General features: G+C 50.4%; 2 protein-coding genes and 1 long non-coding RNA gene across 4 annotated transcripts in view; 2 read left to right on the top strand and 1 right to left on the bottom strand.

Moving 5' to 3' along the window:
• Positions 1-13,223: 13,223 nt before the first annotated feature.
• Positions 13,224-20,725, top strand: LOC144144437 (uncharacterized). Its single transcript, XR_013317256.1, has 2 exons — positions 13,224-13,353; positions 20,434-20,725. It is a non-coding gene; the product is annotated as an uncharacterized LOC144144437 (long non-coding RNA).
• Positions 20,726-27,809: 7,084 nt separating this feature from the next.
• Positions 27,810-39,705, bottom strand: LOC144146317 (uncharacterized). Its single transcript, XM_077678274.1, has 2 exons — positions 39,407-39,705; positions 27,810-29,430 (listed from the first exon to the last, which is right to left on the bottom strand). Exons 1-2 carry the CDS (start codon positions 39,703-39,705, stop codon positions 27,810-27,812), a joined length of 1,920 nt encoding a protein of 639 aa, XP_077534400.1.
• A 20,324-nt stretch (positions 39,706-60,029) lies between these two features.
• Positions 60,030-70,012, top strand: part of Bcl7-like (chromatin remodeling complex subunit BCL7B-like protein) — a 12,915-nt gene continuing 2,932 nt past the window's right edge. Inside the window, exons 1-6 of one of the 2 annotated variants that reach the window (XM_077677597.1) lie at positions 60,030-60,261; positions 60,839-60,897; positions 63,119-63,138; positions 64,008-64,092; positions 64,280-64,333; positions 67,642-67,767. In XM_077677597.1, coding sequence (XP_077533723.1) covers positions 60,170-60,261; positions 60,839-60,897; positions 63,119-63,138; positions 64,008-64,092; positions 64,280-64,333; positions 67,642-67,767 — 436 coding nt within the window. In that variant the 5' untranslated portion in view covers positions 60,030-60,169. Of the gene's footprint in view, positions 60,262-60,838; positions 60,898-63,118; positions 63,139-64,007; positions 64,093-64,261; positions 64,334-67,641; positions 67,768-70,012 lie in introns of both variants that reach the window. The other variant, XM_077677596.1, reaches the window with a different exon arrangement.

The raw sequence follows: 70,012 nt of genomic DNA, 5'->3' as shown, positions 1-70,012 counted from the left end.
ACAACGAAATTCTCGCTACAACGAACTTTTTCGCGATCCCCGTGAATTTCGTTGTAGCGGAGTTTGACTGTGTATATATATATATATATATATATATATATATATATATATAAATAACTGGCATGCTGGCGATGGGGCCGAAGGTGTGGTGAACACAAAGTAAGAAACCTCGGTAACAGCAACAGCGGAGGGTTTATTTCGACGTTTCGACTTCGAGACAAGTCTTCTACGGGAATGATGGCTTCGGTCGCTTCGGAAAAGAGCATATATCGAGAGTGGAAAGCGGGTTTACGAATGGAAAACGATACCACACCCAAACATACGTGAATAACACAAACACGAAGCGGGAATCTTCCTTATTAGAAGAATGAACAAAAAATTAACAAAAAATGAAGAATGGAGAGAGACGCCAAAACAGTTGAAAAAAAAAGGAAGGAAGGGAGGCGAAAGAACACTGAACAGGAATTCGAGTGGTGGCGGAAACGCTAAAAGATCAACAGCGCCCGAAAGTGGGGTTGTAGAACAAAGGAGAGAAGGCAATATATCTTCCAGCGCTAGCCGTCACCATGAAAACGCCCAGACGCTCGGAGGGATCGCGTTTCCGTTGATTGAAAGCGAGTGTCCCGCCATATGTTCGGAAAGTGCGAACAAGGCATTTTACAGCCCGTTTATGGGCCCTTTCCCGGAGCTGAGACAATTAAAGGACGTTTTGTGGTCGTGCAGAAGGAAACGGTCTGCCACCATTCCACCGTTCCCTCGCCGGTAGGGTTGCCACCTGCCCGGTTTTGGACCGGCCGGACCGGTTTTTTATACAGCGGGCCGGTTGCCGGTCTATATCTGAAACCGGCCGTCATTGGCCGGTTTTTTTGGCCCTTGTGCCGTGATTATGTCCGTTTTGGCATTTTATAAGCGTCAATTCAACAACAAAGACGATGAATATGGGTCGACAAGCTGCGCAAAGACACGCGAGCAGAGCAAATACGCGGGCGAGGGCGCTGCCTGAGATGGAGGGGGACCTCCTAAGGGAGGAACAAAACAACGAAATGCTACCGCCGCGGCCAGCAATTGCGGTTACTTGCGGTTACTAATTGCGGTTACTAACGTTACGTTGATTTCTCTCTAAGAAAACACTACAATAAATGGCCCTGCATGTAAAAAACGTGGCGTCTTTTTGTCAACACAAATTAAACATTCTATATCCCCCCCCCCCCCCCCCCGAAGGGCCGTTTTTTTTTTTTCGGGGGAAGGTGGCAACCCTACTCGCCGGACGGACGCCTTCCGAGAACGGGGCGCTAGGCCGAGTTTTCAGTAAGAACTGCCACTTTGCAGCTCAGCGACAACCCGTGCGTCGTCGGTGTCTCCCCTCCGCTGAGTGGGAGATGCGGGGGGTGGACAGCCAAACCAGAACGCAAGCTGCTCAACGGGATGGAGGGGAAAACGGAGAAAATAAACCCCGATGGTTCGGTAGCCGGGCTTAGAAGATGTCTGTAGGTGCAAGGGGGGGGGGGGGGGGGAATAGATTTGCAAGCCGTCAAAAATGTAACCAGTCCGCGGGGGCGAATAGTCATAACAGCGGCAAAGATATGTGCGCTCGAGAGAATCCGTTGGCTTCCGATACAGCTTTGTCGTGAGTTCACCGTCTTCAATTTTCACGGTCACATCCAGGAAGTTTATGCTCTCTTGAGAGTAGGTGTGAGTAAAATTGATGTTCAGGTGTGCAGAATTGTAACAGTCGATGAAGTGGAGGAGCTCATTCTCGTTGTAGGTCCAAATAAAAAAGATATCGTCAATGTACCTTTTGTACAGGAGGGGTTTTAAGTGGGTTCAGACAGGAATGTGGCCTCTAACTTCCCCATAAACAGGTTGGCGTAGCTTGGTGCCATCTTGGTTCCAATGGCGGTTCCACTAACTTGCCGAAAGTACTCATTGTTGAATTCAAATGAATTTAGTTCTAAGACGAGGGCCGCTAACCTCGTAGTTGCGAGGTTAGCGGCCCTCGCGTAAGGTTACACCGCATACGCGCACACGCCGGCATGGTTATCGCCTCCTCCGCAGAAGCGGCCACGGCTGCAGCCGTGGCCGCCGAACCACGTGCACTTGTTTCGAAGAAGTCGCTTTCTTTACTAGTTGCCGACGACTGGGGCGTCCGCAGAACAGCCGGCCGGTCCCATTTTCCGCCTTTGCCGATGCCTACACTGCGTGGAGGCTGGAGCGTTGGGTTACTGCGGCTTCCCTGTGTCCCACTGGATTGAAGGCCGCAGGCTTCCCCACCGGCCGCCTCCTTTCCAGCTTCCTCACCGTTTCTACGAACCGTGGGTGTGCGTGCGCGCACGGCTGAGGACGCATTCCGACAACAGTGCACCGGCAGCTTCCGAGGCACCACGGGTGTGTGTTCGTTTGCCGTTTGGGTATCGGAGGGTCCTGTCAGCATGCGGCATTTCGGGACGTTCCGCGTGCGTCACGACGAACGGTTTTAGGCCATCGACTGATTTGTAGTGGGGGTGCGACCTTTGACGTCACGTTTATGCGCGGAGCGCGGGCTTGGGAACAAGTCAAAGATCCCCAGAGGTGCAATAAAGCCTCTTCGCCCCTAACTGATTTCGGAAAAGGGGACCGCTACACCTGAATGCTGCGGAGCATCGAATAATAACGACGAGTGCCCTCTTATTTCTTCTTTACTGTCTTTTTTTACAGTTTTTTCGGTATCGAAATTCGCACCCCCCCCCCCTAATAAAAAAAAAGAGAGAGAAAAAAAGACAGTCTCTGGGACCGCTTATGCACCCAGCCAGGGTTGTGTGGAAGACGTTCACGCTTTCATTGTTTTTCTGGGAAAACCAAGATGTCGCGAATTTAATTAAGCGCACAACGGGCGGAGAGCCGCACCTTTGCGGTCTTGCCAGCAGAAAGGCCGATAATGAGTATTGAAAGACGCGTTTTCCTGTGCGACTGCGTCGAAGGGGCCTGAGAGACGTCGATGTTTCTCTTGTAACGGCGGCGAAATGTCAGTTGTCAGGGGTAGTTGCCGCTTTAGAGCGTGCAAAGAGCGGGTGCGTACTGGTCGGTATAGTTACACTAGCTGCGAGGTCATTACAGGTTTCACCAACTATCAATAGAATGGCCCCGGCCGGCCGGACGGAGAGACTTCCACACGAACTTCCCCGGTGGGGGCGACGCCCCCACCGGGGAAGCTCGGTGGGGGCACGCGCCCCGTTGCCCCCACGTAGTTGACGCCTATGGGTTTGTGTAATTATGAGAACAGTAGTGCGATCTCTACGTCGCAGACTAGGGACACGCACGATTGGTGGCTAGAGACCATGGCGTTTTATTGTAGCGTGGCGACGACGCCAATCGCGGCGCGGGCTCTAGTGCCGCACAGGTGGTCGCCGAAAAGCGCGCGACATTGCGCAATGTCACTGTGAAAGACGCGGCGCGTGGCGGTGGAGAGTATAACGTTGGGCATTAACAATACTCCCTTCGTAGATGGCCGTGCGTCACTGCGACGGTATGCGGGAACGCCAGCCCACAAGGACCAAGCTTGCATCTATATTTTAACAGCGGGGCTGTTTGGGGTGGGGGCTCACAATGTCTGACGATGATGCCCGTCACGCCAGGCGAAGGTACCCGGCTGCGCCAAGAGATAGCGCCACCGCCTCGACGGCCGTCCAGTGCAAGACCACGGCAAGCGGCGCACGTCTACCTCCCTAATAAGCGCCGACGAACTACCACACCTCCGTTGGTGGGCTTCGAGTACACGCGGCGAGCGGCATTGCGGGCGGCCGTCAGCGTGCATAAGTCGCCAAGTACCACTGTCGTACAATCGGCAAAATGCTTGTCTGTAACGCTCGAACGGCGTGCTCCGGACCGCGCGGGAGACATCTAGTGATAACGCGCCTGGTTTGAGATAGGTAGAATGTGAGCATGCGCGGCCCGTATCAGCGCGATGGCTGTGTGACTCCTCGCTGTGCCCGTCGCCTTGGCTTCCACGCCTTCTTTGACCGTAATAAGCGCTGCATGCCTGCGCTGCCGGGCTGGGAAACAAAAAGCGTAGATTACCTGCCTTAACGTGCGCTGTGCGAGCTTTTCGTCTTCATTAGCTTAGGCGTACAGCTGTTCATTGCGTTATTGTTCTGCCAATATCTGCATAAGAACCGTGCGCACCGCTATCCGGTTTCTGCGCTCGGCTTTGCACGTCCCTGCTGTACAAGCGATCACGGACCGATATCTAGTCGCTCTAAAACGCCGGCAGCGATGCGTTTTCGGCGATTGTTGTTTGTTTTCTCGCATACCGAAAAAAAACTGTCTAAACTGCGTCGGGCGCCGCGAAAATTAACCGTTGCACGTGGTTGAACGCAGAAAACGCTGTACTACCAATCGCTAATCTCCACTATTGTTTCCCAGCCCGGCAGCACAGGCAGCGCTTCTCACGGCGAAAGAAGGTGCGGATCACGTACTGCGGAAGCTAAAGCGACGGGCACAGCGACAAGGGAAACAGCCATCGCGCTGATGCTGGTCGCGCACGCTCACATATTCTACCGGTCTCAAACCAGGCGTTATCACTAGACGACTCCCGCGCAGTCCGGAGCACGCCGCTCGCGCGTTATAGACAAGCGTTTTGCCGACTGTACTTAACCGTAAGGTTGCAGTGAAAGATCGTGAGGGGCCGTATTCCTTTGGCCGTACGTGCCCTGGCGCCCACCGCCGGCCCGCCGCCTTCGGCCCTTTCGCTCGGGCCCAGAAGTGCTCCTATACCACGGTCGTGCAGTGCACGTACGATCTCGGCAGACCTCCGTGGGTCAGCTTCGAGCATGGAGGAAAGAAAAACTGCGGTTGATTTCTCTGTCATGGGAATCGGCAAAACGCGGAAGTTACGAAATCTGCAGCTGAGCGTGATTTGCGTGTCGGCGGCTGTTTTGTGGATATGCTTGGCGAGCGACGTCCTGCTGGCGAGTCGCTTCGGCAAAGTTGTACCATGACGCCATTTCCGTGACGGATATGAAGTCAGTGAGATCTTAGTGTATCCCGGCATAAAACACTTTCGTGATGAAATATAAAACCTGAAAACGAACAACCCGAAGCATAACGTACCCTTTAGTACTAAAGGTTGCTTCCCCGCAAGAAGACCCTGTGTGCAGGGGCGCACCCTTTACAGGCCGCTTGCTTCGTTGTACTGGCGTCACTTCCGGTGACGGATATAACGTAAGTGAAATCTTCGTGAATCCCGGAATAAAAAAACTTTCGTGTTAAAATTGATTAGAGTGCGCACACACAGCGGCGAGTGGCATCATGAGCAACCCCGCCGCTGCAGGGAAGGCAGCTGGGCTGGGGCCCAATTCTCTAAAAAGGGGGCGTCGTTTTGAAACGGCGTGGTAGCGCCATGCAAATGCATGTGTTCTCGGGTTGTGGCGCCGCTTTGGGAGGTAAAGGAAAGAAGGAAAACCCCGGGAGGGGAGCACTACCACAATGGCGCAAAACGACAGGGGGAAAGTGCGTGTCGCTTTGCCAAACTTGGCCGAAACGGCTATCTTATCGGCTGCACTTTTCCCAAAATTGCACAGTCGGAGCTTGAGTCTCCTTCACATAGGAAGCCATCCAGTCACCGGAGTAGATGTCCATGGACGGGCCCGCAGCTGGGTTCCAGCACCCATTCACCAGGCCAGCCACGTACGAAAGTGAAGCTGCGCTCCCAGCACGGCTCCTGCAGCGCCTCGTGCACGGATCGTTTTTTTTTTTTTAAAGCCTCGTTCACCTCGTAAACCTCGTCTCGTTAGTAGTCAGCCGTGTTAACCCGACGAATGCAACATCACAGTTCTTGTTCTAGTAGTCCGGTCCCGATACAAGTCGCCGAGTTTACAGGGCTTAGCTGCGGCCGCCTTGTTGGTGCCATTGTGGTCGAGGCCTGCCACTCCCAAAGCCGAGGCCTGAGGCGTGCGCTCCATGCGCTTACGTTAGAAAAGAAAGGACATCATTCTTGACTTCGAAAGCGGCTCTTTGATGCAGAAGCTACATGCGAGTACGGATTGCCTTCGACGATGCCCTGCGCTACCTGACGATACTGGATTCGTGCACATGCTGGCACTGCGTCGCTCACGTTTTCATGTCATCAAGGCCAGCTACGTCGTTAGCCACGGCGCCACGCGCTGGAAATTACTGATCCACGCGTTTTATAATTGAGCCTCCAGAACCAAAACACAATGCTAGCGTGCAAGTATATAGCGAGGTGCAAGTAGACAACGAATGCAGGAGCGTATAAGGCCGATCGCACGCGAACTGTATAATATGAATCTTACAACATATTTGACGGCAACAAAACAGTTCTTGGACCACAGAAAGGGCGGGACGAAGCAACGTACAAAAAAGGATGCGGAAAGCGTATACGCGGTGCGATTTTCGTCAGCGATTTCGCAGCTGCCGCGCCGCCCGTGCGGCAAAACGAACTATTCTCGTTGCTGTGGCAAATTGCCACATGTCTGGAACAGTCGAACCTATCCCGTGAACGCCGCTTGGCATTTGTCAATTTGTCGCAGCAGTAAAAATAGGAAAATAGATCGTTTTGCCGCACGAGCGGCGCCGCAGCTGCGAAATCGCAAGCGAAATTCGTACCACGTAGAACGGGCTTTAGGCTTACGAAGGCGTGCAGCAGCAAGTTCACGAAAAAATACCCCATCTAAACAATTACAAGCAATCCTCCCAACAAGAAAAAAAATTAGTGCCCTTCCACTCTGTGAAGAAGGATGACCGGCAAAGCTGAACGCAGTCCACGGATTTTACGAAACAAAACACGTTTATCGTACTTTGCGATGGAGCATACTTTCTAGCCAATTATCTTAATGAACCTCTGAAGGATGCAAGTTTGTTCTTGCAGATAAACATGGAGCTGCCTGCGTTTCAACCGCGTCTTAAGCATCTCACTGTTTGTGTGAGGCCGAGCTCAGGTAGGGTTCAGACTGTTGTCGCAACTGTCGTAATATCTTTAAAAATTGACGTCATTTCACGTCCCAGCCAACCGAACTACGTGACATGCCATTTTTTTGCGTCCATAGATCACGATACGGCTTTTGCCTCGATAGTCTGAACATAACATCTGACTGTTGCCGCAACTGTCGTAATAACTTTTAGAAAGATGTCATTTCACGTCTCAGCCTACCTAACTGCGTGACATGCCGTTTTTTTACGTACAGAGATCACGATACGGCTTTTGCGTCCGTAGTCTGAACATAGGCTAACACACAAACCCAATCAGCTCTACCACTAAGGACTCCGGACAGGTCCCATTGGGCAGTATAACGTGCGCGTTTAAACCTCGCACCAGCACAACGAACATGCCATCCATCAGTACGGGCATGAAACCTATAGCCGCGCGTGCACGCCCCGCTCCTCCCTCCCACTATTCTCCACTACAAACCTGCGCAATAAACCGGCAACCGGTCATGTGCGCGTGCTTAGAAGTGACAGACGCGGTCGAAAATATCCCCTGAAAGCCAACTGATTGATAGGGTTTAACGCGCCGACGCAACGCAGGCGATGAGGCGCGCTGTAGTGGAAGGCTCCGGATTAGTTTTGGCCACCTGGGGATCTTTAACGTGCGCCGAAATCTCGTACACACGGGCATTTTTGCTTTTCGCCTCCATCAGAAAAGCGACCGCCGCGGCCGGGAATCGAACCCGCGACCTCGTGCTCAGCAGCGCAACGCCTTAGTGAAAGCCAACTGAAGAGGTGATATTGGCTCACGACCGCGTTCCAAGCGGGCAAGTTTCTGTTCATCCGGGAGGTATTCGCCGCTATTCGACGAGCTGAACTTGAGGCGGTAACGGCGGCGCCATCAGCTTTCCGTTGTTTTTGCGCCCATTCGCGTTCGTGGTGGTGGTGGCGGCGCCAGACGATATGGCTCATACCCACTGGAGGATTGGCCAGGAAAGGTGCGTTCAACGAGAGAAATTATATACTCAGTAATTAAAGAAATGCATTTAACGAATGAAATTAAAATGGGCGTTATGTTCGGGCCAACGCTTCAATTCCTAATTCTCTGCTCCTTCCAATCGAATGACATTGTAGTGCGGGTCATACTCCGACGATCCTCCGCACGCGGCTGCCGTGTAGACGGCGCCGGCGTGAGAGGCAGGCAAGAGACAAAGGCAACCGACGCCAACCTCCAAGGGGGGTTTATTCCCAAAACCTCCGTTAGCTGGCTCCGTCTTCTCGGATCCCGCGTTGCTCGAGCGGCGGGAGTCGTTCGACTCCGCCGCTACCGGTGGACGATGGTCGGTCCAGGCTCGAAGGGAAAGGCGCCAGGTCGCTCCGCCGCCGCCTTCTCGTCGTCTCGTCCTCGCTCGGAGCGGCCGCCCGCCGCCGCCGAGCTGGCCGAGCGCCGCAGTCCAAGTCCTCGCTCTCCGCAGCCGCCTCTCCGCCGAAGCCACTCCGAGCTTCCCGCTCCCAAGCTAAGGTCCCTTATCCCAAGCGCGCTGGCGGCGCCATCTCGCGACGCGCAAGCGAACCCCTCTATTCTTGCCGTATGGTTGCGCAATCCCTCAGACCGCTGCCGCGTACCGAGTCGGGATCGCGGGCAGCCACAATTCCCACAACATGCATCCATCCCATAACGATTTAAAAGCTGGAAGCCTTTGAGCTCTATTCTCGCGTATAAACATGTGGCTGTCCGTTTTCCTTCCCCCTCGTATGCATCTTACTGTGTGTGTAAGATGTCTGTGCAACACATCAACCTACACCCGAAGCACTCGATTAAGAACAGCCGACTAACCGCGTTGAGCCATGCAATTTCGACATTTAAATCTCCCACCAGCACAACCGGCTTTTCATCGGTAGCGGGATAAAGCCCAGCTGTGCGTGCACGCCCCCCTTTTTCTACCCGCAAACCGTGCATGCATAAACAGGCAACCGGTGATGGCGCATATTTAGGCGTGAAAGACACTGGCGAAATGTCGCTTGAAGGCCTTGCAAGCTGAAAAAAAAATATGTGCTCAAGCCGGTGTTCCAACTGGGGAAGTTTCTCTTCTACTGGGATGGATTTGCAGCTACTTGGCGAAGTAGAATTTCAGCAGTAATGGCGACGAAGGGTTTCGGTCGTTTTATGGGGCAGCCATTTGGCAGCCGTTACCTGGGCTTCGCGGGAGCAGCGTCTGTCTATGTCCGCGTAACTTTTTTTTAATTGCGACAGTATGCCCTTTGGCATAAGTTCCTACAGGTACAAGTTGGCACCCATTTCCCGGAGGAAGTCCAGAAGACAGCGGTGGTGGGGCCCCCACAGCCATCGCTGAAGATCGGGGGGTCTCCCCGGATGCAGGCCTGTGCCGCGAAGGTGTCGGGATCTCGCTGCATTCAGTGAAGGGCACGTCCATAGCAGATGGTTGATGTCGGCGTCTTCGGCAGGAGCCGTACAGAAGGGGCAGGTCGTGGAAAACGGGGCATGGTATCGCGGTGGCCACGCCCGGGTTACCGCAGGAGAGAGGGCCACCCCAACTCGTCTACCCAGCAGGACCTCCTCCCAGCGAGCGAGCCCACTGGGAAGGTCTGTTCCACACGGTGGGATGGGAGCACGTGTGGCGCGACGCAGATCTTCCTTTAGTTGGACAAATTGGTCATGTGGGTCAGTTGTCAGCAAGGGCAGGGGCCGTGGAATCGACGTAACGTGACAGAAACTATCCGCCGCAATATGAGCGGTGATAGTATTACGCCGTATCCACGACAGTCGGAGAGGGCAGGACCACGTGTCCAGCAGTTCATGAATGTCTCTTGAGACAGACGAGTTGGAGGCTACACGTCGCAAATCCCTTATGGCCGCCGTTGAGTCCGTGTAAATTTGTGCCGTAAAACTTCCAGGAGCTTCAAGAAGTGCCGGTAGGAGAGCTTGCAGTCCGTCCCGGATGGCTGTAAGCTCCGCCAGCATAGAAGGCCAGGTGCAGAGTGTTTCATAAGCACAGTTTTGGTTTGCTTCTGGATGAGAGGGGCATACGATCGCTGTAGTTAAAACGCCGTCTTGCGCCCCAGCGTCCGCAAATGTCTCTACAACCTGGGGCAGGTTCGCAGTCGCTAGTAATGGCACACCCGCGGATTGCTCGACTGCGTTTCCCATCGAGAGACTGTGGAGTCGAATGAGAGGCCGGTTGTCGGTCACTTGATGGTACAGCCAGGGCGGCCTAGCTACAGGGTGGGCTGGTAAGGCGGGTAGAGAACGGCCCATGTAGATCGCCAACGCCGCTGCCTCCGGAACAAAATTTAGTTTGTTCTGGCGTGCGGAGCGGCGTTGATGTACAAGCTCATCCAGGGTGTTAAAGGAGCACTGACACCAATTTTCGGCGTTAATATTATTGCACAGTTCACTTCCTTCACTCAACAGAATACCCTGGCTGAAATATGAGCGGCCTGCGACGCGAAGAACGTAGTTCAATTGGATCGCATTTATCGCGCCGACGGAGCAGGGCGCGGAGCGGCACTCAGCAAATGGACATCAGCGTGACATCACTCCAGGAGAGGAAAAAGAAGTGACGCGACAGCGCTCGTCAAAAACTCGTGACGTCACTTCACGCGCGCGGCCCCACGAGCGGCGAGCGGGCGCAACACCCTCTCAAGAGGGCGCCGGTGACGTCCGCACAAAGCGGTGAGGTCAAACCGGGAGGCTGTCATATGCGCCGTTCGGGATGAAAGCGCGGGAATTTGAAACAAACGATTTTCAGGTCGTTCAATGTAATTAACTATCGCGCGCTGAAGTATTTGAAGTGCTGTTTCAGGTTCGCCAGACCATTAAGCATCGATAAAAGCAATAAAAGTGTAACATAAAATTTTCGTGTCAGTGCTCCTTTAAGTTGAGCTTCGGCCTGAAGAGCTGGTATAGGTGTTATTTGAGGGAGGCAGGTGATCGTCCGCATTGCAGCTCTATTCATTGCTTCAAGTTGGGCCCACTCCGCGTAACCGAGTGAGCGAACGCAGCTGCGACGAAAGAAAGAAAACGGTGAGGAGCGTCTAGCGAAGGGTGAGGTGGAGTACGACACGTGCGGCTACGGCGTCATCTCTCTCACTGCCTTTCCATCAAACATGTCTCATGCGTCGCCACCAAGGAGCGCCCTCCCCCTGACACTTTCCCCAGACGCTGTTCCATTCTCCACTAATCCAAACCACGTGAAATTTGCGCGAGAGGTTCAAACACGATATGCAACAAATGCTCGCTGCTCCCTTGTGCGGGGCTAATCCGAACCACGTGACATCTGCGTGGGAGGTTCAAAGACGATTTGCAACATGCTCACCGGCGGCGGCGCACTGCGAGGTAGCAGCAGAGTAACGCACGCCGCCGTGCGTTAATATCTTACGAAAATGCCATATCTGGCCATATATGGCCACGTCAGGAATTGGACATGTGTGGCCATATATGGGTGTGTCATATAGGGCCATATATGCCAATTCCTGACATGGGCATATAAGCCCATATTTGGCCCAAATCCATATATGGCCTCATCCATAGATGGCCATGTCAGGAATTGGCATATATGGCCCTATATGACACACCCATATATATGGCCACATATGCCCAATTCCTGACGTGGCCATATATGGCCAGATATGGCATTTTCGTAGGGTGAATCGCTGATCATGCGAACACTTCCTGGACGCAGCAGAAATGCGCCGTGACCGAGAAGACTGCAGCTCGCGCTGCGGCAAATTTCGTATGAGAGAGTGTAGTAATCGTCAGTGCATTTTCTTTACGCTAACCGTGCTTCTGTTTATTTTTCGCAATCATCTGGTAACCGCACTACCGCCGTTAGCTACCGACTGCGCAACTTGGCAAAGGGTCATCGGTGGAGGCGAAAGGGAAAATAGTTGTAAAGAGGTGTAAGCGATGGTGAGGAGGAGGCTCGGAGCAGCGCCGAGTAAATCGATGACACCAGAATGAAAACTGGGGAGGTTAGACATATACTGATTTGCAGTAAAAAGCGCCGCGAGGCAGCCGCTGTGCAAGCTTGCGATAAGGACGTAACGATGTGCCAGGCTTCCAGTTGGAGCCACGGCCGGAACCCCACAAGGCACTGACATTGGGTATGCAAGCCGTCAACACCGTGCCGGCCGTCCTCGTCTGCGCAAAAACAAAACATCAAATGACGTAAATATGACGTATGTAGTGACGTAACAAAAAAAATGCGCGCAAATACGCCCTGTGAATGTGGTTGGAAAGCGAAGCTGTAAACGACACGCACAACGATTACCCATGCGACATCACTTGAATTCACACACGTGGCTCTACAAAGGGTCCGTTCGATCCAGCCTGCACCTCTTGAACAAGTTCACAGCGGTGCAAAGCGGGTTCCGTCATCCTGAAAAATCGGCGGAACCAGACCTGCACTTTTTTCGTCTGCTTCTGCACCTCCTTGGTAAGGAGTGCAGGGAAAGCCATGAACTCGTCCTGCACTCGTCGGCACCACCGGTGAATCGAACGGCGAAGTGCTGCACCGCCTGAACTGCATGGTTCACGTGGCGCAGGAGAAACGAATAGACCCAAAGAGTGAAACCAGGTACAAGTGGAATGCACTTAACTACACCCTTTATTACTTCAAAGAGACATTCTTTGGCTAAGGTTTAATCAATGCATGGTCCATGAATGGTGTTTGAGTTGTATTGGTGAAGCATATGAGTGGAAACTGTTTTTATAAGATTAAAGGAAGCACAACCCCGGTGTTAGACAATCTCACTTCTGCTCCGTCTCTGCCGCCGCCGGCGACGAGGTCGGCGGCAGAGACGGAGACATGAGATGCCATGCGTTGGTGTGAACTTCCTTTAATTTTACTAACTCACAGCACATGCGCAACGCGCGCGCACGGCCGCTACATGTGCCGTGGGCAGAGCGCACAGCGGCGCGAGAGGTCGCGTGAAGGTACGTGCACACTAGCTGCGCCGTGCCGTGCACTGCGCCGTTTACCGACGTCGGCAGCCGCTGAAAACCTGTTTTCGCTGAGAACGGCGCGCTTTCCTTGCCGGAGAGTAAATGAATCCGAGACCCATTTCTGCCATGCCGCAGAGCGCAAAGGCCAATGAGCGATAGAGACTAGGACGACGCGCTGGTGACGTGCGCGCCAACCAGTTCCCGCTTCCCCGCCGCCGCTTCCGCGAGCGCGCGTCGTCTCGGCAAGAATGCATTTCGCCTGAGAGCTTCTCAGAAAAGCGGGAGAGAGCGTTCGCTCGAGAGCGCTCACAGAACGGGTGTACCACGTGACCACCGTGGCGGCGAGGTGGTGTGGCCTTCACCGACGGCACAGCGCTACGCCGCTGGCGGCCATCAGAAAGGCGTGAATGCTTCGCCATATCACGTAGCATTCAGCGAGAACGGAGGGGGTAAACCCGCAGATGTGCTCGGTGAGTGCACCGTCTGTCTCCCCTGACTCTGCATGGGCTTGTAGGTCTATCGGTAAGACAACGGGCTCTCGCTCCGTTTCTGCATTCGTTCCAGGTTCGATTCCTGGTGGTGCCAGTAACTTTTATTTGTTCGCGGGAGTTTTCTGTTGACACCAACGGCCGCGACAGAACCCTTGAGGGGTAGAGGTAAAAAGCGTCGCTTTAAAAGTAACTACGTGTCATTAGGTTAGCTTGACGTCACTTCTGCGGCGCCGGAGCACGAGACACAGCCTTCTGGCTTCAGTTTCCCTCTAACTGTTGGTAACGTCGCCGGCACTGGACGGCGCGGCGATCCTATGGGCTTCCGCCACCCGCCCTAATGCCAGACTCACAAATAAAGTTTCTATCTCTCTTCTTCGACTCCTGGAGCCCCTCCTCCCGCCCCCGCTCTCCAAGGCGACCGCTCTGCGACGCCCCATACACTCCCTCTTGCGTGGCCTAGAGGCATCTTAATTAATGAAGTTGCAACCTCGGCGCCATCACCAGTACGTCCTATTCACCAGATACACCCCACGAATCGTAACACCGTCACGTGATTCCTGAGTGTCCGCACTGTAGAACACTCACCCCTGCAGATCTCCACCGTCTCGTTTGGCAGTGCCCAAAATTCACAAAATGCAGAACTTTCTTTTCCCCTGGCTTTGGGCGCTCTGGAAGAATTCGGTATTAAAAGTAGGCTTAACGCGAGTGGTATAGTGCATGATCTACAATATGAAACGGATAGCCTCTTCAAAGCAACTCAATTAGACTCGCTTTACGGTGCTCAGTACTGAAGAACTCCAAACTTCAACCTCCTCTCTACCTACCCGGTATGCCCATCGCAGGCTTAGTGAATGAAACGTTCGGTGGAAAAAACGTTTACAGCATGGATGACTACCTTGAGAGAGAGAGAGAGAGAGTAAACTTTATTTGAAATAAAGAGAAAGGAACGTAAAAAGAGTTATGGTGAAGTCCTATTTCCAGGACTCAACTGGCCTCTCTCTAGCAGCTCACGCTGTGTCGAAAGGTCCGAGCTGGATAGTGCTAAATCCCAGGACTCTCTAGAGGTTTGGCAGTTGTTCTGCAGCCAAATTATAGGGCAGTTCCAGACTGTGTGAAATAAGTCTGCTCTTAATTTTCATTTGTGGCATTCTTCGTTATATCTCTCTGGAAACATGAGGGACAGTCTGGATTTGTGTGGGAAAACGTTGGTTTGTAGTTTTCTTATGTTTCTTACTTCTTCGGCATCTAACATGTGATGCGGTTCGGGCATGGTCTTTCTCGTTTGACTTTGTGTGAAAAGCCTTTCATTAATTAAGCGACATGAAGGGAGGGAGGGTGTAGGAGGGGTCAGTTTCCCTGCGGCTGTTGATTTGCCTCGCTAGGGAGTCGGCTCTCGTTTCCTTCAAGGCCTTTTCTTGGTTTAGCGGGCTGGTCAACGTAGTGCTCGCGCTCATGGTTAGAGCTGCATGCGCATTGTCATCATCATTATCACGGGCCGCCTCTCGCCATGGTGAAGGCCAGCCTCCCGGGCGACGGAGTGGAACCTGCGAATGCCCCTCGCACGGCGGCACTGACGCACGGCTGCCCGCCCCCGCGGGCACACTGGGCGGCGCCGGCGGCCGCGCCCCGAGGGCTGCAGCCGCCACATGGCAGTGGCGCCCGCGTCAAGGCAGCCGCCTCAAGGCAGCCCACCGTGCCGCCCTGGCCTCCCAGCAGGGCCCACGGCAAGAGACCGGGGCCCAACCCAGCGGTCGTGTTCTCCGTCGCGGCCGTGGTGCTCGTCGCGCTGGCGGTCGCCTCTTTCTTCCAGGTACGCTAGACCGCTGTGGGCCGCACATATCCGGGAGCCGAGAACCCGAAATTTGTGTTACGTTTTTGCAGCGTGAGCTACACTGGCCGAGGTTGAGCAGTTTCGCGTGGCTGGAGAGCCGTGCTGCGCATGCGCGAGGAGCAGTGACGTCACACGGCGCACAGCCGGCGCGCCGGAGCCGCCGCCGCCGCGCGCGCCTCGCCGGTCTGCGCATTCCTGAGGAGTGACGTCATAGCCGCGGCAAACGTGCTGGCGCCGGCGCGTGCCCAGCTGTGCGCATCCGTAGCGCAGTAGCCAAGTATGACGCTGCGCCGGAGCCCCTTGATAGCGCCTCTCATTTTGTGCGCATGCGCAGAGGTATCAGTGGGGGTATACATATAGCGGGGCGTTTGCCAGTGTGGTATAGCCGTGGAGAAGGAGAGCGGAGAAGCTTGACTCATCGGATCCCGACGTAGAGCTGTTGAGCGTGGAAGAACGAGCAGAAGGAGGCTAAACGTGCTGCGGAGACACCGGAGCAAAGGCAGGAACGTCTATCAAAGTGGCGCCGCCAGGAGGCTGAACGGCGCTAATATAGACAACCAGGAAAGATCAGCTGAACTTTAGCTCAGGCTTCGTATATCCTGGCATAGCCGAGCTAAGCCACTGCTAATTTTTTTCCCCACTATGGGTGCCTACCAGCCCACTAATCATAGATAGGCAAATTAAATGGTGGATCGTAGCGCATGACTGGCAGCTTCGTTTATTCGTGTCAGTTTCGGTTTCGGTGGCACGGACACCGAGGTGGCCGTCATGACAGGAGGGCGCTCCTGACGTCATGGTTCTGGTCGCACCACGGCCGGTCGGGACGCACGCGATCGCGCACCAGGTTGGCCGTGGTCGCACGCGCCCGCACAGCATGACGTCAGTCCCAAAAACTGTGACGTGATGCACAAGGAGGCGCTGCGCGCACCAACAGCAGCAAGCCACCTTGGTTGCGTCACGGGAGCCGTGACGTCGGCAGTTTGGGGTGAGGCTACGTGGCGTCATGCTGATGCCGATGTCGAAAGAATATCCGTTCTGAGCTTTCTCGAGCGCGCTAAGATTAAAATAACATGTTTTACTGAACGCTTACGGTTTAAAATTCGTGGGTGGGACCTCCACATAAAACCGAAGCTTTTAACATAGTTACCTCAGCTTTCAAATTTCGTGTCCGTACTCTTTTAGGAGGCATGCAGAGAGAGAAAGAGAAAAACTTTTATTGGGTCCTGTGGTGTAGCGATGCGTGGTGGCCGCCGGTTGAAGCCTGGCGGCGACGGTGGCAGCTCTTGTGACCAGGAGTGTTTGCACGTCCAGGTCCGAGCTGCCCAGCGCACGCTCCCACTGCTCATCACTATTTACATACTGGAAGGGATCTTGGGGCCATGCCCACATGGAGTGAACAAGTGTGGTGGGAGCGCCACAGAGGAGGCAATTCGGTGAGGGATATTGAGCGGGGTAGATGCGATAGAGTAATGCCCGACAAGAGAGGGTATTCGTTTGCAAAAGTCGCCAGAGGCGTTCCTGATAGTTGGTGAGCCCTGGATGAGCGTGGGGATAATGGCGGCGGGCGAGGAGGTAATGCACGACGATGTCGTGATATGTGATCAGTCGGTCCCTCGCGGATCGGGCACCATGGTAGGGGGTGAGGCTAGCCCCGGCACGGATAGTAAGCCCTCGTGCTACACTGTGGGCCGCCTCGTTCCCTCTCAGACCAGTGTGCGCCGGGGTCGAAACGAGTTCGACAGGAGAGGTCGGGGGATTTTTGAAGAGGATTTTGGATGCCACGAGGGAAATTGACCCACGGGCGAAATTTTGAATGGCCGTTTTCGAATCTGGGATTTTGATTGTTGGAGTAGGCCGGGTCGTTAACGCAAGTGCTATTGCAGCCTCCTCCGCCGCCGCTGGGGAGGTGGAGAGGTAGCAGGGGGCTATATATCCGGGCTGTTGATGGCTGCAGTGCGAGGGCATATATAGACATCGTGATGGCGGTATTCTGCCACGTCGACATACATGTCTGGTCGGATGGGCAAATTCTTCGCCGGTTCTCGCGCTCGCTCCTCCCTGAGAGCCCTGTGGTACTCGGGGTGCATGTTCCGTGGGAGGGGACGAACGCGGAGACAGGCATGGGTGGTTCTTGGGATGGGGACCTTCGGGTCGGAGATCTCTGGTGCGCGGATACCCAAACGTTTTAGAATGTGCTCACCAGTGGAGTTAGTGGAAAGTCGGCGGAGTTGGTTGATGTGGTGGGCTTCAATCAGCTCCTGAGCCGTATTGTGGAGGCCTATCAAGTCTGGCAGTGGGTGCATTCTGGGGATCGAATTTGCAGTGCTGCCCTGTATGTCTTCCTAATTGGATTATTAACTTTCGCCAGATCCGAATTGGTGACTCGGAGGTAGGGGAGGGAATAAGTAATCCGGCTGATGACAAACGTCTGTACGAGCCGTAGCCTGTCCTGTTCTTTGAGTCCATGATTTCGACCGGAAATTCGTTTAAGGAGTCCAATCGTTTGATTTTCATGGGAGCTTGATTTTGAAATGTATCACGTGCGCGGAGAACGACGCATTTCCGCAGGCATTTTCCCTCTCCCGCCAAGCGGTCCGACAGGGGTCCGAAAGCCGCTTAAAGGGTGCGGGACCGGTTTTGGGGATGGAACAAACTCACGCGGAAACGCGGCGCTCTCCGCACATGTGCATTCTCCTCTACATTCTAAACTGACCTCCACTAGGATAGTTTTGCCGAATATCGCCTCCGCCTTGGGGATGAACGCGCCACTTTTAAATCTGCTGCTCGAAGGATGAGCAGGGCAAACTTTCCTTCAGTTCCATAATGCTTGAAAAGCGTTGGAGCATTGCAGTTAACTGACGCCTATTTAAACGCTGTCAACTTGCCGACGTGGTGGCTATCGATTCGTTGGGTTGGCCATTCGAGCCTATTCACGAGGTAGAAAAACGCGGCCCGCGAGTTGGCGCTTTTAGCTGCAACCTTGGTGCGCTGTCGATTTGCCATTGGAACAGGATTCGGTTGCTCCCTGCCAGCGCCGTTGGAACGGGCTCGCTCTAAAAGGAGCAAAAACGTTGCTCTGAAAGAGCTCCGGGTCTGCCTTATTCAGGCTGTAGTTCCGTTTCGTCATATCACTTGAATGCTAACATGCAGTTAATGCACCGATAACAACTATGTTTTTATTGCTGGCCCATTATACGTCACCCCTCCCCATGTTACGTCACTATATACAGCGGGAAATTTGAAAGTTGATCAATATTTCTTGAGTTGTTTTTTTGTTAGAAATGTCTTCCGTGGCTGGAATGGGGCTGCGCTATAGTTCCAATGGGCCAGTTCTTTCGTATTAAACAAGGTTGTATTTTGCCTACACGGCCCCTTTAAAGGGGCCTTGAAAGGCGTTTTGAGCACACTAAATGAACTAGCGCAATCGTTAGAGTGGGTCGTCAACTTCATCTGTGCCAAGTATTACTCTTTTACGCGCAGCGGAAAGCTCACACTTTTGTTGCAAAGTTTGTCGCTTTTTTCTCACCCTTTCCTTCGTGTTTTTAAACGCCGCCATCTTCACATGTCTACATCATCGATTCCCAGATGTTCGTCATGAGCTAGACATCCTGCTATTGGGCGGCTTTTTCACGCACTTCCGGCAAAGAGATGAGTCGTCTGCTCAGCGTCGGCTCGCCGGCTGATCTGCCGGCGGAGTGCCGGAGTGCTTGGACATTTTACGACAAACGAAACAAGTGTAAACAAACGTTTAACCGTTTGTATTAAATGCAACACGGCCATAACACGACATGGATATTCTCTTACCTGAGTACGTTCTATAAATAAAGCGTTGAAGCACCGCGGCACTTCGTTCTTGCTATCGCAGAGAACGCCCTGAGCCGAATGCCCGGGTTTGACGCATACATTTTATTCTACTTCAAAACAATCCAGAGATGGGTTTCGAACAAACACAACGTCACAACATGCGTTGCAAGTCTGAACCGCGATTGAAAGACGATGGGTTGCCTCCTCCTGCCCGTCGTAAATCCGGCACTCACCTCGCGCGCGGTTTGCGGGGACGAACAGCAAGTCACTTAACTCCGGCGCACAAGCCGAGATGGCTTTTAGCCACGCACACTGCACATACCCCATGCGAAGTTGAGTCGTACGTCGCTCGAGAAAGATAATCCAGACCATGGGAAGCACTATCCACCCGCAGAAGCACAACGTCGCATTGCATCGCGAAACAAAGGCGTCCACAACACACACACACATACCATCGCCTCCTGTAATGTCAAACGCATCTCGCACTTCCCAATGGGAGTGGGTGGTACGCCTGCAGTGCCCACATGTCGCGAGGTGGGGCCCCGAGCTGAACCGGGAACACGCAACCGTAACTGAGTTCTACAGTGGTTTGTGCCTTGTTGCCAAGGCAACCGATGTTTCAGATTCTCAAAGAAGTGGCGCTCGCTCCAGCGCTAGAAAGCTCAGAGCCGCGGTGGAGCATGTTTTGCCAACGTTGCCGCTCTCCACCACGCGTCGCCCCAAGCTGAACTGGGACCTTAAACTGGTCACATGATTGAAGGGTTTTGTGCACGGGTTCTATATCGGTTTAAAATCTCTTTTTCACATGCCGCCGGCAGGAATTACGACCGCCGCAAAATAAGACCCGGCACCAGCGGAGCCACATCTGATACGGCACTTTTTTGATAAACAGTGTCGGTGCATCAAAGGGAACGAGCGCATGATCTTCCCCGTATGGCTGCGAGTTCGCCGCCGATAATAAGTCACTGGCCGTCTATAGCAACTGCACCAACCTACACCACGAAAGGGCAAGGCCAGGCCGCCGCACACATGCGGCCAGGTTTTTCTTTCGCTTTTCTAACATTGAGCGGAGTGCGGGACTCATGGTGCCAACGAAGCTTGCTCGTAGCAGACGGCAGTCGGAGGAGCACAATAGCGGAAGTACGTCACCGCTGAGGAGCGCAGCATCATGGGAGCGAGTGCTTGCGCGCCGTCAACAGCGAAGAATGAGTAGAAAGGAGGAGGAAACGCGGCGCGACGATAATGCGCGGTTTTTGATTTACCATTTCTCAGCTAATACTCATCGATTTAACAAAATTCTTGCGGGAGGAGATTGCTAATACATTGCTTTATTTGGTTACATGTACATGCATGCATCGGCGGAAGGTATTTCAGGACCCCTTTAAGACATGCGCGGCTAACTACTGCAACTGCTCGCCGCGTAGGTCCGCGACCGGGTGGAGGCCATTGCAGCGCCGAGACGAGAGAGACAGGCCTCTACCGATGCTGCCCTGCCAGCCACGAGCCCGGCGGAAGAGGACGAGCAGCCGCCGCCGACGCTAGGCCTGACGGACAACACGGAGCAGGATACGCTTCCCGCCGCCATCTTCCCCCGTCCGGCTGCTGGGCGAACGCGCACCACGGCCAAGAAGAAGGGAGGGCGCCGCAACGCTGGCTGAGCCTCCTGCTGCCTGGACGCCCACGATTAGAGCTCTCGACGCTAACTCGCAATAAACATAGCCAACGCAGAACGACTGGTCGCCACGGTCAACAGATGCTTCGCGTAGTAGTTCTTACGTACGGCACTGCCGAATACGGTCGGCGTGTACTGGGACCCGACTGGGCAGGTGCAAATTTGTTCTGTGGGGATGCATGGCCCGCTCGTCGAGCCCATGTTTTTGTTATGGTGAGCGGTTACCCTCCTGGCCGTGCCCGCTGGCGCATGCGCAGTCGGGTCTTGCTACCCGCCGACCCTAGCGTAGCTTACTCTAGCCGCTATGCTGAAACTCTCTAATGTGTGCTTGTTGCCAGCTACACAGACTCCCAACCTTCCCTTTCCCAACTAAACCTAACGTCATCCCTTCTGATCAGTTATTCTACTACTACTACTACTACTACTACTACTACTACTACTACATGCCTCCTTGACTGCCACAGGCAGCTACAGAATACGGAGAGAGGTCTCTATTTTTTGCACCTGATCTCACCCCCATACAGTAGTGATTCACGGCTAGTCAGTGAGCGGAAGCGGTTTGTTCCGTTGGGTGAAAATCAGGACATACTGCTCTCAAGGCTCACTGACACCAGTAGCAGGCACGTACCCAGGTTTTTTTTTTTTCGGGGGGGGGGGGGGGGGCGCTGGGCAGAAATTTCATATTTGGGAGTGTAGTAATCGTCCGTGAATTTTTTTCCGCCCATCCGTGCTTCTGTTTATTTTTCGCCATCATCTGATAACCGCACTACCACCGTTAGCTGCCTACTGCGCAACTTGCCAAAAGGGCAGTGGTGGAGGCGAATGGGAAAATAGCTGTGAAAGAGGTGTCAGCGGTGGTGAGGAGGAGCCTTGAAGCACACGGAATGAAAACTGGGGGGGGGGGGGGGGGGGGACGGAGGGGTGACATATACTGCTTTGCAGTAAAAGGATCACGCCTGAGTATTGAAATTGAAAATAACCGAGTGACATTTTGTGTAAATGTTGAGTGGCACATTGTGGTGGCAAGATCAGCGGAAAGGCCATTCCAGTCGGAGGCTGTGCGAAAAAAAAATTGGCCGCGTATCTGCTCCTTTCGTTGCAAATGCCGTCAAAAGACGGTAGTCTTTATTGGCTTTTGCGAAGTAAATGCCTCCCTTCGCTTTCCCGCTCACCTCTCATGTTGTTCCTCTTGCGTCGCGCTCCTCCCAAGGTAAAGACGCCGAAGGTTTGCTTAAATCATTTTAAATTTCTCGCGTTCCACTGCTACAAACCGGGTGTCTCGATGCGAACGCTGCCGTACGGCGAAGACGCGCGTTAATCGAGGCGCCCTACTTCGTTTCCCTACTCCACGTGCGTTGCAAGCAGAACGTGGAACCTATCTAGTGGAACCTTGCGTAACTGCTGCCGGTTGATTTCTTAAAGGGACCCTGCAACACTTGCCATTGACTACTAGTAATGTATTTTGGGATAAAGTCTATTGTCCCAGAAATCTCCTCCCGCAAGAATTAAGAAAATCCGTTCACAATTAACGAAACTACGCGCGATGAGAAATCGCGCATAATCGTTCCCTCTCAACTCGACCGCGGGCAACGCGACGAAAGCTGCGCGCTCTCTCCCGGAGAGGGGGGCGCTCGCGGCGTTCTCTTCGGCGGCGTTCGATATATCACATGCCGGGTAGTTTTCTCTAGTGTCACTAAATACGGTTATTTAGTGACACTAGTTTTCTCCTTTTCTCCGCAACGCGGAGGGGCCTATTTCCGGTCTGGTGCCACAAAAAAGCAGGCATGGGTGCCTGCTCGCAAGTGCGCGCTCGGGCTCGTAGGGCGTTTTTGAAGCAATAAACGTTTGTAGTCGTGGTCCCGTTGAAAGGGAAGTATTGAGCTCATCACTCAAACTCCGCGCGCACTCAAAACACAAAAGAAACGGCAAAACTGTGCCTACAGGTTCAGGCATAGAAGAGGTTCGTACACAGCGATGACGACGACGGAAATGGGAGAATCTACCAGCGAAGTTGACCAGTGACAGCCGATCGGGCAGCCATGGCCTATGTGACGTCGCTCAGGCCATGCATAATGAGGACAACTGAAGAGAGAGCGGTTTGTTTTTCCGCGTCTTTCACATCGATTTGCGCGCTCACCGCTTCACGTGCACGTGTAATATTTGGCTCAGGTATTCCTGGCAGGGTAATCTAAACGTTGCGCAGGTTTACTTGCACTGCTCAAAGAGTGTTGCAGGGTCCCTTTGAAATGGCGCCAGAATCTGTAGTGGCGCGGGCGCCAGCAGGCGACGGCGGAGTGAATTCTTTTTCTGCAGTTGATGAAGTATTTCATTTCGCAAAAGTCAAGCATGTTTGATTTTTTATAAAGGAACACTGCAAATATCACTTCTGTATTGAATTGTCTCATATTTGCGTAATGTCTTGTTCTTCTTCAACAATGTTGACAAGAGAGAGAGAGAGCAATCTTTAATGAGGTCTGGCGATGTTATAGCTGGGCTAAAATGCCTAACTTGATACGCCAGTTGATGACGTGATGAAGATGATGGCGACGATGTTCAAGAGCTTGATGCGCACAGAGACGGCGAGCTATTCACAGCGACTGGTCTAGTCCTGTAAGTTTCAGGTACTCTATCAGAGCTTTGGTAGCCCGTAAAGCACGTTTGGGACTAGCCCATGGTCCTAAAACGTTATTTATCTGCATGTCCACGGAAAGCGGCAGTCACAAAGCCACTGCGAGGGACACTCTTTGAGCACTGAATCGAGCGCATTCACAGAGCAGGTGCTGCAGGGTGGCGACTCTGCCCACATCACAGTGTGGGCAGAGTGGCGACGTAGCCTATTTTATCTTAAAGAGGAAGTTGCGCGTGTATGCGACATTCAACCGCATGCGATGTAGAATTGCTTCTACCCGCTTGGAAAGTCCTGGTGGCATTTTAAATTTGCAGTTGGGATCGATTAACGATAGCGGCGCGTAATGACGTGATACGTCATCCCAGGCTGCACGCTGCATGTTCCATGCCACGCTGCATGCAAGTACAGATGCATCTTTCCTGGAGAATGGTATAGCTATTGCCGATGCACGATGCTTATGCGCTACGGATGCAGCCATGTCCGCCTTCACATTGCCAGTTATCCCACAATGGGCTGGAATCCACTGAACTGCAATGTGATGGTGCGCTTGTAGAGCTTGAAGATGTAAATCGTGTATGTCAGACACAAGCTGGTCTCTTGGAAATGGCGCTAGACATTGAAGGGCAGCCCTTGAGTCTGTAAAGTATGAACATTACACGGGCATAGATGGGTAGATTTAGCTGTGACTATATAAGACTATTGCGCAGGCATTGTTTTGCTTTGGCCGGGTGGCTGAATCGAGTTGCAGACAGACAGACAGACAGACAGACAGACAGACAGACAGACAGACAGACAGACAGACAGACAGACAGACAGACAGACAGACAGACAGACAGACAGACAGACAGACCAAAATTTCTGGGTTTAAGTAGCCCAAGAAAGACTATCGTCTTTAAAAGAGGAGGCGGCAAATGTCGTGGTACGGGCACGTGGCCGGGCGACATGAAAAGAATGAATGGTGCGGTGAGATATGAGGGCAGGAGGAAAGATATAAGGCGGTTGACCGAGTGGACTGTAAATGAGGCTGGCAACTCGGCGACGAATGTGGAGGTTTAAAATACCAGATTCTTGTTTAAGAGATGAAGCACTCACGTTTTACTAATATGAGGAATGAATGAATCTAGCTGCTCAACTTTGGACTGATTCTAGTGGGTCGGTTAAGTATGCTTGATGAGGGCTCCAGATAGGCGACGTATTCAAGTTGGGTGCGAATTAAAGATCGTTGCTCAAAGTGACTCCCAGGTACCTATAAGTGATGACATTTCCCAGAGTAACGTTACCGATTTGATAATAATAGGCCAGGGGGCTGCGGCGACGGTGAAAAGAGAGGGACTTGCATTTATTAGGGTTTAGTGTAATGAGCCACCGATTGCAGCAGTTAAGCGCATGGTTAATATCATCTTGCAACGCAACTTGAGCTTATGCTCAAGTCGCCACCCTGCTTGAGCTGATGCGTTAGTAACGGTACCGTATATTACACAATCGTCTGCAAACATACGAATATTGCTGGATACATGGAAAGGTAAAATGGTTGATGTATATTAGGAATAATAAGGGGCCGAGAACAGATCCTTGCGGGCCGCCTGATGTTACTGCCAGGGGGTGAGAGTTATGTCCATTAACAATAACAAATTGGGAACGATTAGCCAGAAATTCTCGAATCCAAGTTAAAATTTTAGGGTCTAAGTTTAATTTCGAAACTTTTAACATCAGAAGGTTGCGGGGTATTTTGTCGAATGCTTTTGCAAAGTCAAGAAAGATGGCGTCTGTCGAGGTCTCGCCTGCCAGGACGCCATGGCGACAGGGGGGCGGCGTAGGAGTGGCCCCGGAGACGGGGAATGCAATAACTCAGAGACTTCCGGCCAGCCTTGGCCCGCGGGTGAAGGTCGAGGCACCACCGAAATTCTTAGAAACAGTCTCGCTCGGGGTTGCCGCCGCTCATGGGCTTGTTGTGTTTGTTTTGTTCTAAGGCGGTGTTCTAAGACGCAACGGGCTGGGGGCGCCGGAGCGAGGAGTTCAGAGCCGGACGCCGACGAGTGAGGTGGTCCGGCGTTTTGAGACAGAAAACCGGGCATGTGGCCGAAAGCGTTTGCAAGTGAAGTGTGCAACCTTTGCGGTGTGTCGTAGAGGAAGCCAGCGTGTGGTGAATAAACAGCGAGACAGCCTTCCGTCCTGCAAGGAGTCCCAGTGTCCCCTCACGGGTTGTCACGAACCCGAGCAAAAACGTGACTGCGTCAGTCTGTATATTATTGTTAGGTTAGTGGGCAGGTCATGAACGAAAAGGGCAAGTTGAGTTTCACACAATTTTTTTTTTCTAAATCTGTGCTGTGCGGGATGAAAAAAGTTATTAGAGTCCAAGGAGTGCAGGATTTCGGTGAAAATGACGTGTTCCATGAGCTTGCAAGGCACGCTTGTTAAGGAAATGGGGCGGTAATACAGCGGACATAATCTATCATCTGATTTGTAGACTGGAATCGCATTTCCTATTTTCCAGTTTATTGGTACCTTACCTGGCGATAATGACTGCCATAGCAACAGTGACAAATATAAAAAGAAAATATGTGGACAAATTTTGGTTCTCCCGCCAAATATTGTTTTGTGACGTCTGCCACGATGTAACCAGGACACGTCTTCAAACGAACAATGGCAAGCTTTAGTCTGCAGCGGACAGCGCAACGCCTTGTTTACGGCCTGTCCTCCTAGATGTCGCCACCATTTTGAGTAGGTCCGCTGTCCACCCTCGATTTCTTTCTGACCGTATTCGCACCTGGCTTGTTTTTGTTACGGCTGGGAGTAATCGTTTCGTGAAACATTGGGTATGCTCGACAAACAGGGTCACGTAAGACAATGTCGCTTACGCCAATCGCCCAGTGTCGTGCGACACAACTCCAAAACGCCGGACTGCTGAACAGCATAGTGCGCGCAGTACCAGCAGCAGTACGCACTGGTGCATCTTTGTTTACGTGTAATGCCGTCGCTTCCGTTGTTTACCCCGCCATTCTTACCGCTATAAAATGACTACTCATCAAATTTCAGCGAAAATAGCTCGTTCTGAAAGCTCATAAACCCTGCCCAACTAGCGTTTACTTCTGCCGACCTCAGCCAATCGCACGCACAGCTGTTCATATATATACGTCATAGGTTCTGGTGCGGGAAATGAGCTAGCGGGTCGCACTGTCATTATCTTTTTTCTTAATTATATAGCTTATTTGAGTGAAGTTAGCGTTCAAAGTGGTGTCAATGTTATTCTCACGAGTAAATCTTTCGAATCAACCAAACGCATTTTGTCTGCATGGCTGTTTATTAAAATTTTATTCCTGCTCATCTCAAGGTGGCTCTTATTTCACGTGCGGCAGCAGCCTACCCTCCTGCGTTGCGCTCCACCGCCGTTTGAGCTTTCCTCTGTCGGACACTCCTCCGACACCGCTGTTTGCCTTTCCGTGCACGCGATCTCCGGCTAGCACTCATACTCTTGAAAAAAACGTGGTATCATTTACTAACAATACTAGCCAGGTACTTGTCACAGCATCCACTAGGTACTTAACTGTAGGTAGTAGATGTAACACTAGCAGGTTTACTAACTGAACGAGATAGTAAGCACCCGTATACCTTCGGCGGGAATGTCCTAGTGAGTACTGATTGGCCATGAATAACCAGTAAAAAGCACGACCCCAATTTAGTGTGTACAAACTTAACTTTTTTTACACATTTTTTTCGGCGATAGTGACATCTGTTCCTCTTCCTTTTATAGCCAGCAGCGCAAAGTCCCCTGGAAGAGTCGGTGGGCTTGTCGCAAAAATCGAATATTTTAGCGATAATTTTGGAATTATGCATTGTAATGTGAGCAGAAACAAGTCGGCTTCTGGATTTGGAACAACTTTTTAATCGTGAGGTGGAGTGGGAAAAGTTATGTAGGTATTATGTTCAATGAGTCATATAATTTTGTATCAATGAATGTATCACACAAACAGCAGTTACTATAAGTACACGGTCTAGACTAGTAACGATAGCATTTAGGGATATTTCGTGGCAGAACTTATGAGCCGTTGTGAGGGGTAGTAAAGTTCGTAAGGATCGAGTGTTCGTTAATCGAGCCTTTACTGCCCTTTTACTAGCTTTTTGTCAAGAGTGTAGTTCTGGTAGCTCACGATGTTCAGTACCTCGCAATGCGCGTGCTGGAGCATATGCAAGACTTCCGCCTTAAAAAGAAAACTGCCATGGTCGACAAAAAAAAAAAAAAAAAACAGTGGATTGTAGTTTTTAATGGATGAACGACTTAGATTTTCCGGCACAGAAACTGTGCAACAGGATTTGCGGGTAAACTGAATAGTCGAGAATTCGATTCGAAATTATTCGGCTCAAGCAGGCCGTTATTCTTTGGCCTCCTCTGTTAACCTAAATAAGCCATTCCAAATAGAAACGCAATCTCCCAGACACACTCGCTCAGGTGTTAAACGTTTAGAAACATTCACGACGAACTATAGGTGTCACGAAAAAAGTCAGACGACTTCCCAGAACGTTCGTCGACAGTGACACGCATGTCGATGCCAGCTTTCGTGCACACAGTAAGACAGGCGATTGAAGTGATCGCCACGGGTGATTTGCTTCACTTCCGTTATTACATCCCCACAAACGCGCGCCGTGCCTTCGAACACAGCTTCGCCAGGTGAAACCTTGATGGTGACCAAATAGTGGCTGACGTTCTGTGATCGCTCAGCGGCTGTTGGCTGGAGAGCCGTGACGTCAGAGATTTCAAGGAGCCTGTACTGCGAGCAGTGGCGGGAAGCCTGCCGAACAGCGGCGTTGATGTTCGATAAGAGGTAGTTCGCCAGGGATGCAGCCAACGTTTCCTCCACGGCGTTGCGCATGACGTTGCACATGCACCAGTCGAGCGAGATGGCCGCGTCGGCGCACGTCCTCGTATTGGGCACCTCGTGCAGAAGGCTCAGTCCGTACGTCGTGTTGGGCCGCTCCAGGAGGGGGTAGTCGAGCAGCTCGACGAGCGTGGCGTGGACGTCGAAGGGGGTGGTGAGGCGCCGCTGGTTGACTCGGAGACTGCGTGCTGCTTCCGGGTGCGCCCTCAGGAACCACGGTGGGAACGCGAGGAAGGCGAACGGCTGACGGTCCTCCAGCTTCCCTATGTACGTGGTCCTTGCGTCTCCGTACCGGATGCCGTGGTCACTGAGGAACACGAGTATCGTTCGGTTGAGCACGCCTGATTCACGCAGCGACTGCAGGAGCCATCGGACAGGGGCGTCAGCGTAGCCGGCATTATTGAACACGTCGTGAGTGACGTCGTTGAGCCACGCGTGAGCAAAGAAAAGTCGGTCCTCCATCAACCGCGTAAAGCGAGCCAAGTAGTCGAGCAACTCTTCGAAGGGCATAGTATTCCCCAAGCACGGAACGCGCTCCCAGTTATGTCTCCATCTACCGTCCATGGCCGTAATTACAGGTCGCAGATAGTAGTCGGCTGGCGGGTGTCGAAAGCCCCTGTACCCCATGTTAAAGATTGCCAACTCATGACCTTCCTCGAGAAACATGCTCCTGTGTCCGCGCTCGCCATATCTGTTCCAGATTAATCGGGCAGTTAGACGGTCGAAGTAGCGGTCGGGCACAGCTACGCCATCGGCTTCAGAATGGCTAAGGCCCGTGATAAGGGCAACCTGGTTTGGGAAGGAGTTAAGGCCTATCTTGTTGTAGCCGCACAGTTCAAAGGCGCCTAGCTGTTCACGCAAGAAGCGCGTAGTCTCCGGCAGGTGTCGGTATAAGTTGAGATGCGATACGGAGTCCATGCCCAGAACCAGAACGCTCAGGTTGTGAAGCGCTCGCCGAAGCTGACCACGCCATCTTTTTTCGACGTGCTCTTTGAGCAACGGGTTGAGAAGGAACTGGGTGTGGAAGGGTGAGTCTGGAGACTGCGCTGTGCTGCACTCGACGAAGACGAACTCCTCCGTGAGCGGCTTGTCGAAGGGAAGGGGTCCTTTTGGCCCTTCTACGTACCCATCGTCAGGCGTCTCCGAAGATTCATTCCGGTAGATACCTCGATAAGAGCACCTGACGTCCTTGGGAAGTACGGTGTGGGCTCTGAGATTTTCCTCTATTAGGGCGGGATGGCCGTTCCTGTGGCGGAAAATAAAAGGAGTGGTATGAGGACCTTCGTTTTGAGATGCGGCATTCGTTGTTCCCGAGAGAACGGTGTACTAAAGCTTAGATCTCGGAATAACAGTTATAGAACGACTGCACAAATTTTGAGTGAGTATTAATAAAGACGATTGTTTGTCCGTCTTTCCGTCCCTGGATTCAGTCACTCGGTCACAAGTAAAATAATTCTTGAACAAGAGATATATGTTGTGGGGATCGCGACTCTCACGCGAACCCCTTTCTGGCTGGCTTCCCATCGCGGCAGGCGTTGCACAACGCGCCTCGCTCACGCGACGGGAGCCATACGGGAGGGCGCCAGCGACCGGAGGGTTCGTTGTCGCCAGGGTGGAGGCGTTGACCCTTTTCCCCTCTGCGTTACCCGAGAACCAGTTCTTCCTCAGGACGAGCGTCACCAAACGGCGAGGTCTGGTGGGTTGTCGCATGACGAGAGGACGCTCTCTTGTCTTGGGGGATGCGGTAGCGCGCGGGCGTTTCGGCGCGCTGGTCCGGACATAGGGAACGCGCCACAAAGAGACGCTTCCGACTGCACCCGCGCTCACACGCGCGGCGCCCCGGTGCTCTAGTATTCAATCGGTGAGTCGAACCATCTCGATCTCTAGCGTTGTTTAGTGCTTCGCTCCCAATGTTACCGTTATGGCCTACGATTATAGTCTGTATGCAGTGTATTTGATTTGCACGTTGCAATGAATGCTGCCATTGGTGTTTTGCCCTTGTCGCCCCTGCCTTTCTCCGCAAACAACGGCGCGCTCGCAAGGCATGTTACGTGCTGAGCGCGGATGGCTGCGGGGTGGGAAATAACTAGTGTGTGAAATGTAGAATCCCACAATGTAACGTGACCAGACGTCCCGTTTTTGCCGCTGTGGTCCCGCTGTCCCGCAGCCTGCTTGTGGGACGGTGTTTTGTCCCGCCTTAGGCCAGAGATATGTAAATGAAAAGTGCTACTAATTAAAAGCTGGAGGAATGAAAGAGCCCAGAGAAACTGTTTGAGGAACTTCAAGAAAATGGCGCACACGACAGGACCAAGCAAGAAACTGTTGTGTGTTTCTTGCTTAGTCCCAATGTCTGAGAGCTGTTTTCTTGAAGTTGCAGTGTACCAACAAACCGTTGAGTACACCCTTCTGCGTTTGACGAATGGGGGTGGACGTGCTTCAGTTCTTATTTACTTATTATCGTCGCTCGTTGAACAAAGGCTGAGCGAACTATGAAACGAATGATCCTGCAGTTAAAACAAAATTTCATTCAGCCTAAGTGTCCCTTCAAGCTATGTGCCGCGTTCTTCCTTGTACCCCCCCCCCCCCCCCCGTTCCACTTTAGGACCCTAGGAGTATGGTCACTTTACGTTGAGCTTCGAGTGTCGCCTCAAGCCCTCTTGTTCATAAAATCACGCCCACGTTTATTTGTATAGTGAAAAGAACCCTGTTGATATGTTCCGCCTAATCGGTTTGCTGAACACATAGAGTTAATACTACAGCTGAACAATGCTGAAAAGTAGGAAGTATGCTACCACATGTTATAGTTCGGAAAGGATTTGCCCGGGCAAGACCTTTAAGCTCGACAGTATAACGAAGGTCTTAACAGCAAGATAGCACGCGAGCAGTGCGGACGCCGGAAGATTGCGTTGAGCAAACCCCATTTCATTTGTCGTAAGAGGAATGAGGCACAAAGACGAAAGTGCTGGAGGTGCACGCGGGCGGCTGCTAATGCTAAGCATCAATTGAACACCGCGGTAGGCTACACGCTGCACCAAAATAAATCTAAGGCGGGGCGAGCCACGGTTAATTACAAAAAAAGGGTACAAGAGCTGATTTAGGATAAAGTCAGTTCCACGCCTGTGAAATTTGATGAAACAGCGGAGCTGATTTCGGCATGCTGACGGCCACCTCACGCGAAGGCGGGGGCCACTCAGAACGCCACTCGCAACGGTATGTAGGTACTCGAAGCTGACCCACGCAGGTCTGGTTGCTTATATGTGCATATAGACCTCCTGCGCTGCCCAGGGGGCGCTGCGCAAGCGGTTTCCGGGCAGTACTTCCGGTTAGTACAAAGCTGCGCGGGTCCCATAGGATCCTGTGTTGACAGAAGCGAAATAAGCTCGATGCTCCCGATTGTTTTGGGACATGGTCACCAGCCCATCCCCGACAAGTCACCTTCTGGCGATCAACTTGGCATTAGGAGAAAAAGCTTTGCGCAAGAAAAAAATGGCGCGTTCGAAATGCCACGGAAAGGCCTATGGGAAAGGTCCCAGCCACGCAAGAAAAAAAAATGGCGCGTTCGAAATGCCCCCGAAAGGCTGCAGCCGCGCGAGAAAAATAATTACCCGTTCGCAAAGACGCAAAACAGCTCCAGCATACGAAATTAAAGCAAGCGCAAAAAGAACAGAACTCCCACTGACGCAGTTTCAGGCAGGGGGCGCGCGAGCACTGCGAAAGCGGAAAATTTGAATTGCATATTAATCAAGAGAAGAGTGAGACAGGGCGGCGAAGAGCGTGATGGGTGGTAGCAGTGAGCGGATAACGGCGCCACCACCCGTTATGGCGAATCACTGCTTTCCCCTTCCGACAGCTTTTACATTGAGTGGAATGGCTTTAATTTTTTCTACTTCTACGTGAAAGCCCAAGCAAGGGCTGTAACATTGTGTAAGAAAACACAATTCTGGATGTACTAATAACGCCCTAAAGCTTGTTTTGAAAGCTTTCCTTTTCGGCCTATACGCTAAAATGGCTGGCCGTGGATCCACTATATTATGAATATGAAGGGCTGTAAAACAAAACAGTCCTGCATGGGTGTGGAAGTTGTATATTATTTCTTTGCCGTTTCTTCATGTTTCGACGTCCGCTGAAAAAGTTGCAGCGCTCACGCAATAATTGTCAGCTGACTACAGCTGACGCAGTGACATTATATACCTGTATCCGCATTATCAGCTGTTGCTTGTTGGGTATGTGCTAACTTGCGGCTATGGAAACACACATGTCAAAACTGCCATGTGGCGCATACAATGGACGGAAAAAATCACATATGCGTGGCTATTAACGTTAGGCGCGCTCGCGTGATAATAGCGAAATAATTTTTACCGCGTACAGGAAAGTTTATAAATTTCCAAATCGGGTGACCAAGCTTTGTCAACACATACAAATATTTCCCGAGCTGGCCCGTAAGGCTGCGGATGTGAGCATTTCTTGCATTTTTATATTATGCATTACATAATCGGTTTAGTAGCATATGCGACATGGCATGTTTTTCGATATGCCTTTAGTTTTTATTTGTAATTACCCATTCGTGCATTAATTTCTGTCAGATTTGCTGCAGCCAGTTTTATTTATTCGTGACGTAATGACTTCACTGCGATAACCATGCATGCTGCCGATCGGAACCCTGCAAAGGATTTAATTACAGCTAGTTGAAGAGACGAAGTTCCGTTATGTGCAGTCTCAGTTCTGGCTCTGCATCGGACTACGCTGAAAATGCACCGTTAGAATAATCTACTTCCACGACTTGCACAGCGAAATGTATTGCTCAGGATTTGGGATACTAGTGTCCTCGAGAGTGCCCTTCGTAAGGTACGTGATGCTCGATGAGGGCACCGACTGAGCAGACGTTTCGAGCCACAGCCATAATCGCTAAAGTTTTTGTAGCGAAAGCTACACTACTCTATCTCGGGCAGTCTTCGCGGGGAGGCCAGTTTTGACCCTCAGAGCTAGAGGTCAACCACACCCCCTTCCGCAATCGCCCGGCACGGAGCAGCGGCCCGATGGCGGGGAGAGAGAGGCGAGGAGGGAACGCAGACGTGCGCGGGACTCGTGTCGCCATCTGGCGGAGGAAGGCGAGGAGGCCGCCGCCGCAGCGATAAGCGCTCGCCATGAAGGAAGGCCAGGAGGCCACGCGCGGCGCAGAGCCGTGTGCGGTGGAGGAAGACGAACATCCAGCTGTGGTCGCTCGTACAGCGGTGAAGCTTAAACAACGCCGTGAGGCGGAAAAAGATGAGGAATAAACAGTGTATTCATTGCAAACATATCTGTATATTATTGTGAAATTACACCTCGACCACACCTCGACAATGGGCCTAGCCACGGCAGTGAAGCTTTCGCTAGAAACTAGGGATAACCAAAGATATGAACCACAGCCATTTTTTCTCTGATTTTCCACGCTTCTCCTGACCTACCTGTCGCATCGCAATAAGCGCGACACATGGGGCCTATGGAGGAAACCTCAACTGTTAGGAGCGAGTGACTTAATCACGCTTGGTGGTGCCGGGCCGCGAACTTCACATGCTTCCGTACAGTGGAGCGCTTCCTCGCACGTTCTGCTCCACTTCGCGAAGACCAGCATGAGCTCCGACTCCGTCCACAATATTAAGTTATGACTTTTCTTCGTGCCTAACCCATTTTGCTAACGACGCACTGCGGGCGGGCAATGGGAGTCTACGGCGAAACCGAAACTGAAAAAGGCCAGTGGTGGATGATGATGATGATGATGATTAAAGGCCTCCCCTTTGAATCGGGGTGACGGCGTGCGCCATCTAGCCTATCTTAGTAGTTTGAATTTAAATTTAGTCCCTCAACTCGGATTTCTTTTTACGACCGCTCGCAGCGCAAACTGCCAAACCGACAGCCACTTCACAACACGGCATGCACAGACGGGAAGCGGAAACGTCCACGCACTCTTGCTCCAGCTGCCGGACCTTCTGCTGGAGCTGCTGGGAGTCGTCGCGGATAATTCTGCCCTGCCGTTACCCCTGGCTGGGATGTTATTTTATCGACTTCCCTGCTTTTTTTCCACCAATACTCTAGCCGCTGCTTAGTAATACCTACTGCTGACCAGTTAATGCTTCCATCAATTGCGAAGCCCAGTGCCTCAGGAAGTAGGACTTTCCCCCCAATTCTATCCGGCTGAATCTTTTGGCATCCTATTACTATGTGGTCGATTGTTTCTTTATCCCTGCCACATACAACACATGTATCATCCTGGGACGAATATTTGCTCATGTAGGTTCGAGTTCTCAAGCAGCCAGCCCGCGCCTCAAAGAGCAACGCACTACCTTTATTGTTGTCATAAAAGTTCTCTTTCCGGATCTCTTTTTTGCTTGCTTTGTAGATTCCCAGCGATCCCTTCTTTTCCATCCTCTCTTTCCACATGAGCGTCTCTGTTTCCTTCACTTGCTTTTTAACTGCCCCCCCTTGTTTATTTGCCGCGGTCAAGGTATATTTAGTCGCCAGCTTTCGCGTCCTCTTCCGCCATTGGGTGTCCACACTTTTAAGGTACATGTACCTGTGCACTCTGGCTGCCCAGTTCTTCTCATCTAAATGTCTAAGCCGCTCCTCAAATCGTATCTTACTTTGCGCTTCCCTCGCCTCAAATGAAGCCCAACCCATATCGCCTTGTACCGCCTCATTTGTAGTCTTACTGTGAGCTCCCAGTGCTAATCTGCCGACTGCCTTTTGGTTAACCTCCAGTCCCGACAGGATATCGGACTTTAAGCATAATACGGCATTAGAGAACGTGAGCGCCGGCACCATTACCCCTTTCCAGATGCCTCGCACTACCTCGTACTTATTGTATCCCCACAGTGCTCTATGTTTCATTACTGCTGCATTTCGTCTCCCTTTCAGTTTGAGGTGTTCTTCATGGGCATTCAGGTACCCTTTTCCTTCATTAAGCCAGATCCCCAAGTATTTGTACTTATTTACTAATGGTATGGCTTCCTGTTGAATTCTTATTGGTGCTGTATGAGCTTCCTCGTTGAACACCATGACTCCAGATTTCTGTGGGTTAAAATGTAGGCCTAGGTATGTTGCCTCATCCCCACAAATGTCGGCCAGTTTTTGAAGGTCTTCCGCATTATCTGCCAGCAACACTATATCGTCCGCGTACATCAATCCCGGAATCCGTTGCGCCACCAACTCTCCATTGCTTCGGTACGACAAGTCAAAGCCTAATCCACTCTCCTCCAATCGTCTTTCCATTCCTCTAATGTACAGTGTGAACAGCAATGGCGAAAGGGGGCACCCCTGTTTTAAACCTCTTCGAATGTACACGGGCTCTGTGGCTGTACGTCCTTCCCATGTAATATGCGCCTTGTTATCCTCATATATTGCCCTTATCAGCCCCACAAATTCTGACCCAATCCCCTCTTTCCCCTCTTCTTCCAGTATATGCCACAGCAATCCCCTATCTACGTTGTCATAGGCTCCCTTTATGTCCAGGAACAGTAGCCATGTTGGTCTGCCCTGTGCTGCCGAAATTTCGATGGTCTGGGTTATTACGAAAATATTGTCTTCTAAGCGTCGACCCGGCCTAAATCCATTTTGCAGTTCCCCTAAAATACCGTTACTTTCCACCCACTTTAACAACTCGACTTTTATGGCTTGTATAGCTAATCTATAGAGCACTGACGTGACTGTAATCGGCCTGTATGAGCTCGCCTTGTCCTTCTCTCCCTTGCCTTTATAAATCAAACTCATTCTGCTTTCGCGCCATTGCGTGGGAATCCTCTCGGATTTTATAGCGCGCTCGATGGCTCTATACAAGTGCGTCTTTCCCGCTGGTCCCAAATGGTTGACAATCTCTATTGGGATACCATCCGGTCCTGTTGCCGTACTTTTGGGAACACTGTGTTCTGCCTTTTTCCAATCAAAAAATTCGATATTGAATTTTTTTTCTGTCGCTCTTCTATTGGCCACATGTGTTCGGGTAGCCGATATCTCGCGTGTTTGGCCGAAAGTATTTTCCATGACTCCATGTAGGTATTTTAATGCGCTGTCCCCCAGGAGAACGTTACCGTCCACGTCCTGTATCTGAGTCTGCACCTCTTTAGTCGTCGTTCCCAATGCTTCTAATGATTCCAGAATTTTTGGGGGGCGCTCTTATCCTTCTTACGTATACCTGATATCCATTTCTCACTCGCAGTTTTAATCTTTGCTTGTACTAGTTTTTGCACCTCAAATTTCTTTTCTCGGTACCGGCTCCACCGTAACTGCACCTCTTCCTCCTGATATCCCATTTGTTTTGCCTTTCTGTGCAATCTAGAAGCCCGTTGTCGCTCTTCAATAGCCAGTTTAATTTCCTTGTCCCACCAGCTTCGTGGTTTCCTTTTACCCCTCCAGCGGTTTTGTTTCCTTACTTTGTATATTTCCTTCTGTATACAACTCACAACCTCGTCATATTCCCACACCTTCGTGGGCTGGGCCTCTAATTCTCTTTCGATGCTATTGACGATGTCTGCTATCTGCTTTTCGCTCAATTTCGGGAGCCCAACCTCCGGTGTTTCCTGCCTAGCCCCTCCACTGTCAAATTTCAGGATTATACGCCTGTGGTCGCTGCCCAGGCTGTGTTCTCCTTCTTCATCTATCGTCATTTGGTTCAACCGCTCGTACGTGTGCTCTGAGACCAGGCCGTAGTCTATGCAAGACTGTCTATTGCCGCTTTGCCACGTTATCTGCCCGTCGCATTTATGCTCCCGGTTAACTATTACCAGTTGCTGTTCTTCACACATATCTAGAACCATTGAGCCGCTATAGTCCGTATATCCATCTAGATCCTCAATGTGGGCATTTAAGTCGCCTACTAATATCACCTCGCCGGATTCTTTAAATTTCGTTATGTCCTTCCTGAGGCAGTCCACCAACTCTTTATTTTGTTCTCTGGCGTCATTCCCTGTCAACAGATAGGCCACTCCCAACCGTGTCTTTTTTCCACCCACAATTCCACAAACCCATAAGTGCTCCTTACAGCCCTGATTCTCCCTTTGCCAATTCCCTCCTCGCCTAATCAACATGCCCACGCCCCCACCTTTCCTCTCTCCCGCTGCCCTGTTGCACCCCACCCATACGTAGTCATCCATCACTGGTGGCTCCTCCATATCTCTCAGGTGGGTTTCAGTCAGGGCGTACACGTCAATTTCTTCTTTCTCGAGTTGGGTTTGTATCTCAATCCATTTTTCCTGCTTGCGGCCACCTTGCATATTTATATAACTAATTTTAGTTCCACGGTTTATTTTCCTTTTCTTTGCTTTACGTTTCCGTCGCCGTGCATCAGTGCCCCCTCCTTCCTGCCTTTCGCTACCGCCTCCACTCAGTCCGCCTTCTTCTTGAACGTTCGGGGCCCCCCTAAAAAAGCCACTGCGCGGGCTGCCAGTCGGTGCCCTACAGGCTCAGCTAGACGGCCACTGAAGTGTATGCCGTCGAACACAAACGCCCCGTTGCGGCCTGCACGAACCAGGTCCCGGTTCAGGTTGACCACCTCAAACTTCATCGTTTTACCCAGGGTCCAAAGCTCCCTGTTTGCCGCAACCACCGCCCTTTCTACGTGGACCCCTTGTTTCTGCACCTCCGGCACCGTGCAAACCGCAATCTGCACATCCTCCGAGACCGCCCTCAGCTCGGTGACCCCCTTCGCAATCTGCCTTGCGAACCCTCCCCCGCGCCCCTGCAACACATCGTTCACACCCCCCATTATCACCACCAAGCTGCGGTCCTCCATTCTATCCCACAGTTGCCCCTTCGCTTGTTGCATTACTTCCCCGACTCTTTTTCCGGGAAGCTTACTAACCTTCACGCGTTCGTCGTCTCCCACCCTCCCCTTAATCACCTCTCCCACCCTCGCCATGTTGGAGTCGCCGACAACGATGACTTGTCGCTTCCTCTCGCCTTTGACCGGCACTTTTGCAGGTGTTCGGGGTCTGCTGTGGTTGACCACGGCAGCAAATGACCTGGCTGGCGATCCACCCCTTCCCGGCGTCGCCTCGGGGCTTACTTTGCTTCCCGAGTCCGCTCTGCGTCGACGGACACCACTCGTGCGCGCAGCATCAGTCGCCCCCTGTGACTCTGCGTTCTCGCCGGCGTGCCGCTCTTCGTGCTGAGCCCGCGCACTCCCGTCGTCTCCTGCCGCTGGAGTCACGAGCTCCTCCACCCGCTTTTCAAGCTGGGCCTGCTTTTCCCGAGCTTCGTCCAGTTCGGCCACCGTGCGCACCAACTGGGCGGCCTTCGCCTGCTCCGCCTTGTCAAGCTCGGCCACTCGCGCCTCGAGAGCCACCCGCGCTTCTCTTTCCTCCCTCAGGTAGCCCTCCAGCTCCTCCACCCTCGCATTCAGCTGCTTCTCAAGGCGCTCAAAGCCCAGTCTTGCCCGCTCGCAAGGCCTACATTCGAAGGGCGCCTTCTTAGCGTCGGCCACGCGCTCGAACGTCGTCTCCCCCAAGTAGCACCAGCGCAGGCACTCTTGGCACTGCACCTGGTCCTCGTCCCCAGTGCCCTTTCTCGTCTTAGGGGCCATTGTTCGGCCAACCCCTAGGCCTACGTCGCCTGTCACACAAAGCCCGCTACTTCGCTATAATTGTTTTTCCCCACTTGATCACTGACGCGCCCGTCGCGTCACCACCGTTCGGTCACACTCGTTTCTCCCAACCCTCAAAACATTTCTGTCACTGCGCTAATACAAAAAAAAAAAAAAAAAACATGAACTAGTATGAACTACTATCTACCACGTGGCTTTACCACTTGTAGGTTCACGCTTACTCACGCTAACTGCTCTTTTACCTGTTTACCTCTATTAATTAAGCCGATTCCTACTTTACAACATTATCTCTCATAAGCAAAAAAACGGAACGAAAAAAAAACCAAAAACTTATCGTTTTCGTCCTCCGCGCCGTCACCTCCGTGCTGCTGCTGCTGCTGCTGCGGCGCTAGCGCCATCTGGGTAAGGCCGGCCTAAATGCTCGCTGTACGCGGTCTAAACTCCGGGATATTCTACGACGGAGTGTGTAGCATCGGGAAACTTATTGAATCGTCTGTGGTTGACATTAATGGCCAAACGTTGAAGGAGCCGGCCGTGTTGGTTCGACAGGTACAACCTTCTGTCGTTCAATCGACGTGACAGCGCCAGTAAGAAAGGACGAGGTGGCAGGAACAAGCACTCGTGAGACAGGGAAGCCTTGGTTGTTTACCTTCCGACGCGGAGAATATTCGGCTTTCCGCGGCAAGGATGGCCTCCGGACCGTCTGCGGAAGTAGGGGAGAATTGACGGGTCGAAGGGGTCGTACTCGGGGACCGTGCAGCCTGGTGTGCGGATGCGGTATCCGATGGGCTTCGGACGACCCCGGGCACCAGCTTTGCGGAACGGATGCAGCGGCAGCCATCCTGAGCACCCTTCTTCGCAGCGGGCAAGGAAGCACAGTACCAGAGTATTCAGTGCTACCAAGAACAGCAACAGCTTCCTCAATTGGGACAGCCGCAGTACTTTCATGGCGGCTATGGTGGTCTGCCGTTGGCCCCCGAAGTTTCCAACGCGCCTGGTTTGCTCGTCCAGGCTGGAGTGGATGACAGAACGAAGTGAAACAAAAGCCCTAAAAAAAGGGCAAAAAACGGGTGCTTTTGCATCGAAACAAAATGTTTCGTCCATGTGACCTCATGTCTCGGTTCAGTTTTGTCTCAAGAGAATCATGTCTGTTCAGTTTTGTCTCAATAGAAGGAAAGATTAGTCAGCAGAGGTTCGCACTGCACGTTTTGTGAAGGCGCGATCCGCCGTTTTAGGATGTCTATGAAGCCCAGAACCCTTTTTTTCTTTTTCATCTGCTACCCGTCGTGGTGGCTCAGTGGCTATGGCGTCGTGCTGCTGAGCCCGAAGAAGCGGGCTCGATCCCGGCCGTGGTGGGCGCTTTTCTGATGGAGGCGAAAAGCAAAAACACCGTGTGTCGAGATTCCTGCGTACGTTGCAGATCCCGAAACGGTCCAAATTAATCCGCAGTCCTCCACTACGGCGCATCTCATAGACAAACAGCAACAGTGCGTTGAATCCATCAATCAATCAATCAATCAATCAATCAATCAATCAATCAATCAATCAAACCTTTTCATCTGCTGCGCCCCACCTATACCACAGTCAGTTCCGCTCAAATAGCAGCTGATCTGGAACGCCGGGGCACGCGAGCGGTGAAGAAATGGAAGGACGCTGCGAAACCTTTTGGATATCAGCCGTATCCGCCACCTCCCTACCCTGTAACCAATGTTAAATAAAGTGGCACTACTACTACCACTACTTCGCCGCTGGAACAGCCGCCGAATTTTTTAACAATACGCCTTGAGCGCGGCCTGTAGGGGCGCCACTGAAATCCCCCTAGCGGCCCGCTTCGAAAGCAGCCGCGGGAGTCCGCGTCCCGCTCCCCAGTGCCGCCGCTGCTTTTGCGGCATGTTCACGGCTGAGATTTACCGTTTGCGGGCGTTTGAAATTCATGTTTATGTGAAGCAGTCACTCTGTTCGCAAATGGGGTGTGTTTACGAAAGTGTAAACGTTTGGTAAAATAAAACAGGCTGTTTTAAAACTAAGAAAAAAGTAAGTAAAGCGTATTTTTGCCGGAACGGTTGTGCCTGCTATTTGCAGGCCAAGGTGGTAGTTACGAACAATGTTAATATTTTTTTTGGGGGGGGGGGACTCATTAGAGACTCTTGTTTTATTAATTTTACCATTATTCCAAATAATGAGTTGTTTGAAGAGTTTGGAAAGTTTTTTGAGCGTGCCTATGAAAACGTCGCCTTCGTGGTGAACTGGTGCACCGACCGTCAGCTACAATTTAACAAGGAAAAAAGAAAACGTGGCGTTAAGCAGTCGTGGACAATGACAAGATAGGACGGATACAGGCGCCCGTATCTGTCGTATCTTGTCTTCGTCGAAGTACGTTTTGTTTCTTTTTTTTCGTCAGCTGCAAATTTCGCGGCGGCATATTACCCGCTCAGTCATACGTCCTTCGACATCGGCATGACCAACGTCAGGTACGATCACGCACTGCCTGCTGTTTCACCGAACACGGCTACCACAGAACAGGGAGGATTTAGGCTTCCTCGTAGCTCGTAGACGTGTTAATGCATAGTGAAGAGAGCAAATCCCAAAAACCTCTTAAGAATCCAAGCCAAAAGTGGGGGTCTTCCTATAAACCCCCACGACATAGATTGTCAGGCGCAGTTTCCTCTCTAGTATACTTGCCAAGAAACTCTATGCCTATGAGGAGCGCTAGGAAGCCTCGTTCCCCCTGCTGTCTTGTTCTTGCTCCGTGGCAACGCAAGGTCCTCGAGTGTGATGTCCACTACGCTGCCCCGTGCCTCATAGCGCGAAGTGGCTACGGCGGCGCGCAAAACACGCAATTTACTTGAATATGCAGCAATTGACCACTGTATACGGGAACTCTTGTGTACAAACGAAAAAAGTCGCACCTGCGCTTCTCATACGTGCTTGTATCCTGCCTCGAGCTGTTAGTTGAAGTTGGCTTTTCCGCATGGCGGTTAGGCTGTGCAAGAAAGCCACACAGGGCTAAACTCGTAAGAAACGCCTCTGGTGTAAAGCAGCTCATCCATGGTGCTTAAGTAACGCTTAAATACTTACGACGCATTATTTTGCAATGCGATCTTTAAACGTTTTACACCCCTCCACCCGCCCCGCTTTTTTTTTTTTTTTGGTTAGTAAAGGCACTTTCACTTCCTTTCATTTTTTTTTGTCATAAATTCATTCACTCACATATAGATCTTTTTATCTTGCATTATTTCAGCTGCATATATTGTCACAGGCAATAGCAGCTGATGCAATGCTATTTGTTCATCACGGTTTGTCTCACCTTACCTCGGCAATTTCACCTCCCCTCGGCTCACTTCGGCAATTTCGCGTCACGAATGGTAAAAAAAAAAAAGATTATCTGTGGAAGCAATGTCCATCTTCTCATTCTTGTCATTTTCTAGTTTATCATAGCTGCTGAAGCCAAGCATTCTGTGTTACATTTATAAACTAGGAAATACGGGGTAGTCTCTGAGCAGGAGGAACGCTATCAATAAGCACCTGCATTCAGTTTTAAATGTGGTATGTAGCCCAATTGGCAGGACAACGGCCATTATTTCCATGCCGCATAAGATGCACATTACTGCGCTCAAGTATGTGGGCGCTTAGGCGGCCACATGCTGATGAAAGAATTCCGTGCTATCATTGATTCACTGCAACTCATCCGTGCTCCGACATGGTGATCGAGCATGCTGAGTGTGATGCTTAGCACGATAAAAATCAGAATACATCTACTCAGTTGGACTCAGCATATGTCTAATCATTGAGTGATTATGAGGTTTTAACGCGCCGACGCTACACACGAGATGAGGCGCGCCGTAGTGGAGGACTCCGGATTAATTTTGTCCACCTGGGGATCTTTAAAGTGCACCGAAATCTAGAACTCACGGGTGTTCCCGCTTTTCGCAAAATCTGTCTAATCAGAATATGTCCACTCATGAATGCTTAAATAGCTATTCAAACATGAAAAACAGTCAACTTAAAACAAGCTGAAAGAAAAGAAGCACCCCCCCCCCCACCACCTTAAAAGAAACGGAAGACAAGATGAAACTGGTAACTATTTTACATTGTTCGCAGGTTATTCAAAAATAAGTCCGCTTGCAAAAGGTCCAAGACAGGCTGTTGTTTCTTACACTTGCAAGAAGGCATCACACTGCCATTGTTTTACAGCATAAAATAAATTTTTATTGCACCACTTCCCCAGCTTCAGTTGGTGTTGTCCTTTCTGGGTGACCTGCAAAACCAAACCACAAAAATATACACGGCAAAACTCAGCACTTTTGTTGCGTTGTTTTTCATTTTGTGTTAATTTTTTTTCGTCCTAATGGACAATTTAATTCGCAAAACCAACTTTGCTGAAAAATCTATTGAGCAAGATTTTCCATACCAGGCAATATTACATGAAATGGCTGCACAATACTTTTTGCGTAAATATAAATGTGGCAAACGAATTTTTTGAAGCAGCCAGTTTTCATTGCCAGTCAGAGAAAATCGGGCAGATGCCGTTGGTGCAGAACTGCAAGTGACCGCATCATGTGAAGTGCTGTCCAATTTCTTGCAAATCGCTTGTTATCCCCACAGGAACCAATCTAAAAACGTTAACGTTGACATGAACCACAGCACCATGTAGTTACTACCATAATCTTTGCCTCAGCCTTATAAATTGACGTGAACGTTTCTCCTCCTCAGTTAAAACTGATTGCCTTTTTTGTTGTTATTTGATCCGGTTCACAGTAATCACCACTTTTTTTTTTTTGTAGGGAAGGGTACCACTTGAAGAAAACCACTTCTGTTTCAAAAGAGCAATGCATAAAATTACAATCATACTAAACATTGAAAACATATCAATGTTAAAAGGTAAAAAATTTAGCCATATACACAAAGAAGCAATAAAGAGTGCTGCTAGGCGAACTGGCTCTCAATACATAAACAAAGGAGTGCTTCAAAGAGAAAGGATGAGAGAAAGGGTAGGAGTGCCTTTCTGGTCTGATTCACTACAATTTGAAACAATGTTTTGGCTCTGAGGAAGATCTAGTACACTATATAAATTATACGGTACTAGGAAGCGCCCAAGCAGCATCGCTGCCTCCCCCCCCCCCTCTTCTAGCAGTACTGATAGTTTCAAACTTGTTGATCAAAGGAGTGTTTGTCCTTATGCGTTACCCTTTTGTAATAAAGCATGCAACGAGCTTTACGAATGCGAGGGGGGACGCGTTGAAAGCATCAAATACGCGTCCGCATCGTTCAGTTGCACGAGCCGGCTGTTTTAAATTAACAAGGAATCGCGCGACATACATGCATGCTTGCGCATCAGCTCGCTTAGAGTTGCTTATCGAGAAACTCTAGGCGAGATACAGAAGGAGGTGAAAGGTAAATAAGCTCGCCAGTCGACGCGCGTCTTGCTTAATTGAAGCAAGCGTTATGGCCAAACAAACGTCCAGAAATACCTACCTTTAGAGGGCAAGTCTTCGATCCACTTCGGCGTGTTGACGCAGCGATCGGGAAGTTGCCCCGCCATATTGACGAGCCTGGCGCGAATCATGCATCGGTCCGACCCGCCCGCGATTCAAGACTTTCGCTCTATTTCCGTGTTTTGTCGCAGCCAGATTTGTCGGACTGATCCATACATGAGATCCCTGGATCGGTCAAAAGCGGTGAAAAGCAGCCATGTTGACACGCCGAAACGTGAAAACATAAAAAAAGTGTTTCTGACAATGTATTCGCCCCGAGCGCGAACACAGTCGGCCCCTGGCGGCGGCGGAACGAACCGCTCCTAGTGTGGATTGCGCTCTCGCGTCGTCTGCTTTTTCACGTTGCGTGCGGCGCAAGACGCGTGCTGCACACGACAAAACAACCAATATCTGTGCTCGTTTGGCAGTAAGGAATGACATAGTTACCTCTGCTTGCGCATTTCCTATAGAAACGCAATAATCAGCGGCCGTTGCGGGTTAATGCGCTGGTTTAATTCCGCGAAACATCTTCGCCCTGGTCACCGCTTGAGTGTGAAACGTGTTATCAACATTGCTTCCACACATTGCACTTTTCTTATTGTTGAGTGCAGTCGTCTGCCGTTTCGGGAACGTCGAAGGGTGCTTTTTGAAGGTGGAGTGGTGATTATTTGATGATGATGATGATGAACAAACGTTTATTATTGAGCAAAGGGTTGGGGGAAGGGGGTGTGGTCAGCCTCCTATGTCCAGGAGGCCGCGAGAGGACGCCGCCGTCACCGCCCGGTCGACCAGCATAGCTTGATCTTCACGGTCGGAGCTGGTCAGCAACCTCTCCCACTGCTCACGGGAAGGGGTGGGGGTCAGGCGGGGAGGGAGGGGTGGAGAGTGCGGGCATTCAATGACAAGATGGAAAGTGTCTAGTGGGGTATTACATGGTTGACAGGTTTTCGGGTAGAGCGTAGGAGCAATGTGGTGAAGTCGTGTACAGTTGTAATAGGTATCTGTTTGTAGGCGTCGCCAGGTGTATGCTTGGGCGTGCGTGAGAGAGGGGTGCGGCGGAGGATATTTGTAACGGAGGTGCCTGTAGTGGGTGAGAACTGCTTCAGTGGTGGTCAGAGGTTCGGTCGTGATGTCTTCCGTGGCTGCCGATTCGGATGCTGAGGATACCCGGTTGTGGATCTCGCGGGCTGCAGCATGGGCTGCTTCATTCCCCAGCAGGCCGGTGTGAGCAGGGGTCCATATTATTGTGATAAATAGTTGAGGGGGAAGCTTTTGCAGAAGCAGAATAGCTGCGACAGGAGCTTGTCCACGACGGTAGCGTAGGCATGCCTGGAGAGAGTCCGTAACAATCGTGAGGGGGTGTTCACTGCGGTGCGTGGTAGCGGCGTGAGCTATTGCGATCGATTCAGCGGTAGTGGAGGAGATTCCACGATACGTGGCAGCAGTCATGGTGGTACCCGTAGAGTCGAGGGCCACAATTGTGGTACGCCGGTCATGGTGAGTAGACGCAATATCTGTATATCGGACGTGTGGATCCCTGTCCAGTCTTCTTTGTAGCATTCGGACACGAGCTATTCTTCTGCCCCTGTTATGACTTGGGTGCATGTGCCTCGGGATAGGAGCGATGTGAATGCGTTGACGCAAAGAAATTGGGATCGGATTGGGCGTATCCTGAGCTCTTGGGGTGTCATGTCCCAGAAGACCGAGCAGGTGTCGTCCTGTTGAAGTAAGTTGAAGGCGATGGATTTGGGTCGTGCGTTGTGCTTCAAGAAGCTCCGAAATAGTATTGTGAGTACCCAATTCGAGGAGTTTTTGTGTGGGCGTAAAGGTGGGCAGATGAAGGGCCGTTTTGTAGGCTTTTCGTACTAATATATCAAGTTTTCTCAATTTGGCGGGTTTGAGTGCAACATACGGCGTCCCATAGGTGATGCGGCTAAGTAGCAAAGCTTGTATGAGCTTGCAGGATTCATTCTCCCTTAGCCCTGCATGTTGGTGGCTTACACGTTTGAAGGATAAAAAATTAGTACGCAAACCGGGTAAGAAGCGACGAGACCTGTGCATACGCGTGAAAATTCCACACCCTTGTAAAATTGCCCTGTGTCCTTATAGAAATAAGAAACAAACAAAAACATTTACACTGCACACGACCCGTGCGCTATCGCCCATACATTACCGGACACGTATTTTACACCCGCAAGCGCCTGTGTGATCGTGTCCTTCCGTACCTTTTCTAAAATAAATACCATTTTTGGATAGTCGTTGTTTATACTGAGGAAGAATAAACATTTATTCAACTGTATCGAGTTGCTAATTTTACGTATTATTTAAAATACGTTTCTATGGATGCGCAAGAGTACTTAGGGGGGATTTTTCGGTAAAATTAAGCAGTTGGAGTTTGCGTCTGTCATGTGGCATTTCGTGTGTCATTTTTATATATATCATTTTAAAATCCGACATGAATCACCTTGTCCAGAAACGTGTCTCACTCAGCATAACCAAATGCCTAATATGGTCACGTCTTAACCTCTTAAGGTGGACCTAATTTTAAAGATAGAGGAGAAAACGCGTAATATAATGCACGTTGTGGCCCAGATGTGTGAGGGGTGTGTGCCATGACTCGCTGTTTTTTTTTAATTTTTTCCCACAATGCTTGCTTTCAATACAATTTTGAAAAAGGCAAGCCACGATCCCTGGACAATCCCGGACCAAAGGGGGGTTAATCAGTTTTGAAAATACGTACTGCTTTTTCACCGCTACAGAACACGACGCCTAGTGTAGTTTCGATTGTAAGTAATTCTGATAACCATAGTTCGGCTTTTCGCGTTAGCTGCGTTCTCTTCTCGCTGCTCTTGCAACGTTGGCAGGACCCCCCCCCCCCCCCCCCACTTATATGCATGCACAGAACTATATGCACAGAATTTCAATTTTTAACCAATCCTCAAGAATTAAATGCCAAGACAAATGCGATATTCAGTTTACAAAACAAAGTAGTTACCGGGAACCCGTTTCGCTGATTCGCAACGAGAAATAAAAAGGAAATGTTTTACTACATATGCAACAGCGCAACTTCATTCATTGCCATCTTTAGGGTTCGTAAGCGACCTTATACGCAATAATGCAAACACATCTCGCTGTTGCAGGCACCTGTTAGATTTTAAAAGGAACGCAAATGGTCAACACAGCAGCCGTAACAGAAAATATGTGCCACTGTGAGGTCCCAGAAGCTTGGTTTGCACACTGTAGACCTGCTTGTCACTTTGCGAAAACCTAGCTAAACATGAGATGTTGATTGTACTGCGTGCGTTGACAATTCAATTCGCAAGTTCACTTGCAACGAAAGCCGTAAATAAGTGATCCGAAACCGTTATTCATCAAACCTTCCTTCAGAGTCGTTAAAATTTCATTTAAAAGACCGCTTAGAACGGTTACATTTATATTTCTGCGCTGATCAAAATTCAGTAATTGTATGTTGCCTTTTGAACACACAAAAATATCGTAACCTCTTAGAAAGAATTTCGGGGCAGTTAAGTAGTGTTACAATTTCAGGGCATCCCACAAATGCAAGAATGCGTCATGCTACCAGTGAAAGTGATTGAGATTGCCGTTGTAAACGGAATTTCAGAGATCGAGGCTTCCTGATTTGTTTCTATTTATGCTTTTATTGAAGGCTCAAAGCCATAGTCTGGAAATATCGAGCTTGCTATGAGCCACAGCGTACAAGTTCATTGTCACAATTACGGCCATTCTGAGATTCCCGATGAGTCGTCGCTTTTTTTGGCGTAGTAATGAAAACTGACTGCCGCTTCTGTGCTATACATTGAACGTTGAGGAACCGAACTACAGCATACCACTCTTGTTTTCACCTTTCGTGCGCACATACGGTGGGAAAAAGGCACGAAGCGCGCCCACAGTATGCATTCTTACGGGCCGCTCAGCGGAGCATCCACACTAGCATCGCGATAGGGTGGCTAGAATGGGAAGGTGTGATGACCGGCGAGGAAAAGCTGGCCCCCGTTCGCGTGAATGCCGCGAGGCGGCGCTGCCGTCAGGGGCGCCGTCAGCTCGCGCGGCCGTTCTGGGCGTTCTCCGTGCGACACGTCTCTGCCACGACCCGGCGGGGACGCGTTACTGAGCTCTGGAAATTGTAGCTAATACCGCAGTTCCTTAGACAAGGCTAGGCTTGTGTTGCGCTACCGCTAACATGGGGTTTGCGACACGGCTAAATACGTCGGAGTTTTAAGCTGCCAGAAAGCAAGCAGGCGTTTGAGAAATGCCCGCTGAGCGGGAGCTTATGTGGGGTACAGGGCTTTATGCAGGGTCTATGTTAAATAAATATTGTTTTTTTTTTCTTCGAGGTGAGTGCTATATTAATTGCTAGGATCACGCGGCATGTTTATTCTTGCCACTTGTATTTTTTTGTTGGTGGTGGGGGTGGGCGTAATTACGTTCGAAAGTAGGTAACTTCGTTTACACCAGCCAAATCAACATGAAATTGTGGCATACGTTCTAATGCAACGTCTTGGAGTCATTTCATTCCCAATGTAGTTCGAAAACCAAACAAAAAGATGCAACATGTTCCTAGCCGAGCAAACTTTATTGCGTGGAGCAGAATGCAGTTCAGTTCTGCTGCTTCTTTCACGTTACGGCAAGCCTTTTTTTTTTTGCCTTTGCTCTCGTTTGTTTTGTAATCAAAATGCAAATAAAACTGAACGATGTTTAGCACACAATAAGCGCTGCTGCTTTAGCTGCGGAGCATCATTGTTTGTAGTTGTACCACGTACTAGATTTAGTCGCAGTAAAATAGTACATTCAATACTCGATCTAACGAACAAATTCTGATTACTGCTTTTACGAGCTCGAACTAATGAAATAGATTCCCCGCCACCTCCCGATTTAACGAAGAATTTCGAGCAACAGGCATAGATCTAATAGTGAGAAATTTCGAATGTGTTCGGACAGAACACCACGAAGATGATTGCGCCACGTCAGAAAAAAGAGGCATTTGTTTTCACGGAACTTTAGGTGATAAATTACTCAACAATCCTGTGGTGCATGGCGTCCTGGCCAGCACGCTTCCCACAATCTTGAAGGGAAATGACGCCATCATCCATGTCAATTCTTCTGGAATTGCGTCGAAGAAAAATAACCTCACGGACACATCTATCTTACACGAGAAACTGGAGGAAGCCCTGTTTACGTGGTTCAAGGATATGAGAGCCAAGAACGGTCCGCTCAGCGGGGAGGTGGTACAGCAGAAAGCGCTGTGTTTCGCGTGACTGCTGGGGTGCGACGACTTCAAGGCAAGCCCCAGCTGGCTCATTATTTTCACCGTGCACTTTTAGTGCATCGCTTAATTATCGTCATGCGTGCGCCGTAGCCGCCACAATTACAATCGCGCATGGTAGCTGCTGGGACGCGACTCCCTTTAGACACGGAATTTATGACATCAACTGCTTGAGAAATGACAGTCCCTATTTTAAGAAGTTCCCGATTTAACGAAATACGCGGTTTTCGGTGGCTGCGTTAGATCGGGTTTTAAATGTATGACATGCTAGAACTATTCATGTCGCGTCAAAGCGCTTTGCGCAAACAGCCCAATTGTCCTGAAGCGTCTTGTCGGCCTCCGGAATAGCACGCGACCACTTCAAAATCAGGTCTTGACACGCGGGTCACGAAAGAGGGACACTTTTTCGGAACAAGGTTTGTATCCGAAATCGCACCCTAGCACGAAGCACCATCTCTGAGTTTTTTCTTTGAAGTAGAAGACATATTCGCCACCGCACAGCAGTGCAGTCATACACGAAATATGCAATAATCTGCAGCAAAACACAGAGCGACTATTTCTACCCGCCGCGGTGGCTCAGCTAGGGGCTAAGGCGTTGTGCTACTGAGCACAAGTTCGCAAGTTCGATTCCTGGCCGCCGTGGCCGCATTTCTGATGGAAGCGAAAAGCAAAAATGCCCGTGTGGACGAGATTTCGGCGCACGTTAAAGATCCCCAGGTGGTCAAAATTAATCCGGAGCCCTCCACTACGGCGCGCCTCATCGCCTCCGTTGCGTCGGCGCGTTAAACCCAACAATCAATCAGCGACTACTCCGCGCCCAGGCGCTGATACAGAGGCTGGCCGCTGGACTGGCTTTCCCCCGCGGAAACGCTGACGGCGCCCCTGACAACAGCGCTCTGTTTTGCCCTAGCGGCAGGCACGCGGCGGGGGAACACCCGCTCTATGGGAAAGGCGCCGCGGTCATCACACCTTCCCATTCTAGCCACCCTAATCGCGACGCTGTCGCCACCTACATGTCGAGCTCGCGGCGAATAGATGGCGCTATATCAGTAAAAAGTTGGTCAATTTATTCGCTTGGCAACACCGGAAACGGCCGGAAGCGCCTTGTAGGCGATGGGGCATGCCGTAGTGGAGAGCTCCGGATTAATTTTGACCACCTGGGAATCTTCAACGTGCGCCGAAATCTCGAGCGCACGGGCGTTTTCGCTTTTCACCTTTATCATAAGAGCGGCCGCCGCAACCGGGATCCAAGCCCCCGCCCTTGGGCTCAGCAGCACGATCTTGGATGACTCGATATATCAATAACGTGCATTGTGGCGAAGCAGAGACAGTGCGTGATTGTACCAGCGATAACGTAGTAATTTGCGACTGGGACAAACCAGTATACTTGGTTTTGATTGACTGAGCTTGCAGTGACCCTCAAGACATTTACTGGTGCATTGTCAGCCCATGTGGAAGTGCGCCAAACGCTTCCAGTAAAACAGCGGTGCTCCCCGATTTCCAATTTCGGACCCACTGCGGACTCACTGAGTATTCTGCACACCAATACGATATATGCGACAAGCGAATGCCAGACTGCTCCTCGGGGAGTCTGCGAGGAGTCTGAGACTGTAAATCGAAGAGCCCCAGTGGCCAAGCCGATAGCACGGAACAGAACCAAGAAAGTGGGTTTCGGAATGAGAGAACCAGCGTGTCTTACGGACAGTTCGTTGAACGGCGAGGGGGTCGCCGTATTCGATGCCAGAGATGAATGCAGGGCTGATCGGTGGTCCTGAGGTGGGAGGCGGGGAAGCACGTCACAAGGCGGAAGCAAGTGAAGAGCACGGAAGCTGGGTGGCAGCCGTTCGCGACTGCGCTTGACGATCCGCCGCAGGCACCGAGACGTGTCTTCGAACAACGCTGGGCACCGCTATGGCTTGTTGTTGTTGTTGCTACTTTACTAATGGCACATACCCAAGTGGGGATTGGCCAAGAAACGGGGTGGCCTTTTGGGGCTAACACGCCCACCTCAGAGCACTATAAAGTTAGTCTGCAGAATTGAATTGGGGAAGCAGCTACGGAATTATAAAACAGAATTAGAGAAGAATCAGAGACTGATGTCACTAGAGAGTTCTAGCAGTCCGTCTGTTCCGCCGTGTACGCAGTTACCGTGTTGACCGGGACCCGTCTGGGCACTTGGGCATTCGTCGCGGTAGGGGGGTTAGTTCCGCGGGCCAGCCCTCGCCATGCCCATGCTTTCGTCACGGAGGGGTGCGCCTTCTCGCCCTTCCGCGCGCGCAGGCGCAGTCGGGTCCCGGTAAACACGGTAACCGCGTACACGACGGAACCGACGGACTGCTACAGCTCTCTATTGTTAGGAGAATCAGCGAAAAAAATTCCCCCGCATTTCCCCGAGGGGGAGAATGTGAATGTGCGAATGCACGGTTGTCGGCCCGCTTGCGGCGCTTGCGCTCGGCCCCCGCAGCCCACCGCCTCGCCGCCTTCTCTTCCATCTCTTCCATCGGGTTTGTAGTATCACGTGTACACCACGCAGTTATCAAGCCGCTATAACGCCGCTGAGTCGCCAACGCACGCCGCTGACGACGTAGTTTGAATGCGTTAAAGATATAAGGCGCGTCACTAACGCTGATATCACGTCGCGTCCGTGGCTTGGTCGGTAGAGCGTCGCGCTGCGGCCGCAAAGTCCGCGGATCGAAACCTGGCGCCGGATGCTGTTTCTTTATAGAGGAGCACTGCGGACGCCGACGCCGCCGCCGACGCCGGCGGTGGATGGTTTGGGGTCGCTTATAAAGTGCGCACTTATAACAATTGTTGAACTGGTTAACAGGACAGGTGTCTGGTCTCTGAAATATAGGCGTGAATGGTCGTAACCACCCCTCTGTGACAAAACCCCATGGATATATGGCCCAGAACGAAATGGCGTTGAGTGGAACGCGCTCCACACGCGCACCACCGCGCACCCCTGCCACGTGGGGGGTGCGAAGCATATCGGGTCGTTATTACAATGCACCTCCCTCATTAGCGCACCCAGGATTTTTGTCCGGGGGGGGGGTGAAATTTTGACAACAAATATAAAATATATAAATGTAAAAATATAAAAGAACAAATATAAAGACAAAGGTGAGCAATACAAATAAATAAAGATAAATAACCATAAAGAATAAAATATGTAAGACTATAACGAGTAGCCAAGTTTTTATTATTTTTTACGCAAAAAAAATGCGCATTAAATCAGCCCCCATAATTTATGCAATTCTCCTACAGGAGAAATATAATAATGGATGCACCTTCACATAAAAAAAAAGAAGATACACGAAGCCTATTGCCATTGCCCGAAGCCCGGGACCCAAGTTTGGAAGTAGAATTGGAAGGAAGAGATGACGGGAGATCAGGTTCCTGAAAGCATTCCTGAATGCCTTCTTCACTGATGAAGTCAAGTGCAGTCTCCTCGTAACGTTTATTTTTACAAAAATTCAGGGAGAAAAAAACTTTGCAGTACAGGGCTATTATGTAACGACGAACATTGTCCCTTCTCTGCCGCTACGGTAGCATGGTGATCGGCAGGGAGAAGCAGTCGAGAAGTTTCAGCATTTTTAAGTTAACTGGTTCAATATACTAGTAACATTGCCAGATCATTAGAACATACAAATTTCAAACAATACGCTTATTACATGAAGCGAGAAAATAGTCAAAAGAGTGTAGCAACAAAATTTGGCCAATAACTGCCGCTACGATAGCATGTTCGTCGAGCGGTGAAGCAGTCGAAACGTTAATTTTACAGATCTAATTTACTGATGACCTTGTCTGATCTTTAACACATACAAATTTGAGACAATGCAATTGTTACATTAAATGAGAAAAACAGTAGAGAGAACAAGAGTGCTTAACGGGGCATGGCTGACTGGATCGCGGTCTCCTGGCGATAGAGCCGGACGACGGGCACCTGCCGCGGTGGCTCAGTGGCTATGGCGTTGCGCTGCTGAGCACGAGGTCGCGGGTTCGATTCCCGGCCTCGGCGGCCGCTTTTCTGGTGGAGGCGAAAAGCAAAAACGGCCGTGTGTACGAGATTTCGGCGCACGTTAAAGATCCCCAGGTGGTCAAAATTAATCCGGAGCCCTCCACTACAGCGCGCCTCATCGCCTGCGTTGCGTCGTCGCGTTAAACCCTACAATCAATCAATCAATCAAGGACGACGGGCGGCAGCGTTTCTCGAATGATTTCCTAGTGCAGGCCCCCCTTGCAGCCGGCGGAGCGGCGTTATAGTTACTTCAAGTGGACCCGTGGAAGAAAAGCGAACTCTGGCACCACTTTCTTTTTTCAAGTACAATTTCTCCGCCATCCTTCAAGAGGTCTGCTGTTATCTGATCCTCACCAGGTGCTTTGCCCCCTTTCATTTATTTCAAGGCCTTCCTTACTTCTTCAGTCGTTACTGGTGGGATGTCTATCTCCTCTGAACTACTGTCTCGTTCGGCATTATCCTGGATGTCCCGGCTACTGTACAGATTCCTATAGAACTCCTCGGCCACTGTGACTATTTTATCCCTATTTGTGATGACATTGCCATGCTTATCCTTAAGTGCATACATCTGATTTTTCCCCACGCCAAGACGTCTCTTCACTGCTTTCAGGCTACCTCCGTTCTTTACAGCGTATTCGATCCTCTCCATATTATACTTCCGTATGTCAGCTGTCTTACGCTTATTCATTAACTTCGAGAGCTCCGCTAGTTCTATTCTGTCAGCTGCGGTACAGATTGTCATGGTTTGCCGTTTCCTGATTAGATCTTTCGTCTCCTGTGAAAGTTTACCAGTATCCTGTCTAGCCATAGTGCCCCCGACTTCTACTGCACACTCCGTGATAATGCGTGTAAGGTTGTCACTGGCATCCTGTGTCGTAAGCTCGGCTTCCTCGTTAAGAGCGGAATATCGGTTCTGCAGTGCGATCCTGAATTCTTCTACTTTATGTCTTACTGTTAGCGCATTTATACCAGAGCGCATTTATATTAGCGCTGCTTTACCAGATACTAAAAAAAAAAACCTGTTCACCTGTCCACCAACTGCAAAATACGGTTTACACGGCGAAGCCAGTTTCGAGGAACAAAGACAGGGCCCAAAATTAAAATACGTCTGAATGTGAAAGTTTACTCAAATTTGACCTATCTGCAAGTGAACGAAATCTGTTCGTATAGGTTGGCACAATTTGCACTGAACAGTCAAATTAACACATATTTCTGAAAGCCTATTCAACACAACATCATTGTTGTGCACGAAGCGTTGCTACCTACTCAGGCGATATGTATAAAGGAAAACCGAACCTTTTTTTATTCAACGCGAAAGGGAAAGCTCGCACAGTGCTTAGTATTGAAAGAAAAACAGTTGTTTAAGCTTCCAATTGAAATAAAATAACTTCGATCTGATCTTGTGAGATTTGATTTGAGGCCAGAAGGCAAGCTCGACAATACTGATTGCCAACCTATGGGAAATTTCAGCGTCCTTTTTTTCTAGAAGACGACGAATGATTCAATTAAATCTCGTGATGGAAGCTGCGCACAGAAGTTCAAAAAGGGGTATAATCTGGCCCTACAAAAATTGTGCTACTATTTGCGGTTTAGCGTAAGCTATGAGGCGTGCCGTAGAGGGGAGGGGGGGTGGTGCGGAATCATTTAAAAACCCCAGGGATTCTTAAAGGGACAGACAACCGATTTTTGTCGCGTATATGTTCTCTAGCTCATATGAAAGCCAGCGTTTTATATAGCCCGGTAACCACATGCAATTTCTAAACAAACTGGCGGAAATAATTTTAATTTGGCAGCAAACTTCCTGAAAACGGAAGGGTGGCGGTTCGTAGTGTCGAAACTTGGCACTACAATATGTGTCCCTGTCACGTGACCTGCAAACCTAGCAGCTACTGTAACTGCCGAAATGTTTATTTACGTATTGGAAACTTTTTAACAAAAGTATTTGTACAAACTTAAATTGTATATGTATTTTTTAACATTATTTTGAAATTTTTTCAGACACGCCGCCCTCCGCCGCTGGGTTGCTCTCAGTGTGGCTAACTGAGCCTCCATGCCCAGAATCAGCGGCAGCGTTCAGTAAACAGACCCAGTGAAGGAGCTTTGACGATTCTGCCTGAGGCAGAGGCGTTTGTTCTGCCAAAATATTTGATTTCAGTTTCCAAATACGCCAACGGCAGCTTAAAAAAAAAAAACAAAAAAACGTCGCGCCCGGGGAAAATCGAACTTCCCGCGTCCACAACGTGAAGCCAGATTCTACCTATCGTCTACCCCAACAGATGGCGCATTCGTGCAGAATAGACTGTTGCATTAAAAAAACACATAAATGAACAGAAAAGCCTGCGATGAAACTTTTTTAGCTGGGAACAAGTTTTTAAATATTGTTTTTTATTTCGCATACAAACAAAAGTATGTTGCCTAGCTACTCTATGTCATGGTTGCCAGCATTAGTTTTGGGAGGGACACATACGGCTCGTAGATAAAAAAAATCGATTTAAAAAGTTCTAGGGCGTTATCAGCAAAACCGTTTCTCGTCAAGGTGCTTTAAGTGATGCCCTTTCATTTGGGATAGAGAATATATACTCGATAAAAATCGGTTGTCTGTCCCTTTAAAGGAACCCAGAAAAGCCTTTTGTAAAAGTTACAAAAGGCCTTTATAGTCGCGTAGTACCAATATAGCTATGCAATGCCGTTGAAATTATTGATCTACATTCAGTATTAGCTGCGCCAGAAGCAATTAAGTGCACCTCTCCCCCCTTGCCGATCGATTCCTCCTCCCTCTCTGCTTCTTTCAAAGCTGCTGGAAACACTGGGAATAGCCATGTGACATCGCGACGCTCGACTTCCGTTTTCCGCTAGCTACATTCCTGCGCCTATGTCGCTGCAGACCCGCCTTAGCCTCGGGATCGCGCAGGAAGGAGGAAGAGCAACCGGAAGTCAATGGCAGTGACGTTGCCGGCTACCGACGATCGGCCGAATCAGGGGGGCGCCTCGCCGTTGCGTCAGCCGCGATCGCCGTTGCGTCAGCCGCTGTCGGCTCGCTACGGCGGCGCGCTCATTGGCTGAGAAAGGCGATCTTCAAAAATCGTTTACAAATTATCCATGCAATGTATGGGGCTCACACTTGGCTCAAAAATTCCCCGTTGTGTGTTCTACCACCTGAATGCATTTGATTGCCACCTTCACAAAGCTTTTCTGGGTCCCTTTAAGCATTCAGAAATTTCCTGCCCACGGACAATTTTTGTGTCACTAAAAAGTTTTTCTCATTCTTTTTCTTAAACTACTTCAAGTTATACGCAAGTTGGCCCGCACAGTCTTAAAGGCACAATCCTAAAAGCTCGTGCTCTAGTTTTCTTTTATTTTTAATGCCGGTCATACAATATTCTTCTTCAAGATTGAACTGCGAATGTCCAATAATAAAAGCTTCCGAGACTGCTGCCCACCGCCAACCAGGGACTGCCGCAGCGGCAGCGGAAGCCAGCCCGTTGCCCCCCTGCCCCTCAGCCCATGGAGCAGCAGGGGCCAGGACCACCTGGTGACAGTTCTCCTGGCCCTAGTGCACAGCCTGGTGGGCCGCCTGCCTGCTGACGACCATGCCCGCCTGGCGGCCCCTGCTGCCCTGGCAACCATAACCCCCACTCCAGCCCCCCAGCATGGCTAGCAGACCCTACAGGACAGGCCAGCGGCCACGCATCCTGCAGTGGAACTGCAACCATCTGGGGCCACGCCATGTAGAGCTGGTGGACCATCTGCTGAGGGAACAGTTTGACGTGGTGGCGCCTCAGGAGGCGTACGTCCGTGGTGACTCCCCGCGCCTGCCAGGGTACGTGTGCTACCCCAGCCCCACCAGCTGCTCCCGGCGCACCTGCAGCGACCACCCCTGCCTCGACGTCACCCACGCACCAGGAAAGTAGCACGCGGCTGTCTACGTGCGGGCCGCACTGAGCCACGCCCCGGTCAACCTGGCCTCGGTCACTGAGGGCCCCATGCAGTGCGCCGCTGTCACGGTGCGCATGGATTCCACGGACACCACCGTGGCCAGCGTGTACGTGCGGCCATCACTTCCCTGGGACGCCGCAGCACTGCGTCGACTACGGACACTTCTGCGCCCTGACGCCGTGGTGTATGGGGATTTCAACGCGCACCACCGGCCTGGGGCAGCCCCCGCTCCACGCGCCGCGGCCGAGACCTCCTGGACGTCGCCACCTCCTGCGGGCTGCTGGTCATCAACACTGACAGCCCCACCTTCGTGCGCCCTGGCCCACGGGGCACCACCCAGCAGACGCACACCGATCTGACCCTGGTGTCGCAGCGGTTGCCCTACTGCTGGGAGACTGCCAGCAGCACATGGGGGTCAGACCACTACCCCATTCTGGTCTTCCCAGGGCGACCGCAGGCGTGCCGACACCAGGGTCTATGCCGTCATGAGCTGGGGCAACTTCCGCAAGGAGGTGGACAAGTGACTGGAGGACCCGGAGCCCGACTTCCTGGCAGCTGTCGTGCGGAGTGCCGACAGGGCAACGATACGGGGGGAGGTACCCCTCTGCACGGCACTGCCAGACCTGGAGCTCCTTCGGCTGCGGGCGCGCCGCAACCAGCTGCAGCGGCGTGCAATAAGGAGCGGGCGGCCAGGCGACTGGACTGAGCAGCGGCGGGCAGACGCACAGTGCAGACGACGGGCTCGGCAGCGACGCACGCAGGGCTGGCAGTCTCTCTGCTCCTCCCTGTACTCGGGCAGAGACCCAGCCAGGGCCTGGCGTGTCTTCAAAGGGTTGCTGCGCCCTGCCACCACCTGCCGGCGCCCGCTGCAAACGGCTGCCATCGCCCGGGACATCACCGAGGCGGGCCCGGCAGAGCTTCTCGCGGACCAGTTCGCCCAGTCTGTCCAGGCCCGCCCGCCTGCTCCTGTCCGGCGGAACGTCGCTGCGGCCGTCCTGCCGGAGCCCCAGGTCGTGGCCCTGTGCACCACGGAGCTGACCTTGCGGGAGCTGCAGGCCGCCCTGGACCGCTGCCCTAAACGCAGGAGCACCCCGGGAATCGATGGGGTGACGTACCAGATGCTGCACAACCTGGACGTCACCCACCTGGGGCCACTCCTGCGGCTCTTCAACCGCGCGTGGACGGACGGGCATCCTCCCGGCAGCCTGGCTGGTGGGCCTGGTGTCTCCGATCCTGAAGGTGGGCAAGCCGCATTCGGAGCCAGAGTCCTACCGGCCGGTGTCGCTCACGTCCACGGCGGGCAAGGTCCTGGAGCACATGGCCCTGGCGCGCCTGCGGTGGATCGCCGACCAGCGGGCAGTGTTCCGGGAGCAGCAGAGCGGCTTCAGGCGGCACCGCTGCACTAACTCCCTGGGCAACGTCGTCTCCATGCTCGAGCAGGCCCGCCACGACAAGGAGGTGGCCTACCTCCTGCTGCTCGACATGAAGGCGGCGTTCGACACTGTCCCGCACGGCGCCATCCTGGAGGCGTTGGACGGCATGGGCGTCGTGGGTCACCTCAGGGGCTAGGTGCAGGCGTTCCTGGCTGGCCGAACCAAGGTCGGCCGGGCCACCAGCAGTCCACGGTGAAACGAACACGCCGGGGCAGTGGCTGGGCCAAGACAAAGCGTTTACTGCGACAGCCCGGGTTAATGTAGCGTTGTGCGAGAGGGGTTAAGAGAGAGGGAAGGAGAAGGAGCAGTGTTGATAACGGCGGCTTCGGCTGGCGTGACGTCACAGATACATCACACGGGACGTCTGCTCTGGGGTGCCCCAGGGGGGCGTGCTAAGCCCCTTCCTGTTAAACCTGGTGCTGGCCCCGCTTCCAGACTGCATCCCCGCTGGCCTCCAGTACCTAGTGGGGATCGCGGTCTATGCTGATGACATAGCCATCTGGACGCACGGGCCCACCGGGGAGAACAGGCACGTAAGGGCGTGCCTGCAGACGGCACTGGACTCAGTCGCGGCTTTCCTGATCAGGATGATGATCAGGATGATAGTGCAGGAGTAGTAGTAGAAGAAGAACGTGATGAAGATTATGATGGTTATGATGATGATGATGATGATGAGAAGAAGAAGAAGAAGAAGAAACTAAATTGACTTTATTTACGCGCTCAAAGGCAAACGTTGGGCCATATACGTGCCCGCAAAATAGTAATTGATAATACGTCAGCACTATCCTTTTCTAGGTGTTTTAATGGGCAGAAATACGAAGGCGACATTCTGGTTCAGCCTCAGAAGCCCGCACTGACATGGCAAACCCAAGTCTGCGGCAACGTTTATAAACGTTAAACTGCAGAGCGGCCGCAGTTTCTGTTCACCATTTTAAATCTAGATAAAACAACACAGCATAATATGTTTTTATTTTATTATTCATTGTGCGGTTTTGATTTGAACGCGTTCTTTTTGCCGTCACACTTCTAGCGACCGCGGTGCCACAAGCCCCACAGGCGGCGTTTCTAGTATTTTCGGTTGTTCACCTTACTGTTTCATGACTACGTCGACAGCGGTAACCGGAAACAGGCAGTGACGACATGTCCGCCTGTCTGAGGTCGATAGCAGAAGCTTCTGCCGCTGCGGTGCCTTTGTCCTAGTTGTTACATTCCGCGTGGACCTAGCTTCACCGCTCACAGTTGTTTGCTAACATTAGCAGCTGCGAGGATGATGTCCAGGTCGGTGCGCGCTGAAACGCGAAGTCGGGCGAAGGATGACTTCAAGAGGGTCATGCAAGCCATCGACAAGGTTCGCAAATGGTAGGCAATCAATATCACCCTCTTACTAGTACTGCCTGCTTTTCATCGCTGTCAGCTTCTCTTTAAACTTCTTGCGACGCTCAGTATCTTCCGTGACTTTTATTATCAAGCCGATGTATTGATCAAAGTGTTGGCCATGAATGAGCTCGTTGAAACGCCTTTATTCCCAAGCCGGCAGAGGCGGACATGGCACAGCAGCCATGAGCTCTTTCCATTTTGTACTAGAACTTGAGTACCGGCCAATTAAGCCGTTCACTGTGTTTTGCGGCTAAATTGTGCTTGCGGATAAGTACCGTAGAATCCATAAGCACGACGTGTGTTGATTGCCGGCACCCTGATATCGTGCGCTACTTCGCAAGACTCTTCCACTCCCAGTTGTGAGTTGTCGACGTGGGTTGGGCGAGTTCTAGATCGGTTGCAGTGTCGTACCCTGCGTTAGCGTTAAAGCGGATAAAATGCTGCCCATTCGCATGCAGTACTTAGAGGCTAAAATTTTGCGGTTGGAGTTTCTATTTCCTGTTAAAACAGGTGTCCTTGATTTTTAAAAGTAATAATTGATGTCATGCTTTTATTTCAGGGAAAAGAAATGGGTAACCATTGGAGACACTACAATGAAAATCTACAAATGGGTACCAGGTAACAAAACGTCCTCCTATGCCTATTTCTTTAGCGCCTTCTGGGAGTAGCAAGAAAATTAATAATAAACAGGCAAATTTCTAGGCTGTGATCGCCTAGATTTGCTGTATCCAATGGTTTGCGGTGTGTAATACGTCGGGCTGAATCGCCCAGTAGTATTGTTCTGGCTGATGACATCATTCACAGGTTTTGTAAGCACTGTACCTATTCTAAATACTGAAACCGTAGTCAGGACGTGCCAATACGGCTCAGCGGTTAAAATGCTGCTCTCCTGAGAGCAAGATCAAGAATTCGATTCCCAGCCACCACGGCTGTATTTCTGTCAAAAGCAAATAACAAATACGCGTGTGTACTGTGATTTCAATGCGCAATGAAGGTCCCCAGGGATTTAAATTAAACTATCATCATCAAATTAAACGATTAAATTAAACTATCATCATCACCATCATGTGGTGATGATGATGATGGACCTCTGATGTGACGTGCCACATTCCCCAGTGTAGCCAAGAGTAGAGCACTGCATGGGCCCAGGCTGACCCAGAAGCCCAGGGCAACTCGAAGCCTTTATTGGCAGGCTCGGGCTTGAATTCATGGGTCTAACCGTTGATATTTCTGACGTGAAGTGTAGAAAAGAGCATTGCTTTAAAAACGCGTTTTGCTAGGTCTGATAGTCACTGTACTGTAATTTTAATGGAGCTTCATGTACTGCATCAACGTTTTATAGTTTAGGGTATAACATACCAAAGATACGAAAACAAGGAATGCCATAGCGGTGAAGGGAGTAATTCAGACAACCTGGAGCTCTGCACCTATGTCTATGTACACGTGTGTTTTACATGTTATTCCGCCATTCGAAATGTGGTTGCCTTGGCAGGGAATTGAATTTCCGTGCTAGAGAAACAGCACCACTGAGCAAGCACTGCAGGTAAAACATTTTAATGCACGCACATACCCGTGGATTAAAACGCGATACCAAAAATTTCAGCATGCCAACTTGTGGCTGAGACAGCTACGTGACATTGCCAAAAATCTGGTCATCAAAGGTGACGGTGTCTCTGATGTAAGAATACGATCTATCATTACGCCGATGCGCCTTGAACTGAAGATGGTGGAAGCTTAAATTAAGTATGCCCACTACTTAACTAAATTTTTGCATTTCAATCCATGGCATGCTGTACAGGGTAGACGCTCCGTCTGATTTCCCGCTACGAAGACACTCAGTCAAATATAATAAACAAATTTCCTTCAGCGTCTAAGCCCGGTCCTGGTCACGCACATGCGGGATTGGGACGATGGGCCCGGGCCGGGCCCAGGCAAGGCTTGCTCACGGAGGCTGGGTCCCGGGCTAGGTGTTACAGACTCAGGTCGGCTTGGTCTTCATAAAGAGGGCTCGGGCCAGGATTTGGCCTTAAAATCAGGCTTGTGCAGTGGTCTGGCCAGGAGACCATAATACGATTTGAGATGGAATTAGAAATGGAACTTTGTAGGTAATTTTCTGGGCAAGGCACCTCGTATATTTTGCTCGTGGCACAAAGGGCAGAAATTGAATTCTGGCTTTGTATTTCTATGTTGCGCTTACAAAAAAGAAATATTGAATGTCTGAGATGGCCAGGTGGTGCTGTTTTCTTGCTTTATCCCTGAGAGCATTGGCTGGAAGTGCTGGGAATTAAATAATGTGGGCACTAATCCAGAGACTAATTCCCGGCCGCGGTGGCCGCTTTTTTGATGGAGGCGAAAGACGAAAATGCCCTTGTGTTAGGCGCGCGTTGGAGATTTCCAGGTGGCCAAAACTAATCCGTAGTCCTCCACTACGGCACGCCTCATTGCCTGTGTAGCGTCGGTGCGTTAACCTCATAATCTAACCTCATTGGCTATTAAGTGTCCATCCACAGTAAAGGTGAAAAGGTAACTCTTTACCATTCTAGCAGGCTCTCTCACGGGCAGTTTACTGCTAGTCAAAATGGAAATACAGTGCTCCCTTTTATGCCATTTGAGTGCAATTTTTTTCTAGAAAACGAATGTGTTTCTTTTTTGAAAAACTTACTTTCATTAAAGTGTGGGCATCTCCCCCAACAGTGTTTCAGCATGAACTCGTGTGCTGTTAGAGTAACCTGTAAAACGCACACATCAGAAATCGTTACTACAGCCGCATTATAAAGTTTATTGAGCACATTTTCTCTTGTTGTCGTAACCTCACCCCCTTCTTTTTTCTCTTTTGCAGTTCCAAGCACAGCAGACCAGGTATGCAACCAGTCTTCTTGCTTGCTTTTTTCATTCTTTTTTGGGGGCGGGGGAATGGGATCGTTACGTGATGGGGAGCAACGAACGTTCCAAGCTCAAATTTATCAACTTCTGTGCTAATTTTGATCACTGTTTTTATTTAGCTGATCATGTACAAGCCAAGTGTCTTACTTAGATCACAATATTGTTCACAGCTCACACAATTCATATTTATTAGTGTGATTAGGATCAAAGCATTTTTTTCTACACGTGAAGCCACTGTCTGCAACTCAAACCTTGATACTGGTGTTTTTATGGAGGTGGACAACAAAAATTCCGCATTTCAAAGCACCTGAGGTGACTTGAAGGATCCTGAAGGTGACCTGAAGGTGACTTGAAGCGGGTTTGATTAGCTTTTAAGTGGTCAGTTCAAAATTTGAACTCTCACTATCATGCAATGTTTCCATGGGTTGATTGCGATGCCCCGTGGCTGATGTCACAAGGTGGCCTGCACCCTACGTTCTTTGTTTTTTTTACGCTTTTCTGATGGAGGCGAAAAGCAAAAATGCCCGTGTGTACGAGATTTCGGCGCATGTTAAAGATCCCCAGGTGGTCAAAATTAATCTGGAGCCCTCCACTACGGCGCACCTCATCCCCTGCATTGCGTCGGCACGTTAATCCTTACAATCAATCAAATCAATCAATCTTTATTGTTGTTATGGCGGAACGGTATCAACACAACCATAATCACAGTATTACCTAATAAAAAAACTGCAGTTTAAGCTTGCATAGAGTTGGAATAAAGCAAGGGAAATGGCCTAAGGCAATTATATTGCCCACTGGGCATTTCAGTGTCAAGATGTTTTAATTTTTTTTGTCTCCTATTCTAGGCAAGGAAGCAGAGCAAATCACAAACAACTTCTAGCAACAAGGAAAACATTGAGACGCCAACAAAGCATGAAATTAAAAGTGATGGTAAGTGTTTAGGAAATAAATAACTAGAAACTGTCAAAACTAATAAGCAGTAGTGCTGGTACTTTACAGCTTATAGTGCTGAGAAGGTTTTTCGTTGTTTGTTTGTTTGTTTTTCAAAGAATTGTTACAAAATGCATATTATATTCTACTTGCCTTCAATGTCTAACAGGGTTCCAATCTTTCCTAGGAAAAGACAAGTCCAATTCTAACATGTCGGAAGGTCTCGAAGAGTCATTTACAGGTAAGTGCCGAGGTGTTGTTTTTACTCCATAATTGGGTGTATTTTTCTTTTCTCCTTCAGAACAGCAGTTTAGTAAACGATGCACAGTTCCTGCAGGGTTTTTTTTTTTTTTTCTCCTTTATTTTTGTTGGACACAGATGGATTATACCATCTCACTGTAGGTCTTTTAGTGCATGCCCATTGTTAATACGAAGCTGATGCAAATCTTCATTCAAGGAATGCTTGCTTGTAACTCCTTTTTTAACGCTAACCGAAGCAAATGAGCTAACACTAACTTTAGTTGTGATAATGGCTCTAACTGCTGCTTATCCTAGTTCTGCAGTCCTTGTTTAGTGTGAGTTGTTTCACCGGACTGGACATCCATTAAGTCGTGTGCATCAATGTGTTGGCATTCCTCTCTTTGTAAATTTGGTGCCATTCAGTGTTTCACTGGTGTTGTCACCCTCATCCAGCCATTGTTACGACCATGCGAACTGCAACTATTTCACTGTCCTTGTTTCATAGCCAATTTTACTACTTTTTGGGCTGGGCCAGAGTCCTTCAATGCTTTACTGGTCACGAAACTTCAGCGCTCGCTTCATATAGGGACCGTGCGCGCCACTACAGGCGCCACCGCCGCACGAAGGTCATCCAGCCGCCGCGCGTGCGGCGTATTGGCCAGCTCTTGGCGTGCAAACGCTCGCTGCTTTTGGTGTCTGCACGGTGATTAAGTGTTTTTTTTTCGTAGTCGTTAGCGATGAATAGTCCAGTTATTGTGTTTATCACCTGCCTTCAATGGGGTTTTATTTTTCGAAGTAAGTTACCGTAGACTTCGGCCGCGAATGACAACGGCTGCTGTGTGCTCTGGCACAAGCGCTGCGCCGTCGTGTTTACGGATTTTTAAATCTATATTGCTTCTTTTCTTAAAGCAAAGTTGTAAATACCACACATGCGGTAGCTGTGTAGTCACGGACTGCTGCGGGCCTATCGATAATACAATAAAAAAACTGAAAGAAACCAAGTACGCGTCGTTCAGACTACGCTTAATGAATACGTTGATTGCTCTGGAATGCACAGACCGCTAAAAGAGATAACCCAATAGTATTGTCGTTTCAATGAGTGGGTACATACTTGAGAACATATAAAAACGCTGCAGAAACGCGAAGGATCAAAACACGAAGAGATATATGTTGCACCATGTGTCTTTCTGCTTCCACGCTTTGCAAAAACAGGAAGCGAAAAAAGAACAATGAAACTGATTTTATCACACGCAACAAAAAATTTCAATGTTACGAAGGGAGACAAAAGAGCGTGGTCCAGCGTAAAAAAATTTATTTTTTCGCGCTGCGATGTGCAGCACACGGAGGAAACAGAATATTACCACGTAGCCAAGAACGACGCAAAGCTTTTCTGAACGCAGCGAGCTAGCGATCTCCTGCACTACAAAAAACTAGAATGAAACAAACGTCCAAGAAGCAGTCCGCAGTGTGACGTGAACAGATGAACGTCGATAAAGTGAGTTGCGCGGCGTTTGCTATGCATGCATTACTCTTGGAACGTTATTAATTTCAGATCCATGGAAATAGGATCTAGAACATTGTCGAAGAAACAAAAAATCAAGTTGGCGACAAGGTGGCACCCTTTCCATATCAAACAATATTGTCCGACGAGACGTACGACAAAAAGAGCAAACGGGCGCTCCGGTTGAAACGCCAGATAAGAAACTGGAATCGGCCACGCGCGGTTACAAAACAAACAAAACGAACCCTAAGGGATAATTGATTGATTGTAGGGTTTAACGCGCCGACGCAACGAAGGCAAAGAGGCGCGCCGTAGTGGAGGGCTCCGGATTAATTTTGACCACCTGGAGATCTTTAACGTGCGCCGAAATCTCATACACACGGGCGTTTTTGCTTTTCGCCTCCATCAGAAAAGCGGCCGCCGCGGCCGGGAATCGAACCCGCGACCTCGTGCTCCTAAGGGATAATTCGCGGAAATATGAAAAGTAAAAGCACAAGGATGTCCCAAAGCTTTTTTACACGCGAGCCTGAGCGCAAGGTAATACAAGTTTGCAAACAGGTAATGAAGCACCGCTTAAACCTGACTGATATGACGAAAATCTGGCTTTAAGTTAGCCTTGTACAATTCTAGGCCCACGATGCTCTCAAAAGGGTACATTGCTTTTTCCATTCTCACAAACAGTGCATTTCCACACACTGTCGCACACTTATAATCGAAGCTGAAATCTCCCGTTGCTTGCCTTGGAATGGCGCCCCTCCATTTCTCACACACCTACCCGTCGCTCGGTCAACAGAACAAGGAAACATTTTCTGTGGTATCTTTGTACAAGGAAAGACATCCCGGGACGCAACACATGTTCGGCATAGTCGTTGCACTACTTAAGTCGCATCACAAGAGCGCTATATGCACGTTACATTTTTTTTCCCGCACAAAGCAAACACAACTCGCCGCGGCTCCGCCGTTCGAGCCAGCGCAGCGCCGCCCGAGGAATGACCTCAGTGAGAGGGTGGCGCCACCGCGCGGCGGCCAAACGCAGCATATGAAGCTCTCCCATTGAGTTACGGAGCAGTTTCGTGACCAGTAAAGCATTGAAGGACTCTGGCTGGGCCAAGCAGAGATTTCAATCAAGTTTTTTTTCATTGGGCACTTCTACATCTTTTTGCTGAAGGTATTTTAGATGGCACACATACTTTGCAGTACAGTGGCAGTTAGTGATTAAGCCAGATCTGGTAAAGAGGTAATTTATTAGTGCTTGTGGGTCCAGTGTGGCACTGACTTTCATAGTAAAGCTAGCAAACAATTTCGAGCACACGCATGATTCAACGAAGCCAGCGCTTGCAGTGAGACACTGCCCTTTTGTAACAATGTTTGCAAGCCATACACATAATTGTAAAACACCAACTGTAACGGGTACTTTTGTGACATAAAGTTCAGGAGAGTATTGGTTTGGGCGAGTTTGTACATAGCCGCGTATTGAAGCGCAGCAAAGACGAGGACAGGAACACAGACGACGACACACAGGGTGCTGTGTGTCGTCCCAGCGCCCTGTGTGTCGTCGTCTGTGTTCCTGTCCTCGTCTTTGCTGCGCTTCAATACGCCGCTTTGTGACATATTCGCAGAAAGTCATATATACTACTAACGGTGATGTGGTTAGCATGAAACCACAAAAAAAGTAGTATAAAGCAGTTATCTTGAACGATATTTGACTATGTTCTCAGGCATGCGCATTTTCATTGCCGCCTGTCTGCAGTTAGCACTCTTGCGGCGTGCCTGTTGACAGCTAAGCACTTCTCGTGTCGTTTGCCCAGGCTTCTCAGAGTTCAGCCAGGACTCTCAAGGGGACAGCAACGCCTTGAGAGACGCGCCACCCGAGGAGTCGAGCACTTGCATCACTGAGAACAGCAGTGACACCCAGTTTCCAGACTCGCAAACAGGTAGGTGGCAGCCGTCACAAAGTGGCCTTTTCTTAACGACAGGCATGGAAGAAAAAGTGCGGGCCAGTCCACCCTGTGGAGGTGGCTTGGAAGCGAAGCTTTACACACCACCTACTGCATGTGACTATGGCCCGGTTGCATTAATCACACGTTACACTGTACCTGTAACATGTCCTTTATTATTTTGCTTTGATAACGGCCTTATGATCGGTGTGATACACACTTAGACTTTGTGTTTTCACCGCAGTTATAATCTTCGTGAACGTCAAGTCAATGCTCGTTCCACGGAGGGTAGTCGGTTGTTTGGTATCGGTGTTGCACACAAGTCCATTGAGAGGGCTCAAGCTGGCAGGACCAGTGGCAAGGAACCATTTTGAATGCCCATTTCAAACACCAAAGTTTGATTGATTGACTGATTGATTGATTGTAGGGTTTAACGCGCCGATGCAACGCAGGCGATGAGGCGCGCCGTAGTGGAGGGCTCCGGAATAATTTTGACCACCTGGGGATCTTTAATGTGCGCCGGAATCTCGTACACACGGGCGTTTATGCTTTTTGCCTCCATCGGAAAAGTGGCCGCGGCGGCCGGGAATCGAACCCGCAACCTCGTGCTCAGCGGCGCAACGCCTCAGCCACTGAGCCACTGCGGCGAGTAAACACCAAAGCTTAATGAGCTGTAAAATTAGTTCCAAGCGGTGCATCAAAAAACCGATTCTCTTATTGAAATCACCAGGGTTCATAGTATTGGACAATATAAAAGATTACAGTTTTATGACCAACACTGTATTGTATATTGTTCCTCTAAAAATGGCTAATTATCTCTAATTATCTTGGTAACTAATTGGCTGACTCTAAAAATAATGTTATATTGGAAATCAGTGGGGAAAAAGCAGCAAGGCTGACAAGTTTCACAGAGTTTGCTTGAAAATTTAATGAAATTGTTTGAAGAGGCATGAAGACAATACAAGTTTGTTTTATTCAAAAGATTTCGTTTCGTGAAACATGGTGCTCGCTCGACAAATACGGTCATGTAAGACATCGTCGCTTGCGTCAATTGGCCAGTGTCGTCTGAAACAACCCCAATGCCCCGCAGTCCTGTGCAGCTAAACCAAGCATAGTGTGCGGAGTACCAACAGCAGTATGCATCGGTACTTCTGTTTATGTGTGCTTTCGTAACTTCCACTGTTTGTCCCACCATTCTTACTGCTTTAAAAAGAATGTGCCCTAAATTTAAGTGCTAATAGCTCGTTCGGCAAGCTTATAAGCTCTGCCTAATTTGCGTTTGCTTTTGCCAGCCACCTCCAATCACAGAGCTGGCTGGTATGACATCATAGGTTCTGTTGCGTGAAATGAGCGAGTGGGTCGCATGGCCATTCCCTTTATTCTTAATTATATAGCTTATTTGAACGAAGTTTATGTTTAAAGTGGTGTCAGTATGATTCTAACGAGGCAATCTTTTGAATGAACCAAACTTGTGTTTTGTCTTCATGGCTCTTTTAAGCATATCTAATTAACAATGCATTTCGCGAAGCTACCAGTCATGTCCCATTTGGTTTGGTGGTACGTACTGTACGTTCCAAGTAAATTTGTCTGAGGTGAAGTTTGAGTGCAGTTGGCCTTTAAAGGGGCCATGAAGACAAAATACAAGTTTGTTTTATACAAAAGATTTAGTTTTATAGTGCCCTCAGCACTTGTCCAACAGCAAGCGATGTTTCATTCGCCGAGAAATTAAAGTTTAAGCCAAAAATTTCAGTTCTCCGGCTAAATGACGTATCCAGAGCAGGGCCTTAAAACTAAAGATAGCCTGCTGACCAGGGCTACTAACATCTCACAGACAGCTTTTGGTTATCTTGTTTATTTCCTACTTTCATGGATGGAGCTGCAATACCGCTGAAATGCCAGAGTTCGCACTTTGCTTCAGGCTGGACCTCTATAGCTGCAGTACTAAATTGCCTAAGATTTGCATTTTTGTTTAGTGTTAAGGAGGCAACGAAAATTTACACCTTTAGCGTGATGTGCCTAAACCTTGATTAGCTAAAAATTTTAGGGTAAACACAAATTGCACTGTTCTGGGGAAAGATAGAGAACAAAGATAGAGATACCCTGCTGCTGTCCAATTTTCTGTCTTTTCATAATCACAGCAGTTTCGTAGGTCGGTGTTGTGGCACTGTGGCACTGTGTTCGTTACCATGGAATCAAAGCAGTTTGTTGGGTTGTTTATTTATGTCAGCTGTGTGAAGTCCCT

The sequence above is a fragment of the Haemaphysalis longicornis genome, unplaced genomic scaffold (genome assembly GCF_048455015.1).
Source record: "Haemaphysalis longicornis isolate Haplotype H1 unplaced genomic scaffold, Haemaphysalis longicornis Haplotype H1 scaffold_7, whole genome shotgun sequence".
NCBI classification, from domain to species: Eukaryota; Metazoa; Arthropoda; class Arachnida; order Ixodida; family Ixodidae; genus Haemaphysalis; species Haemaphysalis longicornis.
The sequence above is the reverse complement of the archived record's forward strand: the minus strand, read 5'-3'. Positions and strand labels throughout refer to the sequence as shown.

Bases quoted from the DNA above. Each gene is read 5' to 3' on its own strand.
- LOC144146317 (XM_077678274.1), bottom strand. From the start codon at position 39,705: ATGAAAGTACTGCGGCTGTCCCAATTGAGGAAGCTGTTGCTGTTCTTG. The intron at 29,431-39,406 runs GTAAACAACCAA...TTTCCGCCACAG, and splicing joins AATATTCTCCGCGTCGGAAG to GAACGGCCATCCCGCCCTAA.